Genomic DNA, 72,089 nt, shown 5'->3' with positions numbered 1-72,089 from the left:
CAGGTCTATGAAACTCAATCTTTCAAACAGTAACCTGGTCTAAGCTTTATTCTCCTATTACATAAAGTCACAAAAGTTATGTCCATTTAGCATAGGAAGAAGCTGAGGCCTGAAAGGCTGACTTGCCTATAGTGTGTCCCAAGTTAGCGGTGGAAGCTCGGGTTAGCCCAGGATCCCTGCCCTTCCATGGTAACGCTTTTGTCTCTGAAAGCTAATCCACAGGCTGGGCGTGGTAGCTCACGCCTGTAATCCCAGCACTTCCGGAAGCCAAGGCAGGCGGATCACAAGGTCAGGAGATCGAGACCATCCTGGCTAACACGGTGAAACCCCGTCTCTACTAAAAATACAAAAAATTAGCCGGCATGGTGGCAGGTGCCTGTAGTCCCAGCTACCCGGGAGGGTGAGGCAGAAGAATGGCGTGAACCCGGGAGGCGGAGTTCACAGTGAGACAAGATCACACCACTGCACTCCAGCCTGGGCGACAGAGCGAGACTCCATCTAAAAAAACCAAAAAAACAGAAAAACAAAAAAGAAAGCGAATCCACAGAGCAGTTCAAGATTGTTACTAGAGTTGAATCAATTCAAGACTCAGAGAATGGAGAAATCAGCCTCCTTTGAGTAAGTCAAACAGAAACACTGCTGTTACTCCTAACAGCTCACCCAGCATGTCCTGATGAGAATGGCAGGCAAATATCACACATGCCAGGCCAGTGATCAGAACCTGCTGTTCCTGTGCTCAAATCGTGGTGTTGACTCCTTATTGCCCCACTGCACTCAGAGTGTAAGACCCAGTGTTTAGTTTTTGAGGTTTTTTGTTTTTTGTTTTTGACAGAGTCTCACTCTGTCACCCAGGATAGAGTGCAATGGTGCAATCTTGGCTCATGGCAACCTCTACCTCCCAGGTTCAAGAGATCTTCCTGCCTCAGCCTCCAGAGTAGCTGGGACTACAGGGACTACAGACGCCTGCCACCACACCCAGCTAATTTTTGTATTTTTAATAGGGACGGGGTTTCGTCATGTTGGCCAGGCTAGTCACGAACTTGTGGCCTCAAGTGATCTGCCTGCCTTGGCCTCCCAAAGTGCTGAGACTATAAGTGTGAGCCACAGTGCCCAGCCAGCCCCAGTCTTCTTGATCAGCCCCCATAACTTCTCTAACCTCACCCCCGCCCCGCTCCCCACTCTCCACCCTCCTGCCTCACTTACTTGCTCCAGCCACACTGGCCTCCTTGCCATGCTGCCAGCCACAGTCCTGCCCCAGGGCCTTTGTCCTGACTCAAGCATTCTTCCCTGGATGGCTATACGGCCCCCCTCCTCACTTCCTCCAAATCTTGCTCAAATGTCACATCCTCAGTGAGGCCTCTCCAACCACTGTATTTAAAACTGCCACCTGCCCTTCCTCACACTCTTGATCTTCCTTATCTCGCTCTGCATGTTTTATAGCTTTTCTAGATAATGTCCTATGGTCTGTAGTTACATATTATATCATTTACTTACTTATTGTTTGTCTCCCTGCTAGAATATGCCAGACCATTGAAGGCAGATATCTTTGCTTTGTTCGCTAACAAAATCCTGACAGAGTCCATCATCAGTGCCTAACACATAGTAGTTGATCAATACATTATGGTTGTGATTGTTACTGTTGATGATGATTGTACTGGGAATCAGACCCTACACTTCCCAACCCACGCTGAAATCTGCTCAGGCAAAAAGTAGCAATGAGTGAGGGCAGAGGCGGGTGCTGAATGTGCTCAGTCCCTGTGTCCTTGGGCGATTCAGTATAACACAGTGCCTAAATATCCCTGAATTTCACTCGTTTTCCATTAGTGAAACCTCATTGGCATGAATGAGACATACACTGTGTGTCTCACTATGATGAGCAGTTCTAGAATACGTGATTATATGATGTCCTCATCCCTTCTAAGATGGCATAGCGTCCTAAGAGATAGAGTTTCTCTGGTCCTGGAGGACCGCTCTGTGGTCTCACGTGCTTATGTCTTTGGGTTGATTCTCATCCCCTCCCCATCCCAATTCATCTGCTCCTGGTAGACCCAGCTGCTCAATCTGAGAGTTCATAATGCCCAGTGTCAATTTCCTTCCAAAGAATGCCAAGTTCTCCACCAAGAAAGAAGCTCCCTTTGTCCTGGAGGCATCTGAAATTGGTTCAGATCTGTTTGCAGGAGTGGAAGCCAAAGGGTTAAGCATTAGGTAAGTACATTTCCTCCAAGTTTATATGTTTAAATGCAAAGAAAAAAAAGACTAGCTGACATACTTTTTAATCATCAGATGTTTGTAGGCATAAGATTCTCTGCTTCAAAGTGATGCCATTTTGTTTTATTTCCAGGTTTAAAGTGGTCTTGAACAGCTGTTGGGCCACCCCCTCGGCTGACTTCATGTATCCCTTGCAGTGGCAGCTGATCAACAAGGGGTAGGTACACTACCTAGAGACAGGGCTGAGCAGTGGAACCGGGCATTTATCAGGCTACTTTGCTCTGGCTTGGGAAAGCTTGGGAGGAAGAGGTGAAGCCTGCTGGAGTTACAGCAGTGACATCCTCTGTGGTTCCAGGCAAAGGACAAATACTAAGAAACAGGACATAGTGCATTCTAGGGACCAGATACTGTTCTGAGAGCTTTACCTTATATTAACTCCTTTAAGCCGTACAACAAGAAAGGTAGTTTTCCTATCATCCCCATTTTACAGATGAGGATACTGAGGCACAAGAGAGGGTAAGGTCTCATAGTAAATGTTTGTGTGCGTGTGCATATGTGTGCATGTGTGTATGTGTGCAAGAGGAAGTGAGCAGGCTGAATGCAAATCCAATTAGTCTAATAACAGAACCACGGTGATGATGACTAAATTAAATAATCCATATCAAAAGCTTAGCAGATGGTACCTGCTAGATAGTCCAACCATTTTAAATAAGATCATTGTTTTTATTACTAATTAAGTAGATAACCGGGAGCTTTTACAATCTGGAGTAAAGCACTAAAGTAGTACTAGAAGTGCACCCTAGAAAGGCAATGCTGGAAGTCATACACAGGATGGTTTAGAAACATGCACGGAAGGGAGAAAGATCAGATTAGAGGCCCTGGCAGCTATTGTGCAAGCGTGATAAGACATGAACTGCTATTGTAGCCAAGTGAATGGAATAAGGTCATAAAAAGTAGGGAGATGCTTTTACAGAAATCAGATAATGTAGGAACTAATCAGATAGGAGGTGGAGGAAAGGACAGCACAAGAAATCTGGGGAGTAATGGAAAAAGATGGCTTTGTGTTCTTAAATCTGTAGACTACAAAGCTGAGGAAGAGTGTTTGGATTTGGCTGTTGGAGAAGGAGGTTTTTGGATAAGGAGATATGGATTCTCGCCGAGTTCACTAACAGACATGTTAAGCTTCAAATGATGATTGTCCAGAAGTACTTAGAATTGTACCATTGGAAATCAGAGGAGAGACGGGGCTAAACAAGAGATGTGGACATCATACACATAATTAGCAGTAAACAAAGAAGAGATCATTCTCCAAACAAAGCACATAACAGATCGATGTGCCTGTGTTATTCTCAGAACCCATCAGGCCAAGGAAAAATTAATGTCAAGGATAAAGATAATTGAATAACAAAAGTGGAGCTATTTTGGACCTCTATTTTTATTTAGCAAACACTTATACAGCTCTTAAAATATACCAAACATTGTTCTAGATAGGTGTTTTACAAATATTAATTTATCTAAGTGTCATTAAACCCTCTCTAAAGTAGATAGTATAATAATCATTATTTTATAGAGGAGAAAACTGAGGCACAGGTCCAGACACGTGCCCAAGATATGGAGCTAGTAAGGAGAAGGCCTGGGATTCAGACTCAGTCAGTGTTACCTCCTGAGTGGCCTGGAGAGGACAGGCTGACCGAGGCACACCTACGCAACCCAGCAAAACCTCCTGTAGAGATGGCAGCTTAATTTGGGTGTTTACCTCACATCTGCCATTGAATGATTCAATTCATTTAGCCTCTGTTAGCAATGGTGCAATCAAATGACTCCAGGAATTCTGAAATAATGTATTGACCTCCAGGGACTTGAAATTGCTATCAGGCACTGGGAACCTCTCTCAGGCAATGGTCACACTAGGCAAAGGCTTCTGCCACCCCTGGAATCATCTCTCTGCAGGGAGTTCTAGTGCCATTGTTCCCATCTGGCAGATGTGCAACATGGCTGAAAAAGGGATGCCTGTGGCTTTGGGTGGTCTGCACAATTGTCCTCAAGCTCTAGTGTACACATAAACTGCGTAGGGTGCCTATTACATATGCAAGTGCACTGTAAACCTACCAGATCAGAAGGACTCTGGGGAAACCCACAGAATCTGCATTTCAACACAGCCAGATGTAAGACATCCCGATCCATTTCTACATTCTTCCTAGTTGACCTGGCACCTCGAAGTTGGAGATACATGCACAAAGTTCAGTGCCAAAGGGGAGAATGGAAAAGTCCACTCCCACAATCTCTAGATGATTTTTGCTCACACTGGGCCCCTTTGGGAAAAAATCCAGTTTACAAAAGTTCCTGGAGAGATGGCAGGAGATATATCATCAGGAATTTCCCTGTACACATGGATGCCACAAAAGCAGCATACTTATCTCAAAGAGCAATCTGACACGGGAAAGGAGGCTCACACAGAGAGGGCATAAAAGCCTCCTGTGGGCTTCCACCACCTAGAGGCAGCTGCCACTGAAGTGTGGGTGCTGCAGCTGGTGCCAAGGAGCAGCAGCGCCAAGGCATCTAGACCTGCCTATTTTTTGCCTACTCCCCACCCCCTGACAAAGCTCTGCTTACATTATTTTCCACTGGCTGACCATGCCTGGGGCACTCTGGCTGCAAAGAGCTATTTTAAGAACTCCCATCTTGAGTTCATATGAGGATCTCGGGTTTATTGACAAAATGATCCTCCAGAAGTCTTGTTGCACAACTTGGAAAATGCCACAGTTTCATCACTGTTCAGAGCCCACCACACACAGACCTGGCTCTGACCCCTGGTCCAGGTACAAAGGTACAGCATTCCCTCACTTCACTCCCTCACTCTCACACTTGACTTCCTTAGCACCTGCCTTTAGCTTGGCCCGCCGTTGTCTTTTTCTGAGGGAATGGGGGTGGGGTAGAGAACATCATGAAGGTTCCCTGGGGTAACTGGACCACTCTCTGGCGTGTGTGCCGAGTTTACAATACAGAAAGTAAGATGCTTCAGAGTTGCATTAATTTGGGGCCTGCTGTGGTGCTGTTCAGTGGTCTGACGCTTTCGATACATAGACCTTTTCCTGCAGAGGGACAGACCCTGGTGCCCCTTCTTATCTGCAGATAACAAACCCCCACGATAGTGTGGGCTTCTCTGTATAGTCCCAAGAATGGCTGTGTCTGTTTCCAACACCTAGTTAAAGGAATGGCACTTAGGTCATCAGTCTTTGTTAAATGAAAAAGTATGTTTGCTGAAACCAGAGTTTCTCAATGTTGGCACCTTGACATTTGGGGTGGGACCATTCTCCATTGTGGGGGCTGCGCTGTGCACTGTAGGATGTTCAGTAGCAGCCCTGGTCTCCGCCCTCTCACTAGATGCCAGCAGCACTTCCCCCATTCTGGACAATCACAGTGCCAAATGTCCCCTGGGGCACAAAGTAGACCCTCAAGTGAGAACCACTAGCTTAAATAAATGCCTGTGTCATTTTTTTAACTGAATTATTACCTTTGAGACGTTGGAATACTATACAAATATTATATTCTCATTATAGAGAATTTGGAAAAATACATAAAAATACAAAGAAGAAAACCAAAAATGCCCGTAATTTTATCCCTTTGTATCAGCCTGTGTTAACATTTAGACGATATCCTTCGGTCATTATTTCTGTGCTTATATAAAAAATGTGACCACATTTTTACAAAGGTAACTATGTGGACATATATAATTTAAATAATACACCATAAATACAAATTTTCAATGCAAAACCTCACAATTCACACACAGAAATGTGTTGGGTATGACGAGCTCGGGCAGCTGTGGCAACAGAGGCAATGCTGCTCCTGGTGCCATTGTCCCTACTTTGTATGTCCCTCAAGGGCTGGACATATTCCATTCCTCAGAGGGCCTTATCTCCTAGGGATTTTCTTTCTTTGGGACACAGGTGTAACCTACTAAAAGTGTGGCTCTTATAAGTCACTCCCCTCCCATCGTACCTTGTCTATAGAATGAGGACAGTAATACCCATCTCCTAGCTCATCAACTTGACCTCACAGTTGTGAGGATCAAGTGAGGTGCTGCTAATCAAAATGCCTGGGAAGGTTAGAGGCCATATAACTACCTTAGGAGCCTTGTGTGTAAATTGCTTAGCAGCTCTTGCTGGAGTTCAAGGAGGTGACAGTTCACTCCTCTTTCCCCATCTGCCTCAGCTGCCCCACGGATGAAACCGTCCTCGTGCATGAGAATGGGAGAGATCACAGGGCAACCTTCCAATTCAATGCTTTCCGGTTCCAGAACATCCCCAAACTCTCCAAGGTGTGGTTACACTGTGAGACGTTCATCTGCGACAGTGAGAAACTCTCCTGCCCAGTGGTGAGCTGCCTCTCTCCAGAAGGACAATGCTACCCAAAGGGTGCCAGTATTGGAGGAGCTGGAGTTTGAGTGGGGAAATCATAACTAGGCCAGGGCAGCTGTGTGCTGAGGGCATCTGGAGGAAATGGCACTGAGTATAAGGGCAGATGCTCGTGGGGGCAGATGTTCAGGGCCCTGTCTGCCTTGCCTCCAACAACCCACATGGTCTGGCATGTGTCGCCTAACCTGCTGGGACCTGCTTTCTCATCCTTAAGCAAAGTGTGTTAAGTAATGATGGCCCTTCCCTCATCAGAGGGCAGTGTAGGTAAATGAAAGTGATAACAGACATGGAAATACTTTGAAGAAGTGAAAAGGGCAAGGCAAATTCAAGGTCTAGGTGGCAGGGACAGGCCGAGGACATAACTCAAAAGGTGGGTGTTTTTAGTCTTGACTGAACAGCTCAAGGGTTCACCTCTGTGACCTCAGAGAGATGCTGCAGAAATTCCCGACACTGAATCATGGCTGATTTGACCACGTGAGAGGAAGGCCTGGCAGGCTGTGCTTTCACAAGCCAGCAGTCATTCCGGTGCTCACTCAAGCCTGAGAACCACCACTTAGACACTTAGACGTGCCAAATCTCAAACTGTTCTCCTTTCTGGTCTCTTTCAACTGGAGACCTCGGTGTTTCCAAAGAGGATGCTATCCACATAGCCTATAGTAAGCAACAAAAATAAGGTCATAATCTCTATTGCTACTGATTCATTTGGCCAGAAAATGGTTCTTTATGAGCACAAATAGCAAAAGGGAAAGAAACCAGAAAGTGCAGAGCCAGGGAGAGGAGGGCAGAGGCATTGTACAGTTGCTCAAAGGATAAGTATCGATGCCATATTTTTAAAAAGAAAGAAAATGAACCAGAATACAATTGCAAGTGTCCATTTCTCTAATTATTGTGGTGAGAGTGATAAGTAACAGCCTTATCAAAGGAAACGGTATCAATCCCTTCCACACTCAATGGCCTCTTCCAGCAGGATACCCTCTGGCTTGAAGAGTTAATAAAATAAAGCTTTCTCTTTGTATTCAAGTTGGAGAAGGGATGAACAGTGTGTCTCTGGGTTATTTTTTAAAAAGGTAACTCATCTCTGTTGACTGGGGAATTGTGACTCCACCCCATTTGTGACCTTTTTAAAATGTCTTTTCTTTCTCTTTTCTCCCCTTTGCTCATGCGTCATCCCACCTTCCCCGCTTCTCTCCCTTCTGCCTCTCTGGGTCTTCAGACCTGCGATAAACGGAAGCGCCTCCTGCGAGACCAGAGTGGGGGAGTCCTGGTCGTGGAGCTCTCCCTGCGGAGTAAGCGTCTCTGTTTTCCAAATGGTTGAGTTCACTCTGGGCTGCGTCCACAGGCACAGCCGGTTTGAGCATTTTTACTGAATTGCCAAACCAGTTGTGCCTGTGGGCACAACCCTCACCTGCTCCTGGAGTCTTCTAGCCAGGGGTGGGGAATAGCTCAAGCCAAACGAAGGAGTTGAGGTTTGTTATGTACTCTGAAAGTTCTATCTGTACCCTAAATTCAAATACCCCCAAGGAATGAGGAAGTGCTGAGCTTCCAAACAGAGCATGCAGTGAACAATAATAATAGAAAATGAGATGTCATGGGGCCAGGCTCGGTGGCTCACGCCTGTAATCCCAGCACTTTGGGAGGCCGAGGTGGGCAGATCACTTGAGGTCAGGAGTTTGAGACCAGCCTGACCGACGTGGTGAAACCTCGTCTCTACTAAAAATACAAAATTACCCGGGCTTGGTGGGGCACGCCTGTAATCCCAACTACTCGGGAGGCTGAGGCAGGAGAATCGCTTGAATCTGGGAGGCGGAGGTTGCAGTGAGCTGAGATTGCGCCATTGCACTCCAGCCTGGGCAACAAGAGTCACACTCCGTCTCAAAAAAAAAGAAAGAAAGAGAGAGAGAGAGAGAGAAGACAAGAAAGAAAGAAAGAAAGAAAGAAAGAAAGAAAGAAAGAAAGAAAGAAAGAAAGAAAGAAAGAGAAAGAAAGGAGAAAGAGAGAAGGAAGGAAGGAAGGAAGGAAGGAAGGAAGGAAGGAAGGAAGGAAGGAAAAATGAGATGTCATGAGAATGTCATGTGCAATTCAAAAAACCTTTACTGAGTATCCAGCACTGTCTGGCCTGGGCAGGGCACTAGGATTTCAGAAATAAATGTGACCCAAGCAGGCCCTGTCCTCAAGGGATTTACTGTCTAGCAAGGAGAGAGATGTTAGACACTAAGGGAAAGAGAAATTACTGTTAGGGGTGGTTACGGTGGGCTGGTGCCATGGTTGCACAGTAGATCATCGCTAATGTGAAAATCCAAAATCTGAATGCTCCCAAATCTGAAACTTTTTGAGCACCCGCATGATGCTCAAAGGTCATGCTCACAGGAAATGCTCATTGTAGCATTTTAGATTTCAGATTCCAGATTTTCCAGTTAGGGATGCTCAACTAGTATAATGCAAAGATTCCAAAATCCAAAAAAAAATCTGAAATCTGAAACACTTCTGGTCCCAAGTATTTTGGATAAGGGATATTCATCCTGAATGGAGCAAAGGCATTCAACCTAGTGCAGGGCTTGCGGAAGAGCTCTGCTGACAATCTCCAAGAGAGACCTCAAGGATAGTGTGACATGAAGGGTGGGGCAAAACCTGTGGGAAGGCCGGAAGCTATAGCGGCTCTATCTTAGAGGACAGTCACCAAGCTATGGCCAAGGGCCAAGGCCCAGGTGCCACCTGGTTTTCTGGCCTGCAAATTAAGAACAGTTTTCACATTTTTATGTGATTCAAAAAAAGAATCAAAACAACAATATTTCGTGACATGTAAAAATTATATGAAATTCAGGGCCAGGCATGGTGGCTCATGCCTCTGATCCCAGCACTTTGGGAGGCCAAGGAGGGCAGATCGCCTGAGGTCAGGAGTTCGAGACCAACCCTGTCCCTACTAGAATACAAAAATTAGCTGGGAGTGGTGGTGCACACCTGTAGTCCCAGTACTTGGGAGGCTGAGGCCAGAGAATCACTTGAACCTGGGAGGCAGAGGTTGCAGTGAGCAGAAAGTGCACTACTACACTCCAGCCTGGGCAACAAGAGTGAAACTCTGTCTCAAAAAAAAAAAAAAATTATATGAAATTCAGATTTCAGTGCCTTTAAAGAAAGTTTTATTAGAATACAGCAACACTCGTTCATGTAGATATTGTCTACAGCTGTACACTGCAACTACAGGGTGGAATTGTGGCAGCAGAGATGGGACGGCCTGCAAAGCTGACAAAATTTACTATTTACTATTTTCTTTTCAGAAAGCTTACCAACTCCTGCCTTGGAGAGAAAGTGTTGTGAAATGAAACTTTGTAAACCCCCAGTATAAACTGTCTGAAAGGCAATGGAGCACCTGATGTTTTAATCAGGGGAGGACTGTGGTCAGGTTTTGTGTTTTATTTATTTTTATTTATTTATTTATTTATTTTTTGAGACCGTGTCGCCCAGGTTGGAGTGCAATGGTGTGATCTCAGCTTCAAGCAATTCCCGACTCAGCCTCCTGAGTAGCTGGGATCATAGGCACGTGCCACCACGCCCGGTGCATTTTTGTATTTTTGGTAGAGACGGGGTTTCATCATGTCGCCCAGGCTGGTCTCGACCTCAAGTGATCCGCCCACCTCGGCCTCCCAAAGTGCTGGGATTACAAGTGTGAGCCGCAGCCCCCAGCCAGGTTTTGTGTTTTAGAAACATCACTCTGAGACTTCTCCTTTCCATGATCTTTTCTTAAACTTCTGCATTCTCTCTCTTTACTCACTACAGGCAGGGGATTTTCCAGTCTCTATAGCTTCTCAGGTAAGGAAAAGAGACACTTCTGGGATTTCCTGGGGCTATGCTGTTAAAAGGCAGACAGTGTTTTAAGAGAAGCTTAACTTTGGCCCCAGCAAAACTTTTAAGGATTGAAAATTATACTTTAAAGCACACCTGAGTGGGACAGAGGGGGCGAGATCAAGAGGTCTCCCTTTGACCAGCCCCTGAACTCTGAAGAGAGGGAGGAACCGAAAGTAAATTGGATGAAGCAGAACCGGACCTCACTTCCCCAAGTCTTAGTAAAGCCATCCCCAGATGGCTTCCCTTGGATTCCAACATTTGGAGAACAAGATTTTCAGTGATCTGTTCATTCAACAAATATTTGAATTCTTGTTATGGCTCTGTTTTTCATTAACAGAGTGACCTTGGGCAATGACCTCACCCCTCCATACCCGTTTCCTCTGTGGAATTGGGCTAATAATTGCCCCTATCTACATGGCTGTGGTATAGATATTTAATTACAGCTAAGGGCACTGAACGATGCCCAGCAAACAGCAAACACCCAGTCAGGGTGAGCCATGATTATGATGACTGTACCGGGAACTGGTCTTGTGGCTACTGCCGTGAACAAGACAGACAAGGCCCCTTCCCTCGCTAATATGTGTAAAGTATTTAGGGTGCGATGGGGGACATTATTTAGAGAGTGGCCAGGAAAGCCCCTTAGAGGAAGAAACATTTCAGCTAAGACCCAAGATCTCACCTGAATGATAAGAAGGAAGCAACTACATGAGGAGATGGGGTAAGACGGTTCACTTATTAATAATCTCACAGACAGATTTTGCTCTCATCATTACAGGAAAATCATGTAAATCAACTTTTAAAGTTCCAATCCTAGATTCTCATCGTTTTTAAGTTCTACAGTGAAAGCCCTAGAGTACAAAGCACCATCACTGATTTCTATTTGTCAGAGGTCCACAACCTAGGTTTATCTGTCAGGTACTTTGTACTGATAAATGTGAGCTACAGAATCCCCAAGGGATGAACAAAATTGACTTTGTCTAAAATGTGTGGAATTTTATGAAGATCCCTGAGTTGACTCTTGTTGAGTTAACTCTTTTGTTGAGTTGGCTTTACGCTTGTAGAACTGTCTCTGAGTGCCATCTGCCTCCCGTTCTGGTCCACAGATGTTCTCCACCACCTCATCATGATGATGGGGGTTTGTGCCGTGTTATAGGAGTTAGCCAGTCAGCTGCCGCTCCTCCACCCACAATGGTCCTCAGCGAATGACAAACACGTTTATTGTGCTGCCAAAATGAACAAACAGAAGACCACATTGTTGGGGAGCAGAGAATAGCACTTTGCCAAATATGCACTCCAATAATTTCTGTGAATTTGGTGATGCTTTTTTCTTTCTAAGAAAAACTTAGGCTACTTCCCATGGCCCTTAGATCTCACAGTCCTTCTAAAGCTGGGGGAGGAGCCTCCTTTCTCCATACTCAAGTCAGGGCTGCAGTGAATTCCTTTGAAAGCTATTTTAACTTTAAAAGGTTAGCAGAACCAACCAAGTACCGCTGAGCATTTTGAAGAGAATGTAGGGTGCAACTACAAAGTCAATGCTAAATGCAGAACGCACATTAATAGCTCACTTTGCCAAAAAGGGGCTTTGTCATTGAGGCAGTAGCATTCTACCTAAGGACCAGAGCTGAGCCCCCAGGCAGGGGGTTCCAATCTTTCAACTGATGACATGGAAGATGATGTGGGAATCAGAGTGGAATACAATAGTTTTGCTCAAACCTAATGATATAAACGAAATGGATTCCTGAAAGCCCCTAGTATTAACCTAATTTGTTTGTATTATACCATTTGTTAAATGTATAAACGTGACATAGGTATAAACTCCTTGTTTTTATAGCAGATGTATACTTCTAAAGTCAAACGAAAATTACAAATTAAATAGGAATATTTGCAAAAAGAATAACCACAAGAAGAATACAACTCCCATTAATTTAACCTAATAACGTGGCATTGCCCCAGTGAAACTGCTGCTGGAAACATGACTATAATAGTGACTCCAATGACACAAGTGCTGTGAGTTTGGTGACCCAACCCTAGAAATAAACGCCTTGTGACAATCAATGCTATTTTTTCTCTATTTGCTCTACTAAAAAGTTTTCATTTATAAGAAATGGTCTGATCTCATTTAGCTTTTACTTAAACATCGAAGCTTACATCTGTTTTTGTCTCATTCACTTACGATCATTAGAATGAAGCTAACACAAAATCAGAAACACAAATGCAAATGCAGCCAATGAAAGTATGCAGTAGCACATCTTGGTAACTGGCCACCCCAGTGGTCCGGAATATGCCCATATAAATGATTTACATTGCCAACAAAACTGAATGAGCCAATTCTGGTAGAGAATTGGCTGGATTGTGATAGGAAAAGGCAGAGTTCTAAGTTCTTAGTTATGTACAGACTTAATTAGTAGGCTTATAATTTGAAAACAACACATGGGTTTGTCTCTCTGTATTTAAGGTATTTGAGAAGTTTTGCAATCTGCAGTTTGATGATTCTTTTACAACTTGTGTTAGTGAACTCAGAAATTAAACTAGTTATGAAATCTCCGGATACATGAAGTGTATGTTTGTTTAGTAATAGGCTAGAGTAAAATGACTCAATTTAGTCTAGACTTGGTCTCTAAGCTGGAGTTCCAACGAGTTTAGGATCTCTTCTTTCTGCAAATTCAGTTTTTGTAGTCAGGAAAAACAGAAGACATATTTTATTGGTTCTAGTAGAAAACAAATAGCATACTCATAGCCATGTTCAAATCCTTCGCTGTCAGAATAAGCCAATGTTGTATTAGTTTTGCTGTATTTCATCATTGTGTTTTATGATCTTGTATCTCTACCTGGTGCTGTAGAATAAATAAAATGCCTTAAAATAAATAACCTATGACTACAGTATACAGTCTTAATATATCATGTTGACTGCTAATTCCCCAATTCTCCCAGAGGTTTCTACAACTAGAGCTTCTTAGACTCGCATATGTGCCACATTTTTTTTTTTTTTTTTTTTGAGATGGAGTCTAGCTCTGTCACCCAGGCTGGAGTGCAGTGGCGTGATCTTGGCTCACTGCAAGCTCTGCCTCCCGGGTTCACACCATTCTCCTGCCTCAGCCTCCTAACTGGGACTATAGGTGCCCGCCACCATGCCCAACTAATTTTTTGTATTTTTAGTAGAGACGGGGTTTCACCATGTTAGCCAGGATGATGTCGATCTCCTGACCTCATGATCTGCCTGCCTCAGCCTCCCAAAGTGCTGGGTTTATAGGTGTGAGCCACTGCGCTTGGTCTGCCACAGACTTCTAATTATTCTAACCTACCTTTACATTAAAAAAATTCCCAGTATTGTGTTTCTGACGCAAGGAATAAAGCCAATCTGTATGATTAACATTTTGGGGAAAAGGTCTTTTGGGTCATCCCTGCCTATAAAGCCCAAATGTCTCTCACCAGTGACTGGATGCGTTTTGACTTGACATTAACTAACAACCTCATGATGTTTGATTACCCTTCTCTCATAACTTCTCCTTTGAGAAAATAAGGCAAAGTACTCTCAAGACAATCTCTTGTAAATTCTCATTAGCTCTAAATACAATAGAAACATTAAGAAAAAGAAGAAAAGTAATCTCCCCTAGGTATCCTTAGCTGACATAGAAAAAATACTGAATATAGATTTAGAAAAGTGTTCTTATCAAAATTCTTAGTTGTGATCCATAAAGACACTCTTGCTCTTTCTCTCTCTTTCTCCATGTGCATATGTGTATGTATGCATGTGTGTGTGTATATATATGAGGGTGTGCATATATATGTGCATGTGTGTGCACGTGGATGTCTGCGTATGCACACGTGTTTTTTTGTGTATGTGTGTCTAGATGCCAAATGTTTATGTTATGATGTTCAATAAGAAAGGCAGAACTGAATCTATATTACATGAACATAACTTACATAAGTACATGGGCTAGGGCTGGAAGAAAAACAGACACACACACACACAATACAAAGACAGGATAATAATAGGCAACTGCTTTACCTGGCCCCATTCCTTCATCTGTATTATTTTCTAATGTCCTTTTAATGTCACAGTGATGGATTGCTTAGTTACTGCTACGCTTTTGTATATAGCTCTATTAGTCCTTAATATTGCTTTACACGATGAAATTATGCTTCTTCTCCCTAACTAGACTGCAAGCTAAAGATCAAGGGAAAGTTTATATTCTCTTGTGTACCCCAGAATGGCACAGAGTAAGTGCTTAATGAATGCTCCTTGGATTAAAGAAATGTTCACATGAATAGGTGGATGGGTGGATGGATGGATGGATGGATGGATGGATGGATGGATGGATAAGTAGATGGATGAATGGGTGGATGGATGGATGGGGACTATCCTAGCTCTCTAGGAGGCCTCATAGCAGAGGTGGCCTTGTTTCCTTTCATGGTTGAGCAAGGTGTTTGGGATCCAGAGCCATTATCTCAAGAAAAGGAGTTATGCAGAATGAGAAGATAAATTTGGCTTACTGTCTCCATGCTAAAGTAGCAGGAGAAAGCCTTCCTCTCCTCTTCACATAAATGCCTTCTGCCTTCTCTCCTTTTACGTATCAGTCTAAAGCCTTCAGTCCCCAATGCTGAAGGCCTCTGGGGAGAAGCAGAGCCTACCACAATGAAAACAGAATTTTCATATAGAAAATGGAGCGTGTGATGGATGTAGAATTCAGTCTTCCCTCTCTGGGCAGAAGCAAAATCTGCTAATGGAAATGCTTAGGAGCTCAAGAAGACCGGATTATTTGGAAAGTGAAAGTGCTTTTGTGTCCCTCTTCCTAAAGAAAGGCAAGAATTCCACCAAATCTTTTATATAATCTGGTGTCAAAGGACTTCAATAAACCAAAAAGTAGTTTATTTCCCATACAGGTCTCAAAAGTATCTCAGCAAAGGCAGCTTCAAGACCCAGCAAGAAAGAAACTATTTCTGGTCTTATTGATTTTCGCTCCTCTGTCTTGGGAAGTTCAACAGGAAAAGGTCTCAAACACTATATTTCATTTAAATTGCTCTGCCAGATTCAGGAGCAACCACATGAAAGATATCTGGATGTCAGCAGTTGCAAGAGATGAAGAAAGAAGTACTATAAAGGCATTAGTGGTTCAGTAAATCTATTAAAAGATCCACTCAATAAAACAACATGGAATCCTATTCATTATGTAGAAGGGAAAACCATCGTAGCAGGAATTGGTGGGTTCGTCTTTGTCTACTGGAACTTTTTTTAAATTAAACTCTTCATAAATGACTGAGAAATTCTACTTAAAATTCAAGCCTTTACTGCAGGAGTTTTTGCTCAGTGAATAGGAGAGAAATTAGGCAATACATTGGGAAGAGGGCATTATGCATTTGGGAGCTGCTCCGCTCACAGTAACTCAGGGCTCAGAACCAGGCTTTCCAGTAACTGCAGAGGGCCTGGCTGCTTGAAATAGCCTCTTCGTTGTTGGATTTCAGGGGCTGCTCATGCCTTAGAGCTTTTTTTCCTGAACACATTCTCAAGATGCTGTCAGATATGGGCTCCTATCTCCTTGCAAGCTGATTAGCTGACAAGGAAAATCAGCACCAAAGGTTAGAGAGCAGGCATCTTGTATAAGAAAGACAGGCTTCATCCTCTCCACTTTCCCCTCCTGCAGAATGAAACTGGGTTCACTGCAAATTCTCAAGTTAATGGGCTGTAAATATCTGGCAGCCAGGGCAGTTGCACAGGGCTGAGAGCCACAGGCCAGCCCTGGCACCCCAGGAAATGAGTTCACCATCTTCAGCTCCTCCAAGTCTGCATTTGCTGGAGGCACAGGCTGGGAGCAAACACCGTGGGGTGGAAGAGAGGGCAAGCTAGACGGCTCCCCCTAGTGGGAGACTGGATCAATGCCCTGGAACCACACCTCTTAAATGGGATATTGACTGAGTCTCAAAGAAGGGTCCCCAAAGACTTTCATGTGACTCCACAAACATCTTGAAAGAAAGGCGAAGGATATGAACAGACACTTCTCAAAAGAAGACATTTATGCAGCCAAAAAACACATGAAAAAATGCTCATCATCAGTAGCCATCAGAGAAATGCAAATCAAAACCACAATGAGATACCATCTCACACCAGTTAGAATGGCCATCATTAAAAAGTCAGGAAACAACAGGTGCTGGAGAGGATGTGGAGAAATAGGAACACTTTTACACTGTTGGTGGGACTGTAAACTAGTTCAACCATTGTGGAAGTCAGTGTGGCGATTCCTCAGGGATCTAGAACTAGAAATACCATTTGACCCAGCCATCCCATTACTCGGTATATACCCAAAGGATTATAAATCATACTGCTATAAAGACACATGCAATAAACGTATGTTTATTGCGGCACTATTCACAATAGCAAAGACTTGGAACCAACCCAAATTTCCAAAAACGATAGACTGGATTAAGAAAATGTGGCACACATACACCATGGAATACTATGCAGCCCTAAAAAAGGATGAGTTCATGTCCTTTGTAGGGACATGGATGAAACCAGAAACCATCATTCTCAGCAAACTATCCCAAGGACAAAAAACCAAACACCACATGTTCTCACTCATAGGTGGGAATTGAACAATGAGAACACATGGACACAGGAAGGGGAACATCACACTCCGGGGACTGTTGTGGGGTGGGGGGAGGGGGGAGGGACAGCATTAGGAGATATACCTAATGCTAAATGATGAGTTAATGGGTGCGGCACACCAACATGGCACATGTATACATATGTAACAAACCTGCACATTGTGCACATGTACTTAAAGTATAATAATATTAAAAAAAGAAAAAAAGAAAAAAAAAAGAAAATACCTCACAATATCTCTGGGACTTTGGCTTTTTCTTCAGTAAATTTGGGGAGTGGAAGAGTGAAGCCTTCTTTACCTTTCAACCAGTAAGTTGTTTGCTCTCCTTTGCCCAGTGGGAGGCAAAGGAAGGCCTTGGGGAATCACTGGCAGAGTTGGGGTGGGGCTGGCGGGCCGCCTGTAATGCACGGCCTCTGGGCAGATGTCTGAGATCTGTCTTGCTTGCTGGGACAGCGGGAGCTCCCTCCCTCCACAAGCAAAAGGCCTCCTTACAGATACAGTCTTACTGATTTTCTTGGGCTTTGCTGATAAGCCTGCATGGCCAGGCAGCAATGTCCTAGGGGGTGACAGTCCATGGAGACTAAAGCTTGTTGCAAAGAAAATCTTTTAAAAATAATAATAAAATCTATTGCACTGTTAGTATAAGTGGGGCACCCAGTGAGGCACCTCACATCCATGTCCACATTTACTCCTCACATCCACCCTTCAAGGATAATATTATCACCACTCCCATTTTGCAGATGACAAAAACAAGCCCTCAAACTCAGACAGCTGGTCAGTAGCAGGAATGGGTTCCAAGCTATGTCTAAATGCTGCCTTCTAGAAAAGTCTTCCTCTTACTGAAGTCAGTTGATTGAATACAGAATGCCAAGGCCAGGCTAAGCAAAACTAGGGAGATGATGCCACTGCCTTCCCTTCTACTTCTTTTTCTGGACTGGGGTGTTCAAGAGGAAGCTAGGGGACCATTTGTAGCAAAAAAAAAAAAAAAGAAAAAAGAAAAGAAAAGAAAAACATCCCCTAAGGGGTTGATTTAGCTGAGAGTTAAGGTATTCTCTGTTGAAGATTCCACTTTTGATCATTTGAGGGAACTTCTTCTCCTCTGAAGGAAGAAGATCTGGCAGTCATGAGTGCCTCCAGGGGAACCTTAGATGTCTCCATGCATCACTTCATGGAGATGCATCCATCCCGCTAAGTTCCTCGATGTCTCTATCGGATACCCAAACGGGGTAGGCGGGGCACGGTTGGCCTGGTCTTACCTTGACCGGACTGGTGCCTCTCTTTTGCACATCATACCCCCCACAATGGCACCAGGGCGCCTGCAGTGCTCTGAGAGACATGAATCCGGAGAGCTGCCATAAACCAGTCACTGCTTAGTTATCAACTTGTCAGTGGAGTGTCAGTGGGGTAGGGGCTGCTTTGGAGAGGGAACCTACCTATACTGCTTGAATTCTTTGATCACCAGGACTTTTCATTAAGCAAATCACAGACGACTTCTCTGAAGTCTGGGACTCTTAGGTTGGGATTCTCAACCATTCTGACATTGCTTAGTCATTGCTGAGTCCTGCTCAAAACCTTAGTGCATTCAGTTTGGAAACAGAAGGCAGAACTGATTCAGCATACAAGGTAATCCCCATGGAGGGCGGTTCACTGGGCTCCTCAGCTGGGACATTTTACTGAAAATGTTTGCAACCAGAAATACAATTAGAATCAGGTCTAGATCCTTTATAAGCAGCTCTAGCTTCAAAGTTCATCCTAAAAACCTTTGCTTACATGATAAGAGAGGGGTTTAAAATTCTTGTTTGAAGGCTGGGCGTGGAAGCTCACACCTATAATCCGAGCACTTTGGGAGGCCAAGGTGGATGGATCATCTGATGTCAGGAGTTCAGGACTAGCCTGGCCAACATGGTGAAACCCTGTCTCTACTAAAAATACAAAAATTATCCAGGCTTGGTGGTGGATGCCTGTTAACCCCAGCTACTTGGGAGGCTGAACCCGGGAGGCGGAGGTTGCAGTGAGCCGAGAGCATGTCATTGCGCTCTAGCCTGGGCAACAAGAGCAAAACTCCATCTCAAAAAAAAAAAAAAAATTCTTGTTTGAGACTCGGGTTCACTTAACAACAAATGTGTTTTTATATATTGTGGAAAATTTGCAGTATAAAACAATGTTAATCATCTAAGCCTTTTTGAAATTTACATCACTGAGTAATTCTTTTTTACATGACAAACGGCATATGAGTGCCTGGCAATGGTAATGCAATAAAATTACTATAAAGCAAAAGAATGTAATATTCCCTGGAGGTCGTGGCTATAGATATCTTCTGTACCGCCAAGAATATACTCTACCTCGGAGAAGGGCAGATTATCATCTATGGGCCAAATCCAGTCCACTACTTGTGTTTGCAAATAAAGTTTTATTGGAACATGGCCATGCCGGTTGATTGACATATTGTCTATTGCTGCTTTTGAGCTACAACAGCAGTTAAGTAGTTGCAACAAAGACTCTATGGCCCCTGAAGCCTGAAATATTTACTGTCTGGCCCTGTATAGAAAAGGCTTTCCAGGCCAGGCACAGTGGCTCATGCCAGCTAATCCCAGCACTTTGGGAGGCTAAAGTGGGTGGATTGCTTGAGGTCAGGAGTTCAAGACCAGCCTGACCAACATGGTGCAACCCAGTCTCTACTAAAACACACACACACACACACACACACACACACACAAATTAGCCGGGTGTGGTGGCACATGCCTGTAATGCCCGCTACTCAGAAGGCTGAGGCAGGAGAATCGCTTGAACCCAGGAGGCAGAGGTCACAATGAATAAGATCACACCACTGCACTCCAGCCTGGGTGACACAGTGAGACTCCATCTCAAAAAAAAAAAAAAAAAGAAAAACTTTTCCAACTCCTGCTCTTCATTTAAGTGATTATATGTGCGTGTGATTGCTTAGAATGGGAAGTCATAGAAAAAAGGAGGCTATGTGTATTTGCATGGTTCTAACAAGAGCACAGTACAAAACCCTATCTATAAAGCATGTGATCAGTATTGCCTGAAGTGGATAACGATCTTATCCTCCAGATGGAAAACAGTAGGCAAAAAGCAAATGCATCTTCTAAAAGTATCCCCTGGTTAAAGCTAGGGGCCTGGAGGGAGATAACAATATTGTATTTACAAAGTGTTGTCAGTGATACCCACGTGAACTGCTGCTTTCCATTTTGGACGCCATGTTCACAGTGTCTCCAAACAGACAGTATCTGGACATGGTAATCCCCAGCACACCAGCCACCACAGGACCTAAAGAGTGAAGAACCAACGCTCTGCATTGCCCGAGGCTGGATTCTACGATGCGCATCAAATGAACAAATGTAGTGATGCACCCTCTTGGGGCAAAGTTTGGCAGTAGGTTTTAGGGTTTACAGAAAGGAAATTGACAGAACCCACAAACTCCTGCTGGAAAGCGACATCATCATTAAATGACCGTGTCACTCATGAACTAGAGCTGTGAACGATGCCAATAGTGGTACAAACATGGGAGCAATTCATTCTGACTGAGGATCAGGTTTTATCTTTGTTGAGCTTTGGAAGATATGTAGCACAACTAGCTACAAAAATTTGCTGGAACAGGTGCAGAGTGAAAACACAGGACACTTTGTGCAAAAATGATTAAGAATTTCCAGACAGTGACAGAAGAGTGTGAAACCAAGCATGGACCACTTCTGCACAGATCACATGCCCATGAGTTAGCAGACACAGAGCACACCAAAGGGCATTTGATGCTAAGGCTTGGAGGAAAAGTAGCTCTATATAACCCGTCCTGGGTTTTGGTGTCTCTTCCTTTTTTTTTTTTTTTTTTTTTTTGACAGAGTTTCGCTTTGTTGCCCAGGCTGGAGTGCAGTGGCACGATGTCAGCTCACTGCAACCTCTGCCTCCCAGGTTCAAGCAGTTCTCACACCTCAGCCTCCTGAGTAGCTGAGATTACAGGTGCCTGCCACCACAGCCAGCTGGTTTTCTGTATTTTAGTACAGACAGGGTTTCACCATGTTGCCCAGGTTGGTCTCAAACTCCTGAGCTCAGGCAATCCACCCATCTCGGCCTCCCAAATTGCTAGGATTACAGGCGTGAGCCACTGCGCCCAGTCCTTATTTTTGGTTGAATACATTGAAGCCATTGTGTGTCCTTGTTGTTACCAAGCAACCTAGCTAAATAGAAACACACATGCAGAGACAGTTCAATCTTTTATTTCCCCTAAAGATGTTACTGTTCAATGTCCAGGTTCCTAAAAGCCTTGGACCTAGGAGTGAAACCCAGAACTACCTGCTGCCATCCCTGGACCATCAGGTCATCAATTTTATCTACCTGTGTGGAGGCCAATCCGAAGCTGGAGCTTCTCCTGGGGCATGTGCCCAATTTGGAAGCAGATGGTGGCACTGAGGAAGTGCAGGGACATGGTGGCAATCTCAGCCACATGCTGGCTTCCATTGCGGATAGGGAGTCTGCAAGCCACCAAGTACGCATCTCCAATGGTCTCAACCTGAAAACAAAGCGACAGAGTGACCTTTGTTTTCCAAGAGGGAGGCCAAGGGTGGGGGTGGGGTCAGAGATTAAGGCCCCTCATTTGTCCCCAACCTTGAGGCCCCAAGTTTGGATGCGTCACACTCCCTGACCTCCATCCCATGCAAGTTCCAGCATTTCTTCAGTTCCTGCCTTTGTCATGGCTCTTCCACAAGGCCCCCCTCACCCTCCTTCCCCGAGCCTCCCTCCCCACAGTCACTGTTTCCTCCTCTGAAATCCGATAGTAGCGGTGACTGTATTTCCCCAGCCCAAATTCAGAACCAGTGAGACAGAGAGCAGTACGCTCCTAGAGTCAACCTTGAAGGGTGAGGTGGATCTGTCAAGCAGAGACCATCTCACCCAACCTCAAATGTCCACGCCCCGCACAAGGGCTCTTAGATACATTTATACATGGGTATACATTACACATTACACAAAATGTATTCATTCATATATATATATATAATATATAATGTATGTATCTGCCTGTCTGCCCTCTTCCCCCTCCATCCTCCTAATAAAATCAGCTTTCAGATCTGTCCTTCACAATAGAGAAATAAATGACAAGTAGAAGCTTAAAGTTACAGCCCTTTCCAGATACATTTGCATTTTAGCAGAACCCAAAGATGATGTGGTAAAGGCTGAATTTCAGGCATTAGCCAGAGTTAGGTAAGAACACCTCTGTCCTGGTGACCCTGAAATTATGCAAAGTCAACTAGTCGACAAGCCTCACCTGCTTCTGGGTTTCCTCTCCCCACCATGATAACGTCCTTTAGAAATACAAACTAAGTTTTAATATGAGCTCAAGCAAAATACAACTGAGAAGGTAATACTAAGAGGAAAGAGGAAAATCCCAGATGTCCTCCTAAGCAGGGCAGGTTCTGGTTTTGTTGGGTGTGTGTGATCTGCTCTTAAAGGTTATCTATACCATCCTTTCTTTCACCCTTGAACAGAGGCATCATTTGTGGGGAACACTTTGAGATAAACATTGAAGACATGCCACTGTGTCACTGAGGTATGTGACCATATGACCACACTGTCCCCCAAATCTCGCTGTCCCCAGGTCCACAGGCAGAGACAGGGCCCTGGGATTGTGGTCGGAGCTGGTGCACTTGCGGCTGCCCACCAGGCATGTATGAGCACAGGCACACGGTACTGTCCCTGGAGTCATGATCTGACCGCTTCTAAAGAGTCAGAACACACAGAAAGCAGCCCTCATCACCACCACCAGCCGGCAGTCATGAAGAGCTAAAACATTTCTGTTTTCCGCGTCAAAAATGGTTTTCACTCTAGGTGACCGTGTCCTTCTGTCTCCCAGAGTAGCACCCGGCAGGGAATTGTTGCTGCCCCCCTTTTAGCCACAAGTCTGATAGTCTAAAATTGGGAGTCTTTCTTCAGTCTTAATTGCTAAGGATCAGGACAACAGACGTGAGACCCACACAAGATCCAAGGACAACCTTTGAGGGACAGTAAACAGGAGCCTCTCTGCCTCTGAAGGAAACGTATTTAGGAAAGACAGGAAGGAATTAGCCAGTGGAAGGTCAATGCCTCTTTTTAAAAAGTGTTTACGGTGAGATAAAATATTGGAAGGAAACAGAGGAAACTGGTGATTTTTGACAAGCACATACCTCTGTGACTAATCAAGACCTCTTCCAAGAAAACAAACAGAAATAAAATATTGAGTTTCTGCCGTGAAGTGACATAGACTGAAATGGAGCTTCTTCCTGGCTGATGTCTGGAATAAGTTCCATTCTCCATCATGCCTCAGAGACAGCCCGCAAGGAGCACGCGTGATCGCACAGCCAGGATGAGGCATCTCACCTTATAAACATCATTAAGTTGTGATGATATGATCGAATAAACTGTACAGGTCACTGAGGAGCTTGACGACTCGCAAAGGGGAGCTGAGAGAACACAGCTTTGTGAACCCAACAATGTCAGAGAAAAAGATTGTCACAGACTCAAAATGTTCTGGTTCCATGGACCTTCCGGCTAGGAGTTGTTCTCCAATGAAGCTGAAACCAGAGAAACAGATCATTTTTGAATGGGATCTTCTTCATCTCGTCTCCTACAGACTCTTGCAAAGTTGTCCTCATTGGTCCTTTTGCTTCAATGGCCAAGCTTTTGGTTAACAAAATTCATTTTCTAGAGGAATTCTTTTAACATCCACTTCTCCAGTTGCATTCTCTCTAAAGAGCTATTTTAATTGACGTGTATAAATTGTGGGAGAGTAGGAGAGAGGGTCACATGATGCCTTTATAAAAAGGATTTTCTTTATGTATATTGGTTATAGAGTTAGGGTGTAAAGACTCTGCATTTGTGGAAGGAAATATAATCATTCACCAATCCACAAATCAATTTCATTTCAGTCAACCAATCTCATTAAAAATCCCTGCCCCCGCTTCTTTGGTCTAGACACAAGAATTTTAACAGCAAATACTTCTGCCAAGTGTTGAGAGAGTGAACACATAGAAACAGAACCAAAAATGGAGCAATATTTGAATGTGAAGGCACAGGTACATATTAAACTGTGTGGAGGTTTTGGACCTGCAAATACAGGTGAGGTAGCAATTAGTCAGACTCGTGAAACGAGGGCGCCATCTAGTGGCTACTCTCCTGTTGCTGCATCCACCACCCTCCACGTAAAAGACCGACTACAGCCTCTATTTCTATGGATTCAGGAGAGTTTGCCTCTATCTCCGTTTACAGGTGTACCAAACTGCACAAAAAAAAAAAAAAAAGCCTGACACCTTTTAGAAGAACCTGACATTCTCTTAGAAAAATAATCATGGAAATAATCCCCCCTATGTGGGGCTGCTAGATGTCTATGCCACAGCTTCGTCAAGGCCCCAGTGCTTCCGAATACCTGGGCACTATGGTGGACAGAAGCTTCTCCACCTTCCTCTTCTCTGCAGTCAGCTGGCTGGTCCTCTCTTGCACCACTTCCTCCAGGTGATTGGCATACACTTCCAGCTTGCTCATCATACTGGCCAGTATGCGCACATGGCTTTAAAAGAAACCAGACATTGATGTTTTCTCCCAAGACCCTTAGGGCCTCAGTGGAACAGAGCTTCCAACTACACATTCCAGGAAAATATTTCTCACCTTTCAGGTGTCCTAGTTAAGGGTTGCCAATGGACATCGGGGAAGTGACAATGGCATTGCAGCCGTGTGACAGGACAGAGCCTGCCTTTCATCAGCCGTCTAAGCTGCCTCCTTCATTTCTCCAAGCCTCGCTTTATTCATTTGGAAAATGAAGATAATCACGTGTACCTCATGTACATACGATCACGTTGTTGTTCTGAGAATGTAGGAAGATAACATGCATAAAGTGTCTAGGGCCACATCTAGGGCCACAGGCACTCAACAAATAGTGGCCTTCAATGGCCCGTTCCCCACCTCCCAACAGACATTGAGAATGCAGATTTCAAGATGGGTCATTCCTTTCTTTTCAGACGATCTAATGTGAGGGACATTTCTAGATTCTATTAGTCCTTTGTTTTCGAAGGGTCTTCAGAGAACTCATTTAAATTCCTCATCTTCAGATGAGGAGACCTACACTCACATAGGAAAATAGGTTTGTTATAACATTGAGGTCCATATTTTCTAAGTAAAAAATATGGGGATGTATCTTAAGCTTACTTAAGATGTACCTTTAGGTTAATTACCTTGATTTAATCATTCCACACAGTATACATCACATGGTATACCATAAATATAAACGATGTTTCATTTGTTAATTATTATTTTATTTTATTTTATATTTTTGAGACAGAGTCTTGCTCTGTCACCCAGGCTGAAAGTACAGTGCTGTGATCTCAGCTCACAGCAACCTCCACCTCCCAGGTTCAAGCGATTCTCCTGTCTCAGCCTCCTGAGTAGCTGGGGTTATAGGTGTGTGCCATCACACCCAGCTAATTTTTGTATTTTTAGTAGAGACGGAGTTTCACCATGTTGGTCAGCCTGGTCTCAATCTCCTGACCTCAGGTGACCCACCCGCCACGGCCTCCCAAAGTGCTGGGATTATAGGCTTGAGCCACCACACCCAGCCTCATCTGTTAATTTTTAAAATAATTTTTAAAATTTAAAAACTATTATGAGCTTGGAAATGCAGAACACAGGGCTATTGTGTTAAGAATGCATAGCTGAGGCCAGATGCAGTGGCTCATGCCTGTGATCCCAGCACTTTGGGAGCCCAGGGCAGACAGATCACCTGAGATCAGGAGTCTGAGACCAGCCTGGCCAACATAGCGAAAGCCTGTCTCTACTAAAAATACAAAAATTAGCCAGGCATGGTGGCACATACCTGTAGTCCTAGCTACTCAGGAGGCTGAGGCATGAGAATCACTTGAAGCCGGGAGGCAGAGATTGCAGTGAGCCGAGATCATGCCACTGCACTCCAGCCTGTGCAACAGAGAGAGACCCTGACCCCAAAAAATGTTTTAATTTTTTTTTTTAAGAATGCATAGCTGAAGGTTCAAATTAAGAGTAGACACCTGACTCCTAGCCTGGGGTTCTTTCTACCAACTCAAGCTACCTCTAACATGGGCATGTCTTCCTAAATTCATGTACTAAAAGATGGTACAATTATCTAGTGTAAAGGAAGCTACTGTTGAGAAACTTGTTGGAGAGGCATGCATAATTTAAGTCATAACCTACTCTATAGGTGGTGAGTAATTTTTATTCCACAGTCCAGTCCAAATTGATTAGCCTACCCTTGGAATGCTGATTTGAAAAAGACTCTGAAACCATGTCAAAACTCCCTGGAAATAAGGGCGTTAATTGATTAGTGACATCTGAGATAGACAAAGAAGGCAGTAGAATTATTAATATCTGATCCATTTTTGTGGGATTTATGAAATAAAGGGAGAATTTCTCACTCCACTGTAACCAGCATGTAGTACAGTGCTTTGTGTATGGTAAGCACTGAGTGAGCGTATGAGGAAGGAAGAAAGGAAAAAAGGAAAAAAGGAAGGAAGGAAGGAAGGAAGGAAGGAAGGGAGGAAGGAAGGGAGGGAGGGAGGAAGGGAATGAGTCACATAGAACCAATCACAGCCATATAGATTTAATTTTTTGTTGTTGTTTTTTAGAAACAGGGTCTCATTCTGTCACCCAGGCTGGAGTGCAGTGGCACAATTATAGCTCACTGCAGCCTTGACCTCCAGGGCTCAAGCAATTCTCAGCCCCCTAAGAAACTCAAACTATAGGCTCACACCACCACACCTGGCTAATTTTTTACTTTAATTTTTATAGATACAGAATCTCACCATGTTGCCCAGGCTGGTCTTGAACTCCTGGCCTCAAGGGATCCTCCTGCCTTAGCCTCCTAAAGCAGTGGGATTACATGCATGAGCCACCATGCCCGGCAGCTCTACAATCCTAATGGTTAACTGAGTGAGAGCAAATATCTGTTGCACATCTAACTCACCCTCTGGGACTGGCCTCTCATAAAGTTTTCTTGATGGAAGAGAAACTGCATCTTTTCTCCAGAGATTCATCCCAACACGCCCTCACCATGGCCACGATCTTCTCATCGCCCTTCTCCTCAGGCACGGAGGGTCGCAGTGGGACAGCTGCTGCGGGGTCTTTGATTCGGTTGATGATTTCTGAAATTCATGTTGGGTTTAGATAGCCAAACATCAGAGCTTTGTGCCACTTACTACACTTCATTTTCAATAGTAATTGTGCTCTTATATTTGTAAACTGAGTTTTTAAATAAATAGAACAGATTAGAATTCCAAAGTAATCTGGATATTTTAATAGAAATACTCTGAGAATCTGCCTGGAAAATGAACAATTCTAATGAAAAACATATAAACAAACACCCTCCTAATTAATTTGTTTTCAAATCAAGATTTTTTAAAATAGAAGTTTGCTTGAGGAGAAGCATATCTCTGCATGATTTCAGGAATGTATAGGCATTTCATGCTGGAAACCTCCAAAGCACGCTTCACGCAATTTTGTTAAATTTTCTGTAATATGTTGCAAAAATGCTATTTTAACACATAATGTTACCATCATGTCCTGCCTCTCTGTCCGATTTTGTAAACCTAATTTTTCCCACTTCTTCATTGGCTCCTACTGACATTTATTAAACATTCTGCTTAACCAGATGTTGTCAAGAAAATATTTTGAGAACAATGTATACATGTTTTGGAATAAAAATATTGTGCGTGCAACAACATGGATAAGTCTTACATGCATTATTACTAAGAGAAACCAGTCAGAAAAGGCTGTGTACTGTATGATTCTATTTACATGGCACCCCAGAAGCAACAACACGCCAGCAGGGGCCATATCTAGGGGGTCATTTCTTTCTTTCTTTTCCCTCCCTCCCTTCTTTTTTTTTTGTTTTTTTTTTGTTTTTTTGAGATAGACTCTGGCCCTATTGCCCAGGCTGGAGTGCAGTGGTGTGTTCTCCGCTCACTGCAACCTCCACCTCCCGGGTTCAAGCGATTCTCCTGCCTAAGGTTCCCCAGTAGCTGGGACTACAGGCATGCGCCACCACGCCCAGCTAATTTTTGTACATTTAATAGAGACGGAGTTTCACCATGTTGGTCAGGATGGTCTCAATCTCTTGACCTCGTTATCTGCTTACTTTCTAATACCTTTCTCCAACAAAAGAAGTCATGGCTTCTTGGAGAATTGACTGCATCTAGCACTGGCGCAGGAGATACGCAAAATGAGACTTTCTTGTTTTCCCAGAAATTAAGGAAATATACATTTTAGAAAAGACAAAATTTTAGAGACAGAAAACAGATCAGTGTTTTCCAAGTTTGGGGAGCAGAGAGCGTTGACTAGGTGAAGTGCAGGGGATAAATTTAGGATGAGGAAACTTTTCTGTAGGATACTATAGCGGTGGATAGATGACACTATGTATTTGTCAAAACCCATAGAGCTTTATAGCACAAAAGTAAGCCATAAGGAAAGCAAACTTTAAAAAATACCAATTGGGAAATTAGGCAACCCCAAGATAGAATGCAAACAGCGATAAAAGAATCTAACAGTGTTACAAATATATGGCATAACCTTACTGAATGGGATGAGTGAGAAAGAATGCTGACCTACATCGTTTGTGAAATGACTAGAAACTTTAAGACTAAAGACAAAAGGAACTACTCATAATCATCGTACTCTAGTTGGTAAAACTGCTTCTCATGGGGATGCAGATTGACAAGTCTAAAATCACTGAACACACACACAGGGATTGAACAAAGTACATGGATGGTGGATGGTGGGAGCCAGGATCTCAATGTTGGAATTTACAGAAAAGTAATGGGGAAGACTGCAATGAACCATGATGGTGATGAGTTAGATTTGGAGACGTCAATGGGAACTCATGTTTAGCTTAATGTAGATGCAGACATATGTGTATGGGTGCATGTGTAGTTATAGAGATATGTATACATACGGGTTAGTACACACACGCATTTCCTTACTCTGTCCACTGAGAGGGCCCATAAGCAACAACACTCCGGTAGCAATGAGCGTATCTAGTGTCAGCTCTAACTTTCTAATACCTTTCTCCAACAAAAGCAGCCAGGGCTTATTGGAGAGAATTGGTTGCTTCTAGCAGTGGCGCAGGGATATGCAAAATGAGACTTTCTTGTCTTACCAGAAAGTAAGGAAATACGCAGAAACAAGACAAAACACCACAGCGATGGCTACACGTCAAAGAGACACAGAAGCCACCTGAAACTGAATGGCCAAAACTGGAACAATTTAAGCCACAAAATAAAGTGATATTCAGTTATAACTGAAAGTATAAAATAAATATCCATGAGTCCATACTGACATAAGTACTTGAAGAAATAAACGAACGGGCAGAGTATACAAATATCCCACGGAGAAGAATTCCAAGTATTCCCTCCTCAAAGAGGTGGAGCCTAACTCCCCACCCTTTTTTTTTTTTTGAGACAGGGTCTCTGTTGCCCAGGCTGGAGTGCAGTGGCAGGATCTTTACTCTACCTCCCACGCTCAAGCAATCCTCGCACCTCAGCTTCCAGAGTAGCTGGGATGCTACCACGTCTAGGTAATTATTGTATTTTTGTAAAGACTGGATCTCCCTGTGTTCCCAGGTTGGTCTCAAACTCCTGGGCTCAAGTGATCCGCCCTCCTCGGCCTCCCACAATGTGGGGATTACAGGCATGAGCCACTGCGCCCAGCCTAACTCCTCACTCATAAGTGTGGGTTTCACATAGAGATTTCTCTCCCTAGACTAAGTATGGAAGGGAGAAATCAGAGTAACTTTATGGTGGAGAAATTGACAAACACTTCCCCAGCCAAGTGATCAAGGTCAACGTCAACAGCAATAATCAATGAAAAGGACAACTTACTTGTGCAGTCATCCTTCAAAACACATATACGCAAAACCATGAGAAAAGAAAAACAAATCAGACAAATTCCACATGAAAGAACTTCTACAAAGGATCTGACCAGTACTCCTCAAAAGTGTCAAGGTCACTGAAAATAAAGTCTGAGAAATTTTCCCAGAGTAGCTTAAGGAGACATGACAACCAAATATAATGCGGTACCCTGGATGGGGTTCAGAGACAGAAAAAGGACATTAGGTAAGAACTAGGAAATCTGAATAATATATGGCTGTTAGTTTAATGTAATAAAAAAATACAGGTTACAAAACTGTGCATAAAATGTCATCTTGTTTAAGTGTATATGTTTAATGCCTAAAAGTATTCTGAAAGTATGTGCATTAAAAAGCACTCTAGGAGCTGGGCACGGTGGCTCACGCCTGTAATCCCAGTACTTTAGGAGCCCAAGGTGGGCGGATCACTTGAGGTCAAGAGTTCGAGACCAGCCTGGCCAACATGGTGAAACCCTGTCTCTACTAAAAATACACAAATTAGCCAGGCATGGTGGTGGATGCCTGTAGTCCTAGCTATTCAGGAGGCCAAGGCAGAATTGCTTGAACCCAGGAGGTAGAGGCTGCAGTGAGCCGAGATCACGCCATCACACTCCAGCCTGGGTGACAGAGAGATTCCATCTCAAAAAAATAGTACTCTGGAAAATTGTGTTTTACTTCCCAAACGAAGTACAATTTGAGGCATGAGACAGCAATGGCTTCAAAAGCAGTGACTGAATTACTATGGCATCTTCTGCTTTCTGTGTTTAGCTCTAAGAAATGCATGAAAGAATCAGAAAAATGATACAGGACTTCGAGAGCAAATTCGGACCCATGGGTCTGCACTTCAGAGAACATGTGTGAATTACCTAGTAACTTCTAACCAGCAGTTTCCATCCTATAATCTTTAACCGTCTACTAGACATGTTAGCACTGTTGCTCATTTGCTTTGGCAACATGCATCAGAATCGCTGGGGAGCTTGCGGAAACACAGATTTCTGGACCAATTCCTCCACAGTTTCCAATGAAGCAGGTCAGGAGTGGGGCCTGAAAATGTGCATTTCTGACACGTTTCCAGCTGATGCTGATGCTGCTGGTCCAAGGACCACAAGGACCAAGGCTAGTGCTTCCAAGCTGTGGCTTTATCAGCATCACCCGGGAGGGTAATGGAAATGCACATTCTCAGGCCTCACCCCAGACCTACTGAGCCAGAAACCCCAAGAGTGGAACCCAACAATGTTGTGTTTTAACTGCCTCCCGGTGATTCTGATGCCCACCAAAGTTTGAGAACCATGGGTCTTGCGTGCCCAGAGAATCAATAGCTACTCAGTTCCCAGTACAAGCTTTGTTTGTAGGAAAGTGTCAGAAGTTAATTGAAGAATTGTTTGCCCATAAATTAGGTATACACTGTACTCTTCCTGGTTGCAGTCCTGTGGATACATAGTCCCATATAGCCAGCTCTCAGTTAATTTTGAGCTCAACAATGAAGGGGAAATACACTGATTGTCCACAGTATCTTCCCTTACAGATCTCAACTGGCAAAACCTAGGCGGTAATGGGGCTGAGGGACTGTGGGTGGGCTCCCACCTGTGCTGTCTGGGAATATTTGTGTGTGTGCTTGATGCCAAAGTCAGATGCACTTGGATTTTGAGTTACCCTTTTTGGATTAATCTCACCTCTGCTTTATTTGGCCAGAAATTAGAAACTGGAATCTGGTCTAAAAGCAATTGCATATCCTCACAATGGGCTCCTGACTCAAAAAGTCTCCAGGTAATAGATAACGATCTAAAGCTGAGGCTTGAGATAGGACACTGAGGATAGGCTAGCAATGGTAGGCAAAGCAAGAAAAAAAAAATCAAGAGAGAAAGTGGGCTGAGTTTACTTAGAAACTCACACTTAGGTGCATACACACACACACTGGTATCCTCTCTCCAAGCAGCCTGAGCTGCTACATATTACAATCACCCCAGGAGCTTTGAAACCCTGACACTGAGGCAGCACCCCGAACCAATGATATCAGAATCTCGGGCTGAGATTCAGGCATCAGCCATTAAGAGACAACCCAGCAAAAAAAAAAAAAAAAAAAAAAGCCCGAAAATATCCTTTGTTAGTGGACAATTGAACAGCATTTATCATGGATTTTGAATATAGTTAAAATATATTTATTTCCTCAATTTCATGGCTAGAAATCTAGCCTGAAGAAATATTCACCATGTGTGCAAAGATACAGAGCTGCTCATTGCAGCAATTTCCAAAATGTGTATCAAGGTACCATTTATGGCATATTCTCACAGTGAAAAATTCTGTAGCCCTTAAGAAAGAATGGGGCAAATTTGTACATAGGAATATGAGGCGAGAGCTGTCTGGGCAGAGGGAACAGTACACACAAAGGGTCTGGGGTAGAAATGTGTCTAGAGTGGTAGAAACATTTCTACAACCCCAAAGTAAACCCCTTGCTCATGAAGCAGTTTCTCCCTGTTCTCCCGACCCCAGCCCCTGGTAACCACCACCAACCTGCATTCTGTCTCTATGGATTTGTCTATATTGGAGACGCAAGAAGGTGGCCAGTGTGACTGAAAGGAGTGAGCCATAAGAAATGACAGTAGCAAGGTGCAGTGGGCTGAATCGTGGTTCCTAAAGGGAAATGTCCAAATCCTAATCCCCAGAACCTACAAATGTTTCCTTATTTGGGAAAGAGGATATAAACAAAATATGCAAATAGAATTAAGGATCTCAGGTTGAGGAGGTCATCTTAGATTATAGGGGCGGGCCCCAAATCCAATGACAAATGTCCTCATAAGTGGCACAGCCAGGATAAGTACACAGAGGAGGAGGCAATGTGAAGACGGAGCCAGAGGTTGAGGCCATGTGGCCACAAACCCAGGAATGCTGGGGCAGCCACCAGCAGCTGGAAGAGGCAGAGAATGGAACCTTCCCCTAGAGCTTCTGGAGGGAACAGAGGCTTGACAACACCCTGACTTTAGACATCTGGCCTCTAGAACTGCCAGAGAATAAACATCGGTGTTTCAAGCCACCAAGCTTGTGGTCACTGTTATGGCCTCCCAGGAAACTAATCCAGAAGGCCGCAGAGGTTACACGGTTTCGAGGCCTGCGGTGGTCTACAGGCCATGAGGAGGACTCAGTTTTCACTCCCCAGATGGGAAGCCAGGGGAGGCTTCTGATAGAGAAATGACATAATCTGCCTCATTTTCTAATAGGATCCCTCTGGCTGCTGTAACAAAATAACTTATATAATTTGGGGTCCCTTGATTTTTTTGGTAACCAAAATGCAATTCATTTTCTAATTTAAAAAAAGAATATGAATTTTTATTTTTCTTTAATTTTTTTCTGAGTCTGCTTGCTGGGAAAGAGCATTAATTTTTCAATAAAAATAATGGAATAAATTGTATATTAATAAAACAATTAATTTAAAAAACCAGCATTTCAAAGCTAGCCCACACGACCAAAACCTCCCAAGCAGGCTGTCCTGCTTTACCATCCGGTGCCTCATGGAGGTCATCAAAGGGCCCGTGGTCCCAATGGTAGATCAGATCCCTCATCAGAATGGCGAAGCTGTAAACATCTCCTTGCGGGGTACCTGACCAGGGCACCTCCGGGAGCCGCAGCAGCTCTGGGGCAGTCCAGTAGAGCTCTGCAAAGCAATGGGATGTCTGCATGGAGTGAGGGTGCTGCCAGGCAAAACAGGAAAAGCCACCTCTTCATCCTTGGGGGCACAGGAGAAAAGAAGGCATCCAGCCAGCCCTGAGCCATCAGCCCCAATGGTGTCTGATTTGAAGAGCAAATAGGGGTCCGTGTGTGTGAATATAGAGAAAATTAGCAGGAAGGATGTGCGCTAACATGTTAACGGTGGTTTACTCAAGACTAAAATTACAGCTGGTTTTCGTGTTCATGTTCCTTCTCTGTATTGCCTTTATTTTTAAAAAAAAAACTGTGGTATGATTCATAGAACATAAAATTAACCATTTTAGGCCAGGCGCAGTTCACGCCTGTAATCCCAGCACTTTGGGAGGCCGAGGTGGGAGGATAAATTGAGGTCAGGAGTTCCAGACCAGCCTGGCCAACATGGTGAAACTCCTCTATTAAAAATACAAAAATTGCTGGGCATGGTGGCTCACGTCTATAATCCCAGTACTTTGGGTGGCCAAGGCAGGTGGATCACCTGAGGTCAGGAGTTCAAGCCTAGCCTGACCAACATGGAGAAACTCCGTCTCTCCTAAAAATACAAAATTAGCCGGGCGTGGTGGTGCATGCCAGTAATCCCAGCACCTGGGGAGGCTGAGGCAGGAGAATCGCTTGAACCCAGGAGGCAGAGGTTGTGGTGAGCCAAGATCACGCCATTGAAGTCTAGCCTGGGCAACAAGAGCGAAACTCTGTTTCAAATAAATAAATAATAAAAATAAATAAAAATACAAAAATTAGCCGGGCATGGTGGAACACATGTGTAATCCCAGCTACTCGGGGGGCTGAGGCAGGAGAATCACTAGAACCCAGCAGGCAGAGGTTGCAATGAGTCAAGGTTGCACTACTGCCCTCCACCCTGGGTAACAGATCCAGATTCCATCTCAAAAAAAAAAAAAAAATTAACCATGTTAAATGAACAATTCAGTGGCATTTAGCACATTCACCATGTTGTGCAGCCACCACCTCTGTCTAGCTCCGAAACATTCCCATCACTCCAAAGTAAACTCCTCACTCATGAAGCAGTTTCTCCCTGTTATCCCGACCCCCAACCCCTGATAACCACCACCAACCTGCATTCTGTCTCTATAGATTTATCGGTCTATTCTAGATATTTTACACATCTCCTTTTTTTGCAGTGAAGTCTATAGGCTTATGTCATTATAGGTCATAGTCATTAAAAGAAAAGATATACATTAGAGGATGCGGAAGGGGAACAAGGACAGCTGCTAGCAGGTCTTGGCCGGGCACAGTGGCTCACGCCTGTAATCCCAGCACTTTGGGAGGCCGAGGAGAGCAAATCACTTGAAGTCGGGAATTCAAGACTGGCCTGGCCAACACGACGAAACCCCGTCTCTATTAAAATTATAGAAATTAGTCAGGCGTGGTGGTGCGTGCCTGTAATCCCCAGCTACATCGGGGAGGCTGAGGCATGAGAATCACTTGAACCCAGGAGGTGGAGGTTGCAATGAGCCAAGAGTATGCCACTGCACTCCAGCCTGGGCAACAGAGTGAGACTCTGTCTCAACATTAATTAATTAATTAATTAATAATAAAAACAAAATTTCTCTCCCTTTTTTTTTTTTTTTTGACAGGGTCTCTAAAGGCTGGAGTGCAGTGGCGCAATCACAGCTCACTGCAGCCTTGTCCTCCCAGGCTCAAGTGATCCTCCTACCTCAGCCTCACGTGTCACCACACCAGCTAATTTTTCTTTTTTAAGTATAGATGGTGTGGGGGCGGGGGGCATCTCACTATGTTGCCCAGGCTGGTCTCAAACTCCTGGACTGAAGCAATCCTCCTACCTTAGCCTCCAAAGTGCTGGGATTTCAGGCATAAGCCACCATTCCCATCCCCCCTGTCTTTCTGTAAGACATCATCCTATCATGTTATAGAAACCTCCCAAATTGACACAAAAAAAACTGCTGGTGACATGCTGCTCCAGCAAAAAGGGGCTCAGGACTGAGAACATTAGTCTCAGGAGAGCCCAGGATACATGCAGAGGTAAGAATCCAAGGCATTCAATTAACTGCACAGGTAGGAAGAGTCATCAAACCCCACTTGGCACACACGGAAGGGAAAAGTGGACTTGAAGCAGTGGTTTTGTCTTCAGATGCACAGCAGAATTACTTGGGAGCATTTAAAAAACAATTCAGATGCCAAGACCCCATCTTCAGATATTCTGATTCAGTTGATAGTTGGTTGGGGGTAGAGGGACCAGGCACCTAGAAGAGAGAGAACTATGGAACTCGATTATCTCTAAAATATCTGGCAGATCTTATGTTCTAAGCTGAGAACATAGGGTGAATGTGGGAAGGAACAAAGAGAACTAAAGAGAGGGGCAATGGTTGCTCCAAGTGGCCCAACTGAGCTAGGACGAGAACCAGTCTCCAAACCCAGACATCACCCCACGAACTCATGCCACCTGCAGAGACTATTTTTTTTTCTCGTTCTCCTCAGTTGAACAGAACAGCCACATATCATCAGCTCCAGAGGAAGGCCTACCTGTGAATACCTGTACAGATGAGCATCAGGAAGCAAAGATGGAGCCAGGAACCTCTGACCATGCTGCCAATAGCTAATGGGTGCAAGATCTACCAAAGGTTACCTGAGTGGTCGGTCACTGTCTCATCATATGTTCTGTATTTTCGGCCATGCTTGAGTTCCCACAGCCCGAATTGCGACAGCTTCACCTGCAGCTGACCATCCACCAGGCAGTTGGAAGGTTTCAGGTTGCCGTGGGAGCCCAGGGGGCTCCTGTGGAGGAACAGCATGCCCTGCAAGGGTGAAAATGAGCAAATGAAGCAGACCAGGTGCTGATAACACTGCTAGAAGGAACTGAGGCAGAGAGACAGATGGACAGAAACACAGACAGAGAGGCCTGGGGCAGGGGATGCGCCCATCTCTGTGTTCATTTGTTCAGGAGCCACCAGCATAGCCCCTTGTCTCTGGAGTCAACTGGGGCTGGGACACCCAAAATGGAGAAAACTATTTCCAGCTCCTTAGTGTGAAGCCAAGGCCAGGCCAGCTTAAAATAAATATATCCTAGTGATCAAGCTAGGATGAGTAAATTTGGAGTGTTAAATCGCTCTCAAGAAGTCAGGACCAGAGCTGGGATATAAACCCAGTTGGGTTAGAAGCCCAGCTTCTTCTAAACCACTAGATTTTCCTGTTTCCTGTGCCCTGGGTGATGGGAGATAAAAAGGGGGAGGAGGAAAGAGGGAGGAAGCAGGGTCAAAGCACATACTCCCCCTGCACAATGACACAACCCCAATGTGTAATTACACAATGACACAACCTGAGAAGGGGCAGTGAAGTCATGTGTGGGAGGGGCTATGAGGAGGTCCCAGAGAGGAATGGGGTGGGGGGAACATCCTGAACAGAGGAGTGAACCCAGGGACAGGGTCTTGGGCCTCTTGGGCACCAGTGATATAAGAGTTAGAGAAAGAGGCTGGCCATGATGACTCATGCCTGGAATCTCAGCAGTTTGGGAGGCCGAGGCGGGTGGATCACAAGGTCAGGAGTTCAAGACCAGCCTGACCAATATGGAAACCCCATCTCTACTAAAAATACAAAAATTAGCCAGGCATGGTGTCCGCGCCTGTAATCCTAGCTACTCGAGAGGCCGAGGCAGGAGAATCACTTGAACTCGGGAGGCAGAGTTTGCAGTGAGCCAAGATTGTGCCACTGAACTCCAGCCTGGGTGACAAAGTGAGACTCCATCTCAAAAAAAAAAAAAAAAAAAAAAAAAAAAAAGAGTTAATAAAGAAATTATTTAGACACTTAGTGAGTGTATAGGAGTCCTCGGTAAGGTTTTCCTTTAAATGAAAAGCAGCCCCTGTCAGGCCTCTGAGCCAAAGCTCAGCCATTGTAACCCCTGTGACCTGCACATGTATGTCCAGATGGCCTGCAGGAGCCAAGAAGTCTGCAGTAGCTGGAACACCACAAAGAAGTGAAACAGCCAGTTCCTGCCTTAACTAATTAACCCACCTTACGACATTCTACCATTATGACTTGTTCCTACCCTGCCCCAACTGATCAATCGACCCTGTGACATTCTTCTTCTGGACAATGAGTCTTATGATCTCCCCACCATACACCTTGTGACTCCCTCCCCCGCTAACAACAGATAACCACCTCTAACTGTAACTTTCCACTGCCTACCCCAGTCCTATAAAGCTGCCCCTCTCCTGTCTCCCTTCACTGACTCTCTTTTTGGACTCAGCCCACTTGCATCCAAGTGAATAAACAGCCTTGTTGCTCACACAAAGCCTGTTTAGGTGGTCTTCTATACGGACACGCGTGACAGCCCCCAAATCATTTTCTTTTCTAACAAAGAGCAGCCTGTAAAATCAAGCTGCAGACATAGAAAAGCAGGCTAGAAGCTTGCGTGGGTGAATACCTGCAGTTGTGCTAATAGGAAAGGGGCTACGTAGGGACTAGGCATGTTCAGATAGGGGCTCCATCGTCCCTTTTCTTTGTAAACCACGCATACAATAAGGAGCAGGCAACATGGCGGCCAGGCGGGCAAAGACTCCATTTGCATAATAGAAGATTAAGGTGGGGAAGCCAGCTTCATCGCTGGCTATGTAAACGTCACACCTGATCCAACCAATCTTTGGGCCCTATGTTAATCAGACACTGCCTCCTCAAGCCAGTCTATAAAAATCTGGTGCACTTCGCTGTGGGCCCCCTCTCTCTCATAGGAGAGGGAGCTATTCTCCTTTCTCTTTCTTTTGCCTATTAAAACTGTGCTCCTAAACCCACTTCTTGGGTGTCCGAGTACTTGATTTCCTTGGCGTGATACCACGAACCTCGGGTATTTACCCTAGACAACAACCAGCTTCACCAGCACAGGGGTGCACCTCTTCCTCCAGCAGTGCTGACAGGCCAAGTCACTATCCCACCTGAGCCAGAGCCCTGAGGCCAATATTGCATTAGAAATATGGGATAAGGGCCAGGCACGGTGGCTCATGCCTGTAATCCCAGCACTCTGGGAGGCCGAGGTGGGCAGATCAAGAGGTCAGGAGTTCAAGACCAGCCTGACCAACATGGTGAAACCCTGTCTCTACTAAAAATACAAAAATTAGCCTGGCATGGTGGCGTGCACCTGTAATCCCAGCTACTCAGGAGGCTGAGGCAGGAGAATTGCTTGAACCCAGGAGGTGGAGGTTACAGTGAGCTGAGATCGTGCCATTGCACTCCAGCCTGGGCTACAGAGTGAAACTCTGTCTCAAAAAAAAAAAAAAATTGGGATGGGGCTGGGCGCAGTGGCTCATGCTTATAATCCCAGCATTCTGGGAGGCCGAGGCAGGTGGATCACTCAAGGTCAGGAGTTCAAGACCAGCCTGGCCAACATGGTGAAACCCTGTCTCTATTAAAAATATAAAAATTAGCTGGACATGGTGGTGGGTGCCTGTAATTCCAGCTACTCTGGAGGCTGAGGCACAAGAATCGCTTGAACCCGGAAGGCAGAGGTTGCAGTGAGCCTAGACCCCGCCACTGCACTCCAGCCTGGGCAATAAAGTGAGTCTCCGTCTCAAAAAATAAATAACAACAACAAAAAAAGAAATATGAGATAATACAGAAAACATCCAGGAGAATGGATACATGCCCCCACTCCTGCCCCAGTCACTCTCCTCCCCCTACCCCATGTTCCTTTATCAAAGTGCCTTATTTGTTTTTAGATGGTAACGTTGAATCACACTTTGAAATGGCCGCCCACTCAACTGGACCTGGAGGGGCCTGGCTGGGGCTGCCTCTGGGACTTCCCCAGGGAGGCTCCACTAGGCTAAGGTCCAAGCTTGAAATCAGGTGAGACCTGTGTCTGATCCAGAGTTCTCTGATTCCAGCAGGAGACCTCTCCATTCAACAGGACTGTCCCTGATACACACAAGGTTTTTTTCTGCTTTCCTCCTGCCTTTGCTAGTGCCAGGCCTACCCCAAGTATGAGATATTTTAAAGTCAATGATTTTACATTCTAGGATTTTAGCAGAGCTCCTTCCATTAGGGTGAAAATGACATGCTGAGGGGCGCTTGGAATCCTGGGTGTGCATTCCTCTCCAAGAGATGGCATGCATGTCTTTATTTTCTATCTTGATGAAAATGTATGATTTCTATGTATATTATCGGAGAGCAAATAGAGCTATGAAAGGATTTATTATTTACATGCCAGATTTTATGCACTTTTGGCAGCTCTGAGATAGGAATAACACAGGGTGGCTGCAGGAGAACAGAAAATTCCAGGCAGTTACACATGACTAGCAAAAAGGAATTGAAATAGCTGCATAAGCCATTATTTTCAGGGCTGATAAGACCCTGAAAAGAACAGGGTGTGGGCCAAGCCGGCTAAGACCAACTGGATCCAACATGGTGCTGGATTTGACCTAAGTTTCACCTCGGACCTTATTATAAGCTCATTAACGTACTAGGTCACACACCCACCAGTGCCACAGCAGTTCCAGGAATAGCCATATTTGATGTAAAAATGGGTAGCACCACAGTTCCCAGAAATCTCCACCTTTTTCCAGGAATCCTCATGAATGTTCTACGCCTTGGTTGAAGAAACTCATGAAGGTAGAAGCCCCAAATTCCACTGCGTGACTCTCTCTCGAGTCTGCCCGCACTCCCCTTTCCTGAGTGTGTACTTTTCACTTTGCAGTGAATCTCCACACTTTCACTATTTTCCTATTTATCCTTGAATTCCTTCTCACAATAGTGTTAAGAGCTTACACACTGGCTGGGGTCAAGGTCCCACCAGCATTTGGGGACCTCCCCTAGCCCACCAGTATCAGTTCAATCATCTGTCTGTTAGCTACATTTCTTGCCCTATTGGAAATTCCTGGGTGGCAGACAGCGCTCCTACCTCTGGGCCCCATATCTGTACTCTCTGGTACTTAACAGGGAGGAAGCATCGCATGGAAGAGCAAACACAGCCTTTGGAGACAGACTGGCTACAAATCCCAATCTGCGTCTTACCAGCTGGGCAGGTGACTTCACCTCACTAGGCCTCACTTTTTCCCTCCTGGAAATGGAGAACATGTTACTCCAATATTACTACTATTGGAGTTAAAAATGAATTAATAATGGAGTTAATTGTTAATTATTGAGATCACTGTCCAATAGAAACATAATACAAGCCACATGTGTATTTTTACATTTTTAGCAGCCATGTTATAAACCAAACAGGTGAAATGTATTTTTTAATGTTTTATTTAACCCACTGTATTGAAAAATCTTATTTCAGCAAGTAATCAACATAAATATATTAGCAAGATATTTTATATTTTTTTTGCTAAGTCTACAAAATCCAGTATAAGCTTTATAGCACATCTCAAATTGAACTAGCTACAATTGCAGTGCTCATTATCCACATGTGGCTGGTGGCTATCATATTTGGACAGTGCAGACTTGCCCCATAGGAGTGTTGGGGAAATTAAAACAAGAACATGTACTTCTTTTAATACCAGTAATAGAATTATCTATGATCATGATAATACTACTGCTACTACTAACAATCAACATTTACTGGACGCTTGTTACAGGGAAGGCAGGGCACTAAGCATTTTGCATACATTAGTCCTCACACAACCCTATGAGTCAGGTACTGATGTTATCTTTACACACAGGAAAACTGAGGCCCAGGGTTGTTAAGGTCACCTGGCGAGTAAGTGGCAGTCAGGGTTCAAACTTCAACAACAACTTCTATGCTGAACTGTCCTTCATCCTCTTAATCCATCAAGACTTCTCTTACTTAGACATGAAGGCCTATTTGTAACTCAAGAAGAATATTATACTCTCCAAACTCTTTCCCAGGCTTGCCCAACTGGGTTGAACTTTTTGGGGACAGGACAATGAGGCTCATTCATCTGTGCCTCCTATGCCCAGAATCGGGTCTGATCCAAACTAGGTGCTTGATCAATATATGTTTGTTGCCTTGAAATGTCTATGGCATCTCAGCGTCTCTCTGATACCTGATATAGAGGAGGTGCTGATCAAATAGACATAGAGAGACTTGTTTCCAAAGTACAATCGCCCCTACGGAGCTTGGCCCAATGCCCAGACCCATGGCAAGGTTCTAAGAGTACAGTACATTTTCTGTTACTCGCAGTCCCCTTTCAAAGAACATTGGCAGAGTAATTAACCTCAAAGGGCCTACCTGTGCCTTGATCTAGCCTATTGTGTCATCAGTAGTGGCCCTACATGATCCCAGAATGTGCACGCTCCATTTCAGAAGGTAATGATCCTTCCAAAGCAAAATGCCAAGCTGTCCTCTGTTTTCCTGGCACAGAGTAGAGGGTAGACTCAGTGAGCTAGAGTAGGTGATGACCACCAGGGAGCTCTTCCCCTTCAAAGTGCCATGCCCACATGCCATAGCGTTTTTCCAGAGAAACCTTTGGGTTAATGCTTCTTGAAATCTGATGCCTACACTAAAAAGGTCAAATCTGTTAGTCATTGACAGCTTGGTGAGAACTTACTTACTAGCTTACTCTTCACTTCCAATATAAATGATGTTGGCTGTTTTGATGGGGGCAGGAGGCAGATAATTGGAGTCCAGAATACTTCTCTGTGCTCGGTGGGAAGAGAAGGGACAAGTGGGTGAAGGGAAGGCGAGAAGATCCCAGGGTAAGAAAAGATGCCACGTCACACCCTCCCAGTTTACAACCACTGCCACTTAAAGAATTTTATATGTATATCTCCAGACTATTTTTTCCCCTAGATTTTAAGCCATTCAAAGCTGGAAACAAGTCCTTTCTTCCTACAAAAGTGACCAGAGTAGGACAGACTCTTAACAGATGCTCAATAAAATTTTGATGAAATAATAACAGTGGCGGTCCAGGGTTGCCCATGAAGACCCAATCACAGTGACGCTTCTGTTTATCGACCTTGCTTTATAACAATCTGCTGGCTTCCTGCTAAAGCCTAGGAAATCAAAGTCTCACAGATATATAGGACTCAGCTCCCTAGAAACAAAAAGCAATAAAATCCTTGTTGAAGGAAAGCCCTTAGACTTCAATTGGGGCAGTCTCATTCATTCTATCTACGTGGAGGTCAAGGTCTAGAGAGGCGAAGTGGCCTGGCAAAATCACTCAATAAGTCAGTGGCCCATTAATCCAGGAGGGCACAGCTTGTGTTTCATCCTTTTTGCCCTCTCAACACCCAGGTGAGTCTTCCCCACAGGAGTCTGTTGGTTGATTGATGGTTGGACTATTGACTAGCAGTGGACCACCATCTTTCATCGTGCTGCCCATGACTGACAGGTTTCCTCACCGTACTGACTCCCAGGTCACTGGCTTTGTCCCTTCTGGTGGTAAAAGTATAGGCAGCAAGCTTAAGAAAGAACAGCTGGATTTAGCGCAGGCGGGAGAGAGCAGCCACAGGAGGCTGGTCCATACTGACATGGCTCGCCCCACAGCGAATCTCCTCCCTCTCCTGCCCTCTCCATCCCTCATCACCAGCTGCATACCTAGGGCATGGCCCTTCAAGACAGTGTCACCTTGGGCTTTGGATCCCGCTTCCACTTCTCAGCATTTCCATTGCATTCCTGGCAACAGGCAGGAATTGGTCTCTCTGCAACTCCCTCTGAATTATCCCTCCCCAGCCCCTAATTGGCTTCTAGTTGTGAGACTGACTTCTCCCTGTGGTAAAACACAAAAGCAAGCTCTAGTGCTTCCTACTGAGAGGCAGTATAGTACAGTGGTTAAGGGTATAGGACTTGAAAATGCCTGGGTTTGAATCCTAACTCCACTATTTCATAGCTATGAGACTTCAGGAAGGTCATAGGAACTTTCTGTGCTTTGTGTTTTTTTAATCTGTAAAATAAAAGTAACAATAGATCTACCTTATATTTTTGTGAGAATTCAATAAATTAATATATACAAAGTACTGGAAAGTGCCTGGCCCAAAGTAGGCACTCTATATATTTTAGTGTTACTATTATTCCCTTCTTTGCAGCCACCATAGTCCCCTGTGCCAAAGCAAAGATTCTACCTCCTCAGATCAGCATCTCTGGTCCACCCCTTAGGTCAGCAGCTTTGTGATTAATGTGGCATCCCCATTTCCTAGGGAAAGAAATCAGGGGCTGAAGAGCAGGGAAGAATATCAGGAATCACCTCCTCCAGTCCAATTTACAATCTAGTGATGAGATACTCTTATGAGATAGAAAGTTCTACCCTACAATGTAAATACTCTGCTCTTTTCTGATTGGGTAAACTTAGCATCCATTCCAACTTTAGCATAAAATACTTTCCTCTCTATATATTTATCCGCAATCAGAGTAGAAGAAAAGAAAAAATCAGAAGTGATAGATTTTAGAGCTGGAATCACTCTGAAGAGGAGATCTGAAGAGGTCCAACATTTTCAAGAAAAATTACAGTTTAATTCAAGACAGAGCAACTCAAAAACACTATCATATTCACTCTTTGGTGAGTTTGTGTTATACTTACATTGACTACGTCATATGCAAATGAGAGTTTGAATATCCAATCCATTTCATGATCCGAGTTTCTCAAAACTCCCGAAAAACACAGTTATTCAAAAGATTCCTAGTGACTCAACCTGAAGCACAGTGAGCTTTAACGATTGAGCAGATTTGACTCTAATATAGCTTATTTTTTGGCCAGAACTAACGCAATGTGGGGCAGAAAACATTAAACCTAACAACTGGAACTCTTCCCAGGAGATACCATAACCTGACTCAATATTGAGAATGCATGCAGTCTTGAGTTTTGCAAACACTTCCTTGTTCCTGACAGAAAGCTGTCGTCACATACCGTAATAGGATGGGTCCAGGAACACAGTTCAAGAGTAGCCATAACATCTTAAGAGAAGAAACCAAGCTCAGTTTTCCCCCAGAACAAAAGAAGCAGACATTTGGCTAATTTGATTCCCAGAAGGTAGCCTGACAAGATTATTCAGGTCTTGCAATTAGAACAGAGAGGAACTGGCCTTGGATGAATAGCAGAAGGCACTGAGAAACTTCTTTATTATCTATCAGTAATCAAACCTAAGGAGCATTTTACTGTTTTGCTTACCTTAAGACTTCCCTTTTTGCAATACTGGGTGATAATGCAGGTGTTAGGTGGTTCGGTGCAAATACCAAAGAAGGGAACAATGTTCTCGTGCCTTAATTCACCCATCTGGAAATAATTGTGGTTACAATAACTCATGTATAGAGTGTGTCTCTATGTCCAGGACCATGCTATGTGCTTTGCGTATTTTCAGTCAATTCTTATAAGACCTTGTTAGATAAGAACTGTTACAGATCCCATTTTACAAATGAGGGAACTGCCACTGAAAGGTAAGGTAAAGTAACGCCTATAAGTGGCAGAGCTGGGAGGTAAACCCAGGAAGTCTGTCTCCAGCAAATAAATCAGAGGAATGATCAAAGTCTAACCTCAGCCATGGGGATTAACTCAACCACGTCACAGTAAATGGACTCAGCCCTGCTTCCATGCTTATGGCTGTCAATGCCAGTGTGGGGCCCACAACAGATCACAGAGAAGGAGCAGGAAGTCAGGCCCATGAAACTGACTCCCTCCAAGTACCAGGTTCAAGGCTGGTAGGTAGGCAAGCAGCCATCACAGACACAGAGGATGAAGGGCCAGAATCAAGGCCAGGAAGAATGATGGGGAAAAAACAGAGGTAGGAGTGATCCCAGGCTTCAGGTGCCTGGGAGAGGCTAGGGGTCTGAGATTCAAAGCCTGGGCTGTCAAGGGGAGGGAAAGATGGGTCACGTTAAGGGAAGCAGCCTCCCATCTCTGCTCCTTTGGGACCAGGGAGCTGGCAGAGGAGTGGCAGAGAGCACCACTGCTTTGTCTCTCCACTGACCCTGGGCAGGGGGCCTCACCAGCTGTATGTCCTGTAGCACAGTCAGCTTCCTAACCCAGGCTTCTGCTTGGTCACCAACGTAGCAGATGGCCACATGGTTTCCCCAGAATCAAAGAAAAAGTGGAATGTTCTTAACTCAGAATGAACCAGAAAAAGCTCCACTTAGGGCTAGGGAGGGGAGCAAGAAGACTGGAAAGAAATGCACCTAGGAGCCAATCATTAAGCTCCTCACTGCCCAAATCAACCCCTTCGGTGGCCCTGGGCATGGCCAGGCACTGAGATAGCTGCTTAACACGTAAGATCTCCTTTAACTGGCATCACAGCCCTGTAAGATAGGTATGATTGGCCCATTTCCAGATGGGATTGTTGAGGTTACCTAACTTGCCCAAGTTGCATATTTGTAGGTAGTACAGCGAGAACTTGAAAGTCTGACTCCAAGACTATACACTTTCTATTATATAATAATGTCCCATTATCATTCAGAGGACACAGTGAGTTACGGTGATCAGCGCAGGTTTGGAGTCAGTTGCCTGATTCTAAGCCCAGTGCTACCACTTACTGCCTTAACAACTTTGAGTTGTTCTTAACTTCTCCAAGCCTTTATTTTCTCATCTGTAAAATGGGATTAAAAATAACACCAAACCTAAAATAAGTTTTTTTAAAAAAAACACCAATCTCATAAGGTTTTCTGAGCATGAAATCAGTTAAAATACCACTGGTAATTCAAGGCCTGGCATATATCAAATTTTCAGTAAATGGCATATTTTATTTGTATTGCCTACGGAGTCTGCTTTTAGAGAGTCACTTAATCAGTCACCACAAAAACATATCATAATGTGGTAAGAGCTGGATAGAAGAAGCCATAGAATCTGGACCCAAGAGAAGGTGAGCCACAAGAGAAGGTAAATATCAACCCAAGATCTTTCACGTTTCGTATGGGGGCAATGGCAAAGGACTCAGGCCTGTGATGGGAGGGCCACGGAGGAAGGAATGCCTGTGGGATGAAGAAAAGGATTCTTAGAAGGGGTGATGCTTAAGCTGAACCTTGAAGGATAAGAAGATTCCACATGGGTTGGGTGGAAGGGGAGTGGCATTGTCAGAAGGTGAAACGTACGTGGCAAAATAGGCAAGACCAATTGGATGAGCACAGAATTTAAGCCAGGGGAAAAAAAAGATTAGAAAAATAGATAGGGACTAGGGAGTCAAGAGGCTTAAGTCCTTTATTAAAGAGGTTTGATACTATCATGCAGGTAACAGAGGTGGGGAATCCAGTGACGGTGCTTCACAGAGAGGAGAGGAGACATATTTTTGGAAGATCAATCAAACAGCGATATGCTATGCGTTGCTCTTCCTTCTTTATGTGGCCGGGTGACCACCACGTAGAGTTTTGTATGGATGGTGGTCCCTAAGGTATTTGGTAATATCCCAGGAGGTTTTTATAGTTTGAGAACTCAAGTAAGCAAACATTTAAAAAATCAAGTTTCATTGCATAGGGGATAATTTGGCTCTAGTCTTTTCTAACCCCAATTTAGAGCAATGAACAATTCTTCCCTTGCTCGGAGCTTTCTGTCCTTACTCTCTGGGACCCCCATTTTAAACAATAAATACAATTTCGTACATACTCTTACCCCAAGGGGACTTGAATTTTGGAAGGATTGCTAAGTGCAGACAGCGATCATGGTCTGGCTGTGGGAGGGAAGGTGAGAAAGGACAAGTGGAAATTATGTTCTAAGCTGCAGCAGCAGTCACAGTCTACACTGCAAAAGCACCAGGCCCCATGACTGATTCATCCATGCCAAAGTAGCAAGGATGGAATAATCCACACTCTAGGACTGCACTGTCCTTTAAGGGAGCCACCAGTCACATAAGGCTATTTAAATTTAAATTAATTAAAATTAAATAAAATTTAAAATTCAGTTGCCCAGGCACACTAATGTTCAGTAGTCACAGGAGGCTAGTGGCCACCATATTGGACAGTGCAGATCTGCGACATTTCCATCATCACAGAAGGTTATTTTGGACGAAGCTAAGTCTAATCTAGAAGCCAGCTTGGGAATCACCTAGAAGTTTGTTTTTTTTTTTTCATACAGAGTCTTGCTCTTTCGCCCAGGCTGGAGTGTAGTGGTGCAATCTTGGCTCATTGCAAGCTCCGCCTCCTGGGTTCACACCATTCTCCTGCCTCAGCCTCCCGAGTAGCTGGGACTACAGGCGCCTGCCACCAAGCCTGGCTAATTTTTTGTATTTTTAGTAGAGATGGGGTTTCACCGTGTTAGCCAGGATGGTCTCGATCTCCTGACCTTGTGATCCGCCCGCCTCGGCCTCCCAAAGTTCTGGGATTACAGGCGTGAGCCACCATGCCCGGCCGGGAGAGTCTTTAAAATGCAGAATCTCAGGTGCCACATCAGACCTACTGACCCAGAATCTGCATTTTAATAAGAGTCTCAGGTGATCCGTCTGCACATTAAGGTTTGGGAAGCACTAGTCTGGAGTCACAAGACCACCTTGGCTTTAGCTTGGAGAATGTTCTTCTATTTAGAATGCCCCGCCTGGCAGCAACGATGCAGAGAACAAAACAGAGATACACTAAGATCTACGGGCAGCCACCTGGCCTCAGAAATACCTGATAAAGCCCTACTGGGGCATAGAAGAGCTCTTCCCCCTGCTGGCTCTTGACAAAAGAGCTGAGGTCCACAGAAATCATCACACTAGATGAGTTACTGTTGATGCTTCTTGACACAGGTGTGCCTCTCTGGGATGGCTGTAAAACAGGAAGTGATTTGGTCACTCTCAGTAGCAAGGCCAAGTACAAAAAGGAATGCATTTTATTGATGAGGAAGCTGAGTGCCAAGGTCAGACAGTTAATAATAAGAGAGTCAGGATTTGAACTCTGATGTTTCTGACCTGCTACATGCATCACTCTAGGACAGCATCATCCCATCATCCATGCCCTCTATGGCATCTGTACCACCATGGAGGTGTAGGTTAAGAGGGAAGGCTCTGAGGTCAGACTGCCCAGACTCAAGTTCTGGCTGTGGCACTTAATTAGATGTGTGGCCTGGGGTTAGAGCCATTTTCTTAAAGAACATCTAACCAGGTTGTCTCTGTTTAACACCCTCAGTGCCTCCCAACACCTAGAAAACACCTTCAAAGCATAGGAATCTTGTTTTCAAGGAGAATCTTATCTGGAACCCTAATGTAGAAATGAGGTAGATCGAAGCAGAGCTGCTTTGGTGGAAGAGGGAAGAGTAAGTCTCTGAATCCCTGGGGATGTTTGGAGATGAGTTACTAATGAATCGCAGTCACCTGCTCTTAGCATGTTGAAGCCTCCCTGACTTGGTACCAGCCAAGCTTCTCAGCCCTGACCATCCCACATCTCATTATATCCTGTATGACTTCACTCTTTTTCACCACTTGCAAACTCACTCTTTTTAAACGTCACCTCCTCTCCAAAGCCTTCCAGATGCTGAGACCTTCAGTCCCTCCATCTGCAAGGCTTCCATCTCACCGAGGAAACACCTCTCTGACACTTGCCTCCCTCTGGAGGCATCTCATTTGTGGGATATCCCCGTACCTTGTATGATGCTTGGCATGTAGTTAATGGTCAAGTCCTTGTCAAGCAAATGAACATTATTGTATTAGTCATCAATTGATTAAAGGAGTGAATGTGGTTTTGAAAATAACTAAATCCAGCCGGGCGCGATGGCTCATGCCTGTAATCCCAGCACTTTGGGAGGCTGAGGCGGGTGGATCACCTGAGGTCAGGAGTTCGAGACCAGCCTGAGCAATACGGTGAAACCCCGTCTCCACTAAAAAAAAATACAAAAACTTAGCTGGGCATGGTGGCAGGCACCTGTAATACCAGCTACTGGGGAGGCTGAGGCAGGAGAATTGCTTGAACTCGGGAAGCAGAGATTGGAGTGAGCCGAGATCGTGCCATTGCACTCCAGCCTGGGCAACAAGAGCGAAACTCCATCTCAAAAAAATTACAAAACAAAAAACAAAATAACTATATCCTCCCCAGGAGACAGCTTTAATATCTGAACAGCATCTACAGTTCTCGCCTACAGAGTAACAGAGCAAAGGGAACTTTAGAGACTGTCAATCATTTGTAAGTATTTAGAAACTGAGTCTTGGGGAGGTAAAATGACATTCTCAGATTCAGCAAGCAAGTGGGAGGCCTAGAACCAGAACTCAGGCCTGCAGACTCTTCATGACCTGCTCACTTAATAAATTAGCCTCTTGCTCTTATAAGCTCCTAGATGAGGTCCCTTCCACACATCTCCAGCAGTGACCAGGAAAGGAGACGTCTGGGTCACAAATGGCCTCACCTTGTTCTGGGGAAGAATGGTGATATCATCAAAATTGATTTGCCACCAGATGTCTTTGTTTTGCCTCTGCATCCTTAAAATCAGACCTATGATGGCAGCTCCCAAGACAGGAATGAGGATCATCATTGTGAGAAGCACAGCAGTCACGCCTGGAGGGTAAAGGCATATTACCCAGGCCTTGCCCAAGAGCAGTAGCAAGTACATCCCTGCCCAGCTGGGCCCGGCCAAGCAGGCTCCTCAAAGGCTGTCCTCTGGAAGGTCTGGGGTAGAACACACAAAGTCTACTCTGATTTGTCTCTTCCAGGAATTCTTCCCTGACTACCACCCTAGTTCCCATTGGAATTGCATTCACCTCCCCCTTTGTATAGAAAGTTCCACTGCAGAGAAATGATAATGATGACTTCTAACTCCACCAGCAGTGTTTACAAAACATTTACTGTGTGTTCTCCTTAGGGTGGTTCTCTAGGCATGATCCATCTAATTCCAAGGCTGGGCTTCTAACCACTGGGGCACACTCCCCTGCCCAGACTCTTGCAACCTCCCTAGAGGTGAACTTCCTGAGACTTAAATCTCAGGAGCCAGTTTCCCTTAGAGCAGTGATTCTCCACAGGGGAAGAAGGTGATGTTGCCTCCTAGGGGATATTTGGCCATGTCTGGAGACATTTCTCATTGCTCCAACTAGAAGGCTGCTACAGGCATCTGTGGGTAGAGGCCAGGGATGCTGCTAAACATCTTACGATATACAGGGATGCGTGACTTGAAATGCCAGCCTCACCATACACAAAAATTATCTGGCCCAAAATGTCAATAGTGCTGCCTGCCATACAGAGACCCTACTATAGAAAGTCTTTCCCTGCTACCTTCACCAAACAGCCATACTTACCCGTAAAAGCAGGCTCACTTTCACAGAGCTCATTATAAAATCCACAGCCAGGTCTGTCTTCAGGAAGGGAGCCATGGGGCCAGGTCATATTGGAGAAATTCCCTGTGGGTCTTTAAAAAAATAAAATAAAAGTCAGTGTCAGCTCAATTTATTCTATTTGACTCTCTACCTCATGTACAGCAGAGACAACGGAAAAATGCATGTTATTTGCAAAACTCGGGCCTTGGTCTCTCAATTCAAACTTCTGTCCAGTTTGCCCAACTCTCCTAGGCTCTTCAAATCCAGCCTTCAGGTAATCTCATTCAAGGAAGGCAGTATCTTTTTGCTGTCGAAATAGCTTCCTCAATCTTTTGACTTAAACCATGTCTCTTTTGGTTTAAAAGATGACATGCCAAGTCAGTGTTGCTGGGACTTTCACCTGTGTTTGACGTAGACAAATCTTGTTATGTAGCAGCTTGACATTTCACAGAACAAAACATCTCCTCCTACGTGGAGTGTGCCTGTTCCGACAATACTAAAGACCTGGTTTGCCATGGTTACTTTGTTTTCTGGCCCATTTTGGTCCATTAAAATTCCGTAAGAGAAGGGGAGAAAAAAGCCTCAAGTTGGCTGGGCGCGGTAGCTCACGCCTGTAATCCCAGCACTTTGGGAGGCTGAGGTGGGTGGATCACCTGAGGTGAGGAGCTCAAGACCAGCCTGGCCAACATGGTGAAACCCCGTCTCTACTAAAAATACAAAAATTAGCTGAGCGCAGTAGCAAGCACTTGTAATAACAGCTACTCGGGAGGCTGAGGCAAGAGAATCACTTGAACTTGGGAGGCAGTGGTTGCAGTGAGCCCAGATTGTGCCACAGTACTCCAGCCTGGGCAACAGAGCAAGACTGTCTAAAAATTTAAAAAGCCTCAAGTTGAATGTGGATTGGAAGTAGTGGCAGTGGGGGTGAGTGGAAACTGAATTACATTTTAGGTTTCCTTTTAGTTTTCTCATTGATTTGTAGCTGGGATTTTTTTTTCTCCCCAGGGATTCCTGGGTTCTGGGAACCCAGGATGGTGTTCTGGTTGCTGGTGTCCAAATGTGTCTGGGAGTCAGGCTGTCTAGGTGAGCCATTTCGGGGACCGCAAACACATCCCTTCAGGGACACTGTGCTCTACCACCCCCTCTGGGCCCAGGGCCTCTCCCCTAGACCATGGGACCACTGGTTCGAACAGCAGAGGAGAACAGGGCCCTGGTGGAGGTGCAGTTAGTGGGTACTCTGTTCTACACTGAAATCTGAAATGGTCAAGCCATATCCTCAGTCAAGGGAATAAAATCACCTTAAAGGCCCAAAGTCTATCTTCACGAATTCTAAGAGCACCAGGCTGCTTGGGGGATTCTAGGGACTGGATCCCAAACTGGCCTTCCCGGGGCCCTCCTCTTCCTATGTCTCTTTCCGTAGCACAATCTACACTTGCAGAAATTTCCTGCCAGTACCTGATTACTTTCTGATAACTGTCATAATGAAGAAAAGGAAGAAAAAGGGGCCCATTTTCAGACTTCTGTAGGGCACAGACAGAGTAATCCATGTGCCTTTCTCCCTGGGCATCCACAAACACAGGGCCGGTGATTGCTAGAAACAAGAGATTGCACAAGGTCAGGAGAGGGAGAGCAACACGTGGCTCAAAATGCCAGCCTGCCCCAACTCAAATCAACAGAATCCCCTTCCCCAACAGCCATTAAAAACCAGACACAGGGTTTCTGCCATTTCAGTGAATCTGAGACAGGGTCAATGGGGGCCAGCAAAGGGAAGAAGATAGTTCAGAGATGGCATCCTGTTAGGGCTAAAGGGCCACATAGGGCAGGCAGTTGTATTTTCTCAGGCCCACACTGGGGAAGCTCATCCAGCACTTAAAAAAAAAGTTTGTTTCCAGTTAATTTCACTTAAAACCTCAGATTTATGCTTCCCTTGAACAATCAGATGTGACAACATGTCAGCAGTTGTCTGGGGCCGAGGGACAGCTGCTTCCTCCAGTTCCTCCCATCTTCCTCCCCTGACCCCACCCACCCCACGCCTCCATGCTGCCAGGCCCTGGGGCACAAGTTTGCAATCTCTGTTCTCATGGCGGCCCCTTCCCTGCTGGTCTGGGTGCAGAGGCCTTGCAGGTCCTTTGCAGAGGCTTGGTGCAGAGGCTTTACAGGGCCTGCTGCTCTGTTGTTATTTCTTAGGATGTGCTTAACTCCACTCCTGAAGGAACGCATCTTGGAAGCACAGCTTCACTTGAAGCACAGCTCCTTCACACCCCAAACTAGTACATAGGCTCTGACAAAGGACTTATTGCTGATTTTGTCCCACAGGGGAGAGGACACAAAATTACCACTGATAAAGCACCTAATAAGTGCTGGGCACTGCAGGCGGTGTTGACTTCCCATGTCTAATCCTAATTAACCCTTCAGAAGGGGCACCATCATCTGCTCCCAACAAGCAAAGCTTGGAGGCATGAACTCCTCAAGTCTTCCTGCCAGGGCCAGGAAGAGGCACAGCTGGTACACAAACCCAGGCCTATCAGGCCCCAAGTGCCATGTTCTTTCCAGCATGCCACACTGCCTTTCTGCATACATATCCGTGGGCATCCTGAATGTGGGTATTGAGCCCGAGGTTTGCATGGGAAAGGCCAGAGCTCCTGCGACAACCAAGGCCACTGCTTTCAGTGTGCGCTACTTTCACTGAGCCAAAGCCAGTGGGGTTGAGGGATTCTGCTCCCTAACTCGACCTCCTAGAAGAGGCCTTCCTTCTGGAATGGTGCAAAAGCCCTTCGGCACTGGCCAATGGAGTGGTTGCCACCATGTGGCAGAAATGAACACATGAAGCAGAGACAAATACTCCAGTTCTGCCAAGGCTAGTCCTGTAGCCCATAAGGGAACAGAAGCCAGTTTCGAAGGGGTGAGGAGGGCCCTTTGGTCATGAGTCCCTGAAACGGGCCCACAGGCCCCAGAACCAAAGTGGGATGACTCAGGCTCTTAAAGGGTCTCACTGCTCTTCACAACCTCCCCTCATTCCAGCATGAAGAATTTCTAAAACTACAGGAAAGAGGAATTAATTGATCTGGCAGATGGGATTAAACTGAGAGCAGAAATAAGGATCCCCCCTTGTGACCTCTCCGTTTTTTAAGCAAATGCTTTAGAGTCTGAAAGGAAAGAAGAGAGAGAAGTTGGTGAATATTTCCACTTGCAAAAGGCATTAATAGGGTAAATGTGACCTGCTTCTATGAAAACTCCAAAGAGCAGGCTTTGGCTGCTGTCTTGAAATTTTCAGACAAATTTTAGGTAATAATTTACTGCGTGATAAGCCAAAGCAAGGATAAAAATAGTGACCATTTGGCTAGGCACAGTGGCTCACACCTATGATCCCGGCACTTTGAGACACTGAGGTGGGAGGATCCCTTGAGCCCAGGAGTTTAAGACCAACCTGGGTGACAGAGCAAGACCCTGTCTCAAAAGAAAAAAAAAAGAACCTACTATTTAATGAGCACATACTACGTGCCAGGTGCATGTCATATTCTCATTACTCTTGTGTTACAGGATAGCAAAGAACATGAGCCCTGGAGAAGGCAGGCTTGATTTTGAATCCTGGCTCCACCATCTAATAACTTTGTGACCTTAGACAAGGTACATAACCTCTGTAACCTCGGTTTACTCACCTGAATAATATAGATAGAAATAGTACCTGCCTTATGGGCTGTGTGAGGATTCAATTAGGTAATAGAAGCTCTTAGCACTTGGCCTAGTGTAAAGTAAGCCCTCCCTAAATGCCAGTTATTATTATTTCTGCATGTGGTAGCAGGTGTTATCCCTATCTTACAAGTGAGAAAACTAGAACAAGAAAGATCAAAGCAGTTGGTCAGCTGAATGTGATTTGAAAGCAGTTCACTCCCCAACCTATACGCATCCCCACCAGGAAAGCAAGAATGAGACTACAACCCATCTTTAGAAGTCTGTGGTGCCAGGGCCCCCATCACAGAGGCTGCAGATGGGAAGTGACCCCGGGAGACAGGTCTCACAGTTCTGAATTTTATTCATGATGGACTCAGTTTGAATGGAACTGTGGGGGGGGGGAGAATTCCCGGGGGAAAGGGGATAAGGTGCCCAGCAGCCTCCTCTCCTGGTCTGGGCAGGCTCTGGCCAGAAGGATGAGTGAACTGTGGGAGCTGGGAGGTGTTAACCTCAACTACGCTTACAGAAGGAAGACTGGAATCCCCACAAGAAAGATGAATTCTGGAGTTCAGAGTGAGGCAGGCCCTGAAAGAGGTCTTTAATTACATGCCCAAGATCTCAAAGCCCCCACCGAGCGGAGCCGCAGGTCTGAGTGTAAGCCACCTACCCTGCACTGTGGTCCGACTGGAACCCTTCAGAGCGCTGACCAGCTGCCACCGTCCTGGAAGTCGCCTCCAGCCTTTACCACCTGCTTCACGGTCTCAGCATAGAACAGGAGGCGTCGTGAAGGTAGGCAGAGTAAGGACTCACCTTCAATAAGACAAGCAAAGCAGGGTCTCAAGAGGTTCATGGCCTCTTGAGTCACCATCCAGCACTAAGTTAGGAGGAATCTCTGTTCCATTCGTCTGACAGTGGCACACAGCACTTTCTTCCCCCATCCTACAGAGCAGAGGGCCCAGCACATGCCTGCGCCTGCGCTGTAAAACCCAGACGTCGCAGTCTTCATTTTCTTTCTGAATGCTGCGTTTCCCAATTAGATCTTCTGATCCTTCAGGGACGCTCTTCAGGCCACAGGTGGGAGGGAGCATGGTTCCAGGGAAAGGGAGTACATGTTGGAACTAGATCAGCTCAGCTCCCTTCTGGCTGTGAGTCCCGGGGTAAGTTCCATAGCCTCTCTGAATCTCAGCTTACTCATTTATAAAATGAGGATAGGTTGGGCGCGTTGGCTCACGCCTGTAATCCCAGCACTTTGGGAGGCCAAGGCGGGCGGATCACGAGGTCAGGAGTTCCAGACCAGCCTGGCCAACATAGTGAACCCCCATCTTTACTAAAAATACAAAAATTAGCCGGGCGTGGTGGCAGGTGCCTGTAATCTCAGCTACTCAGGAGGCTGAGGCAGGAAAATCACTTGAACCTGGGAGGTGGAGGTTGCTGTGAGCCGAGATTGCACCACTGCACTCCAGCCTAGGCAACAGAGCAAGACTCCATCTCAAAAAAAAAAAAAAAAAAAAAATGGGGATAAAACCGCTGTTGGGTTGAATGTGACAATAGTTAAATGAGGCATAATAGGTAAACTATCCATTGCAGTCCCTGACCCTTACTAGGTCTTCAGGACGTGATGTTTTCTATTAGGCAGTCAAGGAAAATACAAGTGCCTACTAAGTGCCAGGCACTGTTCTCCCAACAGTACTAGGTACAAAGCTGACACTTAGTAGATTGTTACTCAAATATGCTTTAATTGGTTATCTTGTCTTATATCGGCCCCCTCATTTCTAATCAAACTCCTTGTTGTCAGTGGCCCGTGGTCACCTTAGGGCTTCAGCTTGGCCCCACACTGGAAGTAGCTCCAGCTCTGAACAAAGGTCTCTCTTCAAAAAATTCTCTGTGAAAGCCAGACACTGCCTCATCACACACATACTGGGATTACCACAGGCGGACCCTCTCTCTCCTGACCATCTCCTCCCTTTTCCAGCCCATCTGCTGGCCCTGACCTGTCCTAGCTCCACATCTCTGACCACTCCATCCTGGGTCTAGGTCCTGGCATCCTCCTGGGGAAGGAAATTGACATGGTCTGGGTACCCATTAATATCTGTTCTGGGCCAGGCACAGTGGCTCACACTTGTCATTCTAGCACTTTGGGAGGCCAAGTCGGAAGGATTGCTTGAGCCCAAGAGTTCAAGAGCTGCCTCGGCAACACAGGGAAATCACATCTCTACAAAAAAAATTTTTTTTAATTATCAAGACATGATGGCATGTGTCTGTATTGCCAGCTACTTAGGAGGCTTAAGTGGGAGGATGGCTTGAGCCCAGGAAATCGAGGATGTAGTGAGCATGATTGCACCACTGCACTCTAGCCTGGGTGACACAGCGAGACCTTCCCTCAAAAGAAGAAGATATATGCTTTGCTTCTTCCATGGACAATGTTACTAAATACACAACACCACAGCCTAGGAGATAGATGCCATTATCAGTCCCATTTCACAGACGAAGAGACCTAGGTGTAGGGAGGTTAAGCAATTCACTACAAGGTCCTACAGTTAGCAAATAGCAGCAGTAGGATGGGGGCATAGGACTCTGCTCCAAACGCCTTTCACCGACTAACCTCTGAGGTATAAATTCACAAGAGAGCATCAAACTGTTTATTTTGGGCATGGAAGATGGGGAAGTGCATGTGTGTGTGCACCTGCATGTGTGTAAGGGGGGTAGGGAGAGATGAGGAGAAATAAGAGGGAGAAATGCAAAAGCCAAACACAAACATGATCAAAGAAGGGGACGAGGGAGCCTGAGCTGGAAGAGCCGGCATCAGACCTGCTCCTCCCAAGAGATGGTGCTGCGGAAGGGCGGCCTCCTCAGTGTTTGGTAGACTTGTTTCCAAAAGCCTTTGTCTCCACGGCCTTTTCTGTAGGAGCTGAGGGCGATGAGAAGCACTGACCTATACACCTTTGGGAGGTGCATCATTTTCTGATTTGTCAGTACTTCCTTCCAAAAACGGTCCTAAAAAGTAATGAAATAAATGTTGTTATTCAGTAGGAAATGCCTTGGCAAGGGCACTGCGTGTAACGCAGTGTTTAATTTGAAGCACTACATTCTAATTCCTGGAAACAGTGATTCCAGAAGGCCTGCAATACAAAGTCCACGTTCTCTAGCTGGCATATAAGCAGTGGAAGGACAGCCACAAATAAAAAGTAAAAATGTATCTGGTTCATACAGCTGCTAAGATGCAGAAAGCTTACCTACTAACAATGATTGCAAAAACTTAAAAAGCTTAAGACTACAGATTCTTGTTTTTTTTTGCTTGTGGCATTAAATGTTTTATCATTATAATCTATATTACTATTATGAATAGTATATACCCACTCATTATATATATGGGTATGTATTTATACATATATATGACATCACACACTCACACACATATATATGTATGATATCATACCATAATGTTCTGCAGCTTGATTTTTTTCCACCTAAACCTATACTGGGAATACTTTCATAAAATAGATTTATGTTAGTCTTTCATGAAGCAGCATGAATTCAATTGTATAGACATTGGTGTATTCTTAGTTCTACCTTCTTTCTGCCACTACACACCAGTTGGAACTGGATGATCAAGGTGTGGGAGAAAGCCAACAGGGGAGTTGAAAAGTTTCCCTGCCAAAACTGAATGTGGTCCATCCTCTCCTCTCCTCATCTGCCTGAAGGCAGAGATGAGGGGAACAGTGAAGAGAAAGGGAGGTGGTCACAGTGGAAATCTAAGGTAAGAGAGTGTTCTGTAAAGTCTGGCATGCCTTTAGGATTCCAGCTCACCACCCAAAAAAATCTGAGATGCTTTTGTGGATCTGAAAGACTTCATGATAAAGAAGGAAAAATCTGGGACATTACTATATATCTCCCTTTATTTTCTTCTGTCCTATTTCAGCTTCTTGTGATATTTTTTAAAAGCTTATTTTAGAAAGATAAAACTGCTAGAAAAATAATGCACCGTGTCCATAGGAAAAGGCAAGTGGCTTTTGTAGATGCCTGTTGTGTAAGATGCTTACAAGCACAGACACAATAGCCCTGTGAGGCAGATACTACGTGTATTATTTCCATGCGTCAGTGCACTTGATGAGAGGTAGAAAAGGAGCCCAGACCACCTGGGTTTGAATGCTAGCTCTCCCTCATACCAGTTGGATGGCCTTGGGCAAGTTTTGGCACCTCTCTGAACCTCAGTTTCCTCTTCTTTAAAATAAGGATGATAAAAGTGAGAGGTGGCAACATGCTAGCAGCCCTCACTGGCTCTTGGCACCTTCTCCGCCTCGGCGTCCGCTCTGGCGGCGCTTGAGGAGCCCTTCAGCCCGCCGCTGCACTGTGGGAGCCCGTCTCTGTGCTGGCCGGGGCCAGAGCCAGCTCCCTCTGCTTGGGGGGAGGTGTGGAGGGAGAGTCGCGGGCGGGAACCGGGACTGCTAGCCATGCTCCTCGGCCAGCGCGAGTTCTGGGTGGGGGTGGGCCCCGCACTCAGAGCTCCTGCCGGCGCCGCCAGCCTCGGGCAGTGAGAGGCTTAGCACCTGGGCCAGCAGCTGCGGAGGGTTCACCAGGTCCCCCAGCACTGCTGGCCCGTCCGTGCCCCGCTCGAATTCTCACCGTGCTTCAGCTGCCTCCCCACGGGGAACAGCTCGGGACCTGCAGCCGCCATGCCTGAATCCCCCCACTCCCAACAGGTGGGCTCCCGCGCCGCCCCAGCCCCAGCTCCCCCCTTCCCCAAGGGTGCCGCCCATCGACCACCCAAGGGCAGAGGAGGGCGGGTACGCGGCTCGGGACTGGCGGGCAGCTCTGCAGGCGTGATCCACTAGGCGAAGTCAGCTGGGCTCCTGAGTTGGGTGGGCACTTGGAGAAGTTTTATGTCTAGCTAAAGGATTGTAAATGCACCAATCAGCACTCTGTGTCTAGCTCAAGGTTTGCAAACGCACCAATCAGTGCTCTGTGTCTAGCTAATATAGTGGGGACTTAGAGAACTTTTATGTCTAGCTAAAGGATTGTAAATGCACCAATCAGCACTCTGTGTCTAGCTCAAAGTTTGTAAACGCACCAATCAGCACCCTGTCAAAATGGACCAATTCTCTCTCTGTAAAATGGACCAATCAGTGCTCTGTAAAATGAGCCAATCAGCTCTCTGTAAAATGGACCAATCAGCAGGATGTGGGTAGGGTCAGATAAGGGAATAAAAGCAGGCTGCCCGAGCTAACAGCGGCAACCGCTTGGCTTCCTTTACGTGCTGTTGAGGCGTTGTTGTTTTGCTGTTTGCGTTAAATTTTGTTGTTGCTTGCTGGGTTCCTGTCGTTTTTATGAGGTGTAATACTCACCGCGAAGGTTTGCAGTTTCACTCCTGAAGTTGCCGAGACCACGGACTCACTGGGAGTGATGAACAGTTCTAGTTGCGCCATCTGTAAGAGCTGTAACACTCACTGCGAAGGTCTGTAACTTCACTCCAGAGGCCAGGGAGACCTAAAACCCGTCTGAAAGAACAAACAATTCCAGACATACTACCTTTAAGAACTGTAACACTCACTGTGAGGGTCTGCAGCTTCACTCCTGAAGTCAGTGAGACCACAAACCCACCAGAAGGAAGAAACTCCAGACACATCTGAGCATGTGCATCCCAGCTACTTGGGAGCCTGAGGTGGGAGAATTGCTTGAACCGGGGAGGTGGAGGTTACAGTAAGCCGAGATCGTGGGGGCAACAGAGGGAGACTACGTCTCTTAATTAACACTGTGAGCTGAACCACTCTGGTATTTTTTTGTCTTTTATAGGAGTGGGAAGGGTGGGGTGCGTGCCTGTAATCCCAGCTCAAGATTTGTAAACGCACCAATCAGCACCCTGTCAAAATGGACCAATTAGCTCTCTGTAAAATGGACCAATATGTTGGTCTTTCAAGCTCTTTATTAGAAATTCAACAGGGACACAGGGAGGTAGCTGTGGAAGAAAAACAAGTGAGAACCACTTGTGCCTTAGAGTCTCGTATTAGCATCACTGGGTGGAGTGGGTGCAGGTGACACCCTAGGCCAAGGGAGTGGAAAACCCTAAAGTCTCAAGGCTGGAGAGAGTTTAGGAGTCAGTTGCTAATTCATGCTACAAAGTTGAGCCTTATAGGCATCACCACAAAAATAATTGCTGTCATGTATTGACCAACTACTTGTCCAGACATGGTGCTAAGCACTTTACAGGCATAACCTTATTTAATCCTCCCCTTTCTGTGACATAGGTGGGATGGTTGTCTCCATTTTATAAAAAAGATACTTGAGACACAGAGAGGTTAAGGTACTTACCCAAGGAGGACACAGCTGAAATGTCAGAGACTGGATTCAAACCTAGGTCTGTCAGTCTGCAGAGCCCATGCTGTAAACAAATAGTGAAGTCCAGGACCCAGCCCACCTGGAAGATGCTTCTAGAACTTGCTATCATAACACTGTAGCATGTGGGGTTTTACTGTAGACCAAAAAAAAAAAAAAACCCACAATATTTTGTTAGTGATGTCAAGCAATAAAGGAAATTGCTTTCATATATTATTAATTTTGTACCTTGTTTCCATCTGCTTTTGTATCTTGTTTCCATCTGCTTTTACACTCATAGAAAAGTGAAGAGTGTTTTGGGTTTTTTTTTTTTTTCAAATCTGCTTGTCCCATTTTTCTCTCCAAATAAAAGCAACAGAAGACTTTTCTACTTAACCCTGGCAATTGATGATATCCTGCAAAGATGCACTTGAAGAAGGACTAGACTATTGTTGGTGTATCTCCTGCTGGCAGTGATGATAAAATGGGATTTGAGTTCATTCTCTACAACCCTCCACAATTCATCCACTCCATCCCAGGAGGAAGCCCCATAGTAGCCTCCAAACATCCCAAAGTGTTTCCAGCCCAGGTACTGGAGACTTTTCTGGAGCACGTCACCAGTGTCCTGCTTGGGTGGCACAAGTTTCACACAGGTGTCACACAGTTTTGTGGTTTGTCCAACAAAGTCAAACATGCGGATGTTCCACTCAGAGGCCAGCAAACCGATAACCTTGAAAATAACTCAAAGGATGTCTTTGTATAATTGAGTTTATGTACACGCAAACCCCAGTGTAAGATATCTGCATAAACCTCAGATTCTGTGAGTCTGTGGGTCATACTGGGCCCTCGCTTTTGTAATGTTGATGACAACGTCGGCCTCAGAACAAAGATACCGAAAGCGAGCATTACTATGTGCCGAGCACTCTAAGAGCTTACATGTGTCATTTCAACTTTCACAACATTTCTAGGTATCATTACCCCCTTTTTAAGATAAAACAGGAAGCTAGAGATGTAAGTTACATAGCTAGCAAATAGCGGAGCATGGTTGGAAATCAGGTAATATGGTTCCACGGCCAACACTCACAGCTACTCATTCTCTCTTTCTTAATTTCTCCTTTATTCATTTTTCATTCATTTTAATTAGGGGCCTATCACATACAAAAAACTTTGGAGACCTTGCTCTTGAAGGAGCTCATGGTTTATTACAGGAAACAAGGTATATAAAAAATTGCTTTAAAGTTAAATATGTTCTTTAAGATGTATAGATAATATATAGGCATTTAGAGAAGTAAACAATTACTTTTGATTGGGGAATTAGGGATATGGAGGGCAGAGGTGAAGGGATAAAGAAAGGCTCCATGACATTTGATATTAATTCTTAGGTAGCCCTTGAACAGATAGAAATATGTCAGATGGGGAATTCCAGGAGAGAATGGGTCAAATTTAAATGTAAACTTAATTCTGCAGCTCTAACTAATGATAGTTCTGCAATATTGTTGAGAGTAAGACCTGTGCTGCTCCTTCCTGTTCACCTTTTGCATCAACACTTTTCAGGTGACATGATACCCAAGGACACCAACAAAGTTCATCCCAACAACCAAATAAATACAAGTCATTCACTTCCCTCGTTTTCTTGCTGTAGGTAAGGTAGGCTGCCATACTTGATTCTTTCTCATTTACTTGCATTATCACTGATTAATTTATTATACACACCAAAGAAAAGCCTACTCAGACAACTGATAGTTTTCTATTTAAAACCAAGCATTTGTTTCTTCTTCTTCTTTTTTTTTTTTTTTTTTTTTAGATGATGTCTTGCTCTGTCGCCCAGGCTGGAGTGCAGTGGCACAATCTCGGCTCACTGCATGCTCTGCCTCCGGGTTCACGCCATTCTTCTTCCTCAGCCTCCCGAGTGGCTAGGACTACAGGCATGCGCCATCACGCCTGGCTAATTTTTTTTTTTTTTTTTTTTTTAGTGGAGACGGAGTTTCACCGTGTTAGCCAGGATGGTCTCAATCTCCTCATCTCGTGATCTGCCCGCCTCGGCCTCCCAAAGTGCTGGGATTACAGGCCTGAGCCACTGCGCCCAGCTGCATTTGTTTCTTCTTAATTTTCCTAAGCCTTTGCTTAGGAACATGAGAGTGAACTATAAGAGTCTATACACAATAGCATCAAGTTCAGACAATCAACAAGAGGAGGAAGAGGTTAGGTGAATAAACAATTATTGATTTGAAAGGCTTTCTGGCCAGATGTGGTGGCTAACACCTGTAATCCCAGCACTTGAGGAGGCCGAAACTGGTGGATCACCTGAGGTCAGGAGTTCGAGACCAGCCTGGACAACATAGTGAAACCCTGTCTCTATTAAAAGCATGGTGGGACACTCCTGTAATCCCAGCTACTCGGGAGGCTGAGGTGGGAGAATCGCTTAAACTTGGGAGGCAGAGGCTGCAGTGAGCCAAGATCATGCCACTGCACTCCAGCCTGGACAACAGAGCAATACTCCATCTCAAAAAAAGAAAGAAAGAAAGGCTTTCTTTAAAGAGAATGTTAACTCTTCTAATTACATTGTCTAACTGCATCTCAAAAATGATATTCAAGATCTACACAGTTATTGTTATAATAATGTGATCCTTGTCAGGAGATTACTCAAATCTGTACCATCATCTTGAAGGCCACCCCTTCCAATGGAAACTTAAAGTTTCCAGAGGCTATATATACTCTACCTCAGCTGCTTCTGGGCATGCTGGTCCAAACAGGGCAGAAATCTGTTCTCTCTGGACCTGGTTGTTGAAAATAGCAAGAGACTCCTTGGTGCTGCAGGCTGAGTTGGTGTAAGTGAACTCCCAGCTGAAATTTCCAAGGTCCACTACCTCTGAGTTGACCTTGTCCATGGCAATCTGGAGGCCTGCACCCAGTCTTTGCATGCTGAATGGATGGGAGATGTTCCAGGCGGCCTGGAAGCTTACAGTGAGTTTAGCAGCCCCAAGGCAAGTCACCAGCACACTGGCAAAGAGCATCAGAACTAGTGTTGGGCGGTCAGCATGGCATTCAATTCCTGAACAGAGCCCAGATTCAATTGGGGCCTCAAGACATGGTTTGAGAGCCATGGATGGCATGTAACACCTGTGTCACTGCAGAACTGTGAGAGGCTCAGCCTCCTGATTACTCATGCCGGGAACTTATATGACAGTGTAGAGTTCTCTGAGGATCACAGCTTGCTTTCTATTCAGTGCCATTAATTAACCAAAACTCTCCCTTCTCAGAGTCTGTCTTAATACCATCTAGAAGCAGCAGTCTTGCAGAAGGAGGCCAAGGCGGCTAGTCAGCAGGGCCATGGTGATTGATCCAGTGACATCCCTGACAAACTTCACGTTCCTGGGCAAGTCACATGACCCCTCTGTCCCTCTCCACAGTAAAATAAGAACCACAGATATGACTCAAATGGAGTCAGATGGCCCAGGCTGGAATTCTGACTCCATCACATGTTAGTTGAGTGACCTAGAACATATTACTTCCCCTTTCTATGCCTTAATCTCCTGCTCTGTAAAACAGGGATAAAACTGTAATGAGGTCTTCCCCAAAGTGATATGGTAAAGATTAAAACAGATCATACAAGACTAGCCCTTGGCAAAATACCTGGGCAAAGAGAGCCAGTCCATCAGTGTTAGATTTGACAATGGTGTTGATGATGATGATGATCGCAGTAATAGTGATAATAATTATTTGCTGATTCCATCTTCTAGGAAATTTTTATGAAATAAGTAAGCTTATGGCTATAAGGTTTACTGAAAGGTTGGCACAGTCTGTATCCCTCACCCAGGCCTTTAGGGCGCTTGAGATTGGTTATTGATGCATGAAATACTAACCCTCTCTCTACACAGTCAGGGTAAGGAGCTGGGGGCAGCTCTCAATTGTCTGAAATATCACAGGGATGACAGGACCCTTGGGAAGCCATTGCTACTCCCAAGTAAGATGGCCCAGCTATTAGCCAGGAAAATCCACATGAATATAAAGGGTTGAATTCCCACCTACTGTGGGCTTGCTTTCTGATTACTCTGGCAGGGAAGGGGCTGGCATCTCACGTTCATCTCAGGATTATGTGAGCACAGTTGACTTGCTGTGAGTCTCAAGGCTTGATCTAAGGACCACCTACATCAGTCTTTCCTGATGGTTAGAGATGAAGATTCCAGGGCTTCACTCCAGACCCTCTGAACCAGAATGTTTTGAGGTTGCTCTGGGAATCCATGTTTAACAGATCCTCATATATCCCTAAGTACACTAAAGTATGAGAACCCCTGGCAGTCTGAAGTGAGAAAAGGGAAAGAATAGCCAATAGCTATTCTCTACGTATCTTCCTTGAGTAGCAAGCCCCCAGGATGGAATTAAGGAGCCTTAGCTTTGGCCTATCTCAGAGGGCCATTTCTAAACCCATGGATTAGGGGAGTTGCTTTTCTCCAAACCAAATTCATCATAACTGCTTCTTCACTGACCTGCAGTTTCTTTCTGTCCTCTGCTAGGATAGCTTGGAGTCAATTTGCAAAATCATCTGAGTCCAAAAACTCAGTGGAACCATAAGCAAAATCCCATGAATCTTTTTTGGCTCAGATGCTTACTAGTGTACACGATGTTGGACAAGTCAGTTAAATCTGTGCCTCAGTTTCCTGAATGTCAAAATGAGCAGAGTAACACTCCTCCTGGAAGGATGTTATAAAGATACTGTGAGATTGCATAATTACTTAGAATGGCGCCTAACATTTATTAGGAATCAATAAAGGAATTCTGTTAACAGCTGTGTCATTGCATATGTCGTGATCTCAAAACTAGGACACTGGAAACAATATGTTATCTATGTACTTTTTGTTCCCTCCCCCACCTTCCATATGTATACTTTCTTTGATTTGTATTCCCACACTGGGTAATTTCTGATTCTTTGTGTTTACAGATTGCCTTTGTCCTGAGAATCTTTGAGCCAGGTGACTGTGTGTGTCCTTTTTGGATCCTAACATCCAGCACAGTATTAGGCCTCTAGACATGCAAATTAATATTAATCATAACAAGTATAAGTATTTTGTATTCTTAAATGCTTACAAGTGAGCATGGTCAAAACCAGAAGAAAATACCGATGATGTTCAGTGTTGTTGTGAGTTTAAGAAACACATACACTGGCTGGTAGGAATGTTCATTAATAGCAGTTCTTCAATATGCACCAAACCTTAGAGTGTGTGCATATTGGACTCAAAATTCTAAATTTTAGGGATTTATTACAAATGAATAAAATCATATGATCAGATTTAAACAGAGTGTTATTTCTAACAGTCAAAATTCAGGCACAAGCTTCATTGTCCAACAGAGAGACCAGGATAAATAACATGTAGTGAATTCATATGACTGAGTGGCATGCAATCACTAAAAATAATATTATATATAAATATATATATTTTTATATATAACATATATTTATATATAATTATATATTTATATTTATATATTATATATTTATATATATTATATATAATATATACTTAATATATAATATATAATATTTATATAATATATAATATTATAATATAATATATATTATATTATTATATATATAATATATATTATATTATAATATTATATATATTATATTATTTTATATATATATATATTCCTGGGGGCCCTGCTGGGTGATGACAGCAAATTTCTCTTCAGTTCGGGCTTACAGGTTCCTAACGGGAACATTCCTGAAGGTAGAGCACACTGTGTACTCACTATTCCGGAAATAAGAGCAAGTAAACGTGGCTGTGACCTGTCAGGGTGTGAACTGCAAACATATATAAATATGTATCTAGATATAAATTTATATATAGATATATATCTAAATTTATATCTATATAAATATATAGATATAAATTTATATCTATATATAGATAGATATCTATATCTATATATAAATAGATATCTATATCTATCTATATATAAATATCTATATATCTATATATAAATAGATATCTATATATCTATATATAAATAGATATCTATATATCTATCTATATATAAATAGATGTATATTCTCTTAGAAAGATAGCCGCAGTGTATTGCTAACTGATGAAGCACATCATACAACAATATATCTTAGTATTCCATTTTGTTTGTTTTTTTTTTTTCAAAAGGAAAGATTACATACAACAAGCCACTAAAAGTGGTTCGCTCTTTGTGATAGGAATTATGGGTGGTTTGTCCTTGCTTTGTTTATATTAATTTTCATTTTTTGTCTTAATGTCTTTGCAATAAGAAAGGAAAGTGAATATTTTAATTAAAAATAAACCCTACAGAATTGTACTTCCGGAGGGTCGACACAGAAGGTTAAATTCATACTGCCTTAATCCCTCAGTTCAGGAGCACCCCACACTTACAGACACCTGGCTTACCTCTGTAGGCCCTAATTATTCCCTGCTGAGCTCAGCCCCTTCCATTTCTCCATTGCCCTCAGAGACAGAGATGCAGCGGTCCAGGTAATGGCCATTATGAGCTGGAAAATCATTGCCGTAGTTACTAGCTCAATTTGTGTGATGCCTTTGATTGGCTGGAATGGAAAGCCTGAGGTTAAAACCAGGTTGGGGGGTGGTGGGTGTTGTAAGGATTGTGGCTGCTGGAGTGGGCACACTGTCCTCTATTTTGCTCCCCAGCCCTCCTTCCTTCTAGGGGATTCTTAGGCCTCGAAGTTACCCATATGATTGGGAGAGGCCATGCTATTTCATCGGATGGTGCTTTGGAACAGAAGTTGTCTGTGTTTGGCCAGCAGAGGTTCAAAGTGCAGCCCCTTCTGCCTGGGGTAACTTTTTAATTCCTTGCTACTTTGTCCCATCACTGCTTCCTGAAGAGACTATTACCGAGGGAGGGTTCTTTCTGCCTGATTTTTGGCTTCCTCAATAGTGACCAGCCTAATCTATAAACCAGATGCAAGGCCAGCTGTTCGGCGTCCGAGGTCAGATAAGATGAGCTGTATCCAGGATGGTGGGTTTTAGTAAAACCTCCAGCAACTTTCTAGCTGCCCTTCCCCCAGCTCCCCCTTTCTCCCTGCCTCCCTTCAATTTCTAAATCAGTAGCCTGATCAAGTTTAGGTGAAAAGTAAAGGTTTGGCATGTTTGGGCTCTATTTCTCCCCCAGGGAAAAGGTGAGAGGCAGAAAAAGGTGCTTGGCCTAAGTGGAATGCAATGCGGTGAGCCTGTGATCACGTTGGGGGAGAGGCAAAGGGAGCACCTACAGGTGCGTTCCTGGAAAAGGCTTCAGCAAGTCAATAAGACTACATGAGCCTCAGTTTCCTTATCTGTGAAACAGGAAAAAGGCAGAGGGCAGAGAGCTCTGACTTTACCAGCCTTCTGCCCTAAGATACTAGGCCTCTGGTGGATTCCTAACAAATGGAAGACAGTATTCCTGGGGGCCCTGCTGGGTGATGACAGCAAGTTTCTCTTCAGTTTGGGCTTACAGGTTCCTAACGGGGACATCCCTAAAGGTAGAGCACACCGTGTACTCACTATTCTAGAAATAAGAGCAAGTAAACGTGGCTGTGACCTATCAGAGTGTGAACTGCAAACTTCCCCTTGTGTTCTCAGCTCTTACAAACAGCTGTGGTGCCGGTTCTGAAGATGCAGCTTCTACTAAGCAAAAGTTTGAGGAGCCAGAGGAAAGCAGAGTTAAGATCAAACTGGAAGATTGTGGCTCTTAGGGCTGCAACAAAACAAAATCCCCAGGATGCAAATCCTGTCAGTAATCACGCACACAGGCACCCACGACTCCTACAAAGCTGAGGATGAGGTGCGGCCTTGGCTGACTGACAAGAACGCTCTGGTCTTGTTTCTGAAAACGTTTGTGCCAACATAAGAAAATTCCTCCCTCCTGGAAGCCCTGCCTGTCTCCTCTGTGCTTCAGTCGTCTGCTGTTTATCCTGTGTGGCTGAAACAGACTTTCTCATACCTGTGTCCTAAAGGAATGAGTCTTTGACACCTGAACAAATTGTAGGCTTTAAGCAATACTTTAAACAACCAAGTGTTCTCCCAGATATCACTATAATCTCGGGGGTAGCAGGCTAGTCGGCCTAATGCCAGATTTCTGAATATTTATTTCACAGTCTCTGTTCCTACTATTTCGTAGTCTCTGCTCCTCCTCCTCCTGCCCCCATTATGCGTTGGCATGAAGAACAAAAACTTCCAGAGGTTGTGAGGAGGAGAAGCAACCACCTGCTCCAGGTACTCAGTATTCAAAGATACGGACTGACTAATAGTGATGTCATTAATTCCAAAGCCACTTTCCATAAAATTTTAGGTTTGCCAAGACCTTTGCTGTCATAGTGTCCCAAACACTGAGCAAATAAACAATGTGTCCTGGCCGGGAGCAGTGGCTCACGCCTGTAATCCCAGCACTTTGGGAAGCTGAGGCGGGCAGATCACCTGAGGTCAGGAGTTCGAGTCCAGCTTGGTCAACATGGTGAAACCACATCTCTACTAAAAACACAAAAATTAGCCAGGCATAGTGGCAGATGCCTGTAATCCCAGCTACTCAGGAGGCTGAGGCAGGAGAATCACTTGAAACCGGGAAGCAGAGGTTGCAGTGAGCAGAGATCATGCCACTGCATTCCAGCCTGGGCAACAGAGCAAGACTCCTACTCAAAAAAAAAGAAAAAAAGAGTGTGTACTAATCCGTCTTTCTCTGGTGATGACACACTCTTGACCCATAGAATGTTTCTCCATCTGTGCAAGTTGGCGATCTGTGTGGCACTGGGCTTGGCATCTGGCAGCTTCTTTCTGGTGGATAGCCATCCATCTAAAGTGAGGCAGGATGTCCCTGACTCCTCCGCCCTCTCCAGTTTCTTGTCTGGAGAAACCAGGAGCCCTCCCACTTCCTGGCATTTCCTCTCTGCTCCTGGTAAAGGCTCTTGAGCCAAGCACGTGGTGTGTCTGTCCCCAGGCTGTGAGTCCAGGGAAGGAAAGCTTGCAAAGCAGAGGATGATATCCTTAAAGGCTTGAAAAGGAGAGAGGTGCTGACATCCCCCTAAGGTACTGGTATTCCTATCTATGGCACAGGAACCCCGGCTTCTCCCACCACCTTCCTGTAGAAGGCAGTGTCACAGAATGGCTGTGAGCACAGGTTTTGGAATGAAAAAAGGTGGCATGGACAAGTTACGTATTATCTGAACCCAATTTCCTCATTCGTAATTACTCTGACAACCTTATGCAAGGATTAAATGAAGTAATAAATGTAAAATACACAGCATATTGCCTGGCATGTAACAATAGCTAGTAAGTGGTAGCAGTTTTATAATAAAGTTTTATTACTCCAGGCAAAAGATCATAAAGTCTGTTGGATGGATTCTGTGTTGACCCTAAGGAACAAATTGCTGCTGCTGCAGAAACCAGAGGAACAGGTAAAAGATGTTGCTGGGACAAGTTTCTAAAGATGCCTGGATTTATAATTGCTAATGTATACATGCACATACATAGTTTTCAAGCATTACGTGGGATGATGAAGCTCTGGCTGGTTTTTAGGGGGAAAAAAGTTCTCCCAGAACAATTACAACATGTTCACTGCTGCCACTGGGCAACACTACATTTTGCTTATATTCTGTAGGCATTAAGTCAAAGGGCCTTTAGTTTCTTTTTCTTTTTTTTTTTTTTTTTTAGACTGAGTCTCGCTCTGTCACCCAGGCTGGCATGCAGTGGCATGATCTCGGCTCATTGCAACCTCTGCCTTCCAGGTTCAAGCTATTCTCATGCCTCAGGCCAGGCTGACCCGCCCACCTTGGCCTCCCAAAGCACTGTGATTACTGGCGTGAGTCACCACGCCTGGCCAGGGCCTTTAGTTTCTAAATCAGCACTGTCCAAAAAAATAACATGAGCAACATATATTATTTAAAATTTTGAACAGTATTGAATTTTCACTCTGAGCCACCCTTTTAATCCCCTGGAAGATAGTGATGTTTCCTATGGGGTGTTGAAGGTTTTGGGAATTTCAACTTGACACCTCTCTCAGTGGCCTCAGTTCTGTCCATCTGATTCTTTAATGCTCTTTGGAAGCTCTTGCTGATAAAGGAACAAGCTGCCTACATCATGACACTGAGAATAATATTTATTCAGCATACTTAAAGCCTGAGATGGGGCTGGGCATGGTGTCTCACGCCCGTAATCCCAGCACTTTGGAAGGCCGAGGCGGGCAGATCACCTGGTCAGGAGTTTGAGACTGGCCTGGCCAACATGGCGAAACCCCTTCCCTACTAAAAATACAAAAATTAGCCTGGTGTGGTGGCAGGTACCTGTAATCCCAGCTACTTGGGAGGCTCAGGTGGGAGAATCGCTTGGACCTGGAAGGCAGAGGTTGCAGTGAGCTGAGATCACACCACTGCACTCCTGCCTGGGCAACAGGGCAAGACTCCACCTGGGGAGGAAAAAAAAGGCTGAGATGGTGCTGCTCATGAGCACATCCTGAGGGTTGAGGGGGATCGGTGTCTACTGGCCCTTCCATGTGTCATGTGTCATGCCCCACCCATTGGAAACCTCAAATCTAAGGCTGAAAGGCAATTTGCTTTGTGTGTGTGGTTCAAGAAAGGGGAGGGGTGCCTGGGGTTGGGGGAGCTTTTTATTGTAATCTGGGCAAACACCATTCTTGTCAGCCAAGTGCTCACACTTCGGTAACACTTTCTTCCCACAAAGAGTAAGCACGTGTTCTCAAGAGCATGCATGCCCAAGCAATTGCTATCATCATCAGCTACAGTTAAGAGATAGAGTTGCTGCCATCGCTGAGCTGTGGGGTCAGCTTCTTCCTCATGCCCTGTGAAGTTCCCATGGTGCAGGGTTCACTACAGGGCCCAGAATGGAGCTGTGAGCCCTTGCCGCATAGCAGACGGCTAAGAAGAAAGAGCTAGGGGGTCGCACAGCTGGGACCCGTGGAACATTGGCCCCTCCAGTGGAGTGAAGCAAGGCTCTGAGTTGGTAATGGGCTTTACAGCAGGCAGGATGTCCAGGCTGCTAGAGACCCCTTCTTGAGGGGGAAGGTAGCTGTTCCTCCACCCTTGGCATCCGGTCCACATGTCTGGTATTGGGTCTGGCTTCCTGTAGGGCAATGGGTCTTAGTTTTCTTTGAGAGACCAGTAAAAATTCCGAAAAGAAACGCATATATAAACACTTGCTAGGGGGTCTTGGAACAGATGGTACGCAGTCACAGATACGTGCTTGGGATCTAGACTCAAGACCACCTAAGCTCAAAATCTGACTCTGAGATTTTAGCCAACTGTTAGCTGTGTACCTTGAAGGTTTAATTAGGCTACCCCCTAGATCTTCTTAGCCGTCTGCTATGCAGCAAGGGCTCACAGCTCCATTCTGGGCCCTGTAGTGAACACTGCACCATGGGAAC

General features: G+C 44.8%; 2 protein-coding genes across 2 annotated transcripts in view; one reads left to right on the top strand and one right to left on the bottom strand.

The window, feature by feature from the left end:
* The window catches only part of TECTB (tectorin beta), a 21,853-nt gene extending 8,516 nt beyond the window's left edge, over positions 1-13,337 (top strand). The window contains exons 6-11 of the mRNA XM_055242796.2: positions 2,102-2,205; positions 2,342-2,425; positions 6,424-6,586; positions 7,840-7,912; positions 10,401-10,433; positions 11,573-13,337. Of these exons, the coding sequence (XP_055098771.1) occupies positions 2,102-2,205; positions 2,342-2,425; positions 6,424-6,586; positions 7,840-7,912; positions 10,401-10,433; positions 11,573-11,622 (507 nt within the window). The 3' untranslated portion in view covers positions 11,623-13,337. The remainder of the gene's footprint in view (positions 1-2,101; positions 2,206-2,341; positions 2,426-6,423; positions 6,587-7,839; positions 7,913-10,400; positions 10,434-11,572) is intronic.
* Positions 13,338-17,295: 3,958 nt separating this feature from the next.
* Positions 17,296-67,159, bottom strand: LOC129461992 (guanylate cyclase 2G-like). Its single transcript, XM_063633239.1, is given in 24 exon segments — positions 17,296-17,421; positions 18,325-18,369; positions 18,371-18,417; positions 20,258-20,356; positions 21,419-21,593; positions 23,435-23,455; positions 23,457-23,628; positions 24,480-24,620; positions 27,042-27,219; positions 33,469-33,624; positions 36,277-36,445; positions 44,114-44,181; positions 44,698-44,806; positions 45,517-45,627; positions 48,118-48,255; positions 49,826-49,974; positions 50,697-50,818; positions 52,179-52,314; positions 55,063-55,110; positions 55,113-55,175; positions 55,178-55,205; positions 57,204-57,389; positions 59,738-59,890; positions 67,115-67,159. Coding segments are annotated over 23 exon segments (2,568 nt in total). The 5' UTR covers positions 59,819-59,890; positions 67,115-67,159.
* Between the last annotated feature and the right edge of the window lie 4,930 nt (positions 67,160-72,089).

Source organism: Symphalangus syndactylus, chromosome 2 (genome assembly GCF_028878055.3).
Source record: "Symphalangus syndactylus isolate Jambi chromosome 2, NHGRI_mSymSyn1-v2.1_pri, whole genome shotgun sequence".
In the NCBI taxonomy this organism is placed as follows: domain Eukaryota; kingdom Metazoa; phylum Chordata; class Mammalia; order Primates; family Hylobatidae; genus Symphalangus; species Symphalangus syndactylus.
The sequence above is the reverse complement of the archived record's forward strand: the minus strand, read 5'-3'. Positions and strand labels throughout refer to the sequence as shown.